The following is a 72,089-nucleotide window of genomic DNA, read 5'->3' as shown; positions in this document are numbered from 1 at the left end:
TTTAGCGAGCACTAAATATTAGCGTGCACTAAACAGGCGATAAACGTTAATGTGTGCATGCTGTCCTATGGATGCATTAGCGGTTAGCGCACACGTTGATTTAGTATGCGCTAAATCCGCGCTAAAACGCTTATTGCGCCTTTGTAAAAGAGGGCCTTAGGCTATAAGTGGTATATAAATAGTCAAATAAATAAAAATAAAATAATCATATAACTCACATTCACATTCACAATCTAATCCAATAAAAGACAGATACACATGCCAGATGGTTCTTTTGTCTGATCAAGAATCCCTTATGGATTTTCCCAACCTCTTCTTTGCCGCATAGGAGATAGGGTTATGGACTGGTGTATAGCATTCAACAAGAGGAGTTCATTGTATGCGTCTGTAACTTGGAGTTCCCTTTCCCCAGAGATGGCTCTGCTCTCCTAAGGCTTCATTCCAAATGTCGAAGAGCTCTAATCATAGAGCAGAGAAAAGGCCTAGGAGTGCCTGTTTGAATTCCTGCTGAGAGCCACAAAAATGTACCCTGAGAACACAACTTCACATGACCAGTAAGAAATTCTTGTGCTCTGTAAACAGAAAGATACAGTTATGAGAGGGTAAGTATAATAAAGGCATTATATTTTTGGGAAGTAGAACATTCCTTGCTCCAATTGTTAGGAGGAACACAGTTCAACACACCTTGGTCTCAACCACAAATACGAAACTTGGACCACACTTGAGTAACAGAGAAATGAAGGCAAACTTCTGAACTTCTGAACCGGAACCTCAAGAACTCAGACTCCATTTATAAAGCAAACCAGAGAAATTGAAACTTAGGGGTCAATTTTCAAAGCAATTTATCCAGACAGAAATGGCTCCTGGCCAGTTAAACCGATGTTTGGTGCTCTCTGGTCATATTCAACAGCAGTTAACGTTTTCGATGCACTGGAAATATCCAGTTAATGCCCATCCTGAAACCATCTGACATTTCTCCTCTTTGTCCACCATCCTTCTTCCCTCTGCACCCCTATTTGGCCTTTCCATCATCTCCCTTCTGTGTCCCTCACTGTATCGCACAATGGCATCATCTTCCGTTTTGTCCCCATTTCCTCAATGTTCCCGAATCAATGTCCCCTTCTTTCCAATACTACCTCCTGTGTCTCCATTTCTGCTCATTTCCAGCACTACCCCTCTGTGTCTGTACCTCTGCTCTTTCCTAGCAATTCCCCCTGTGTCCCTATTGTCCCCATTTTCTAGGATCTGCCCTCCAAAAGTCTCCAATTCTCACTTTTCCCAGGACTACCTCCTTGTATCCTCATTTCCTCCCTTTCCAACATTACCCCTCTTTTCACATTTTTTTCAGCACTGGCCACAGTTTCCTTATCTCCCTACATTTCCAGTTTTTGCCCTCTCTTTATCTCCATGGCCCCTATTTCCAGCATTATCCTTATGTCCCCCTCTCTCCCTTTTCCAACATTTCCTCCCCAGTGACCGCACCTCACTCCTTTTCCAGCATCTGCTCTTTCTTTGTCTCCATCTTCCGGCATTGTCTCTTTGAACTAGATTCAGTAAATGGTGTCCAGATTTGGATGCCAGAAAGAATGAGTTCCGAATGCCATTCTACTGTATAAAGAGTGCTCCAAGTTGGGCACCATTCATACACTAGCATTTAGTTGCATGATCTTTGACCAGTTCTGGGAGTGATGATTTACACCAACCGAGCTCTGGTGTAAATCCCTATGACTAACAGCCCCCCCCCCCACACACACACACACACACACACATTTTATCAAGCCACGTTAGTGTTTTTTTATTGCTAACCGCTGCGGTAGAAACTTCAATGCTCATAGGAATTCTATGAGTGTTGAAGATTTTACTGCAGCGGCCAGTGATAAAAATAATTCTAACATAGCTTTATAAAAGGGAGGAGGAGATTCAGAAGGGACATGATCGAAACATTCAAGGTACTGAAGGGAATAGACTTAATAGATAAGGACAGGTTGTTCACCCTCTCCAAGGTAGGGAGAACGAGAGGGCACTCTCTAAAGTTGAAAGGGGATAGATTCCGGACGAACGTAAGGAAGTTCTTCACCCAGAGAGTGGTTGAAAACTGGAACGCTCTTCCGGAGGCTGTTATAGGGGAAAACACCCTCCAGGGATTCAAGACAAAGTTGGACAAGTTCTTGCTGAACCGGAACGTACGCAGGTAGGGCTAATTTCAGTTAGGGCACTGGTCTTTGACCAAAAGGGCCGCTGCATGAGCGGACTGCTGGGTGCGATGGACCACCGGTCTGACCCAGCAGTGGCAACTCTTATGTTCTTATGTGTTAGATACACATCTCCAGATTCTATAATAATGCACATATTTGTAGTGAGTACCCCTTATTCACCCATGCCTTTTCACGGCCACACCTCCTTTTCATTTGCATGCATCTTTATAGAACACTGACTAGCACGATATGTGTGTCAAATAGGCTAACTGGCATCACCAATTATGGCCACAAATTGGCTTGATATTCAATTAAATGGTGCACACAATTTTGAGCACCATTGATAGAATTTGGGGGTTTGTGACCTTATCTACCCCCCTTTTTCAACATTGCCCCTGTCCATCCCCATCCCCCATTTTCCAGCCTTGGCCCAAGTGTCTGCATCTCCTTCCTTTTCCACCGTTCACCCTCTCTGGGTGACATCTCCCCCCCCCCTTCTCCAGCATTGCCCCTTTAAGTCCCTACTTCACCCCTTTTCCAGATATGTCCCAGGTTCCCATCTCATCCCTTTTCCAGCATTGAGCCCTCTTTCCTTAGCTCCCCCATTTCAAGCATTGCTTCTATGTTTTCCTCTGTCCCTTCCCTCTCCCTTTCCACCACTGACTCTCTGCATCCTTGTCCCTGCTCAGCATCTCTTTTCTATGTCCTTATCTCTCCCTGTAGGTAGTTTACCCTTTCATTTCTCTTTATCACACTCTCCTCCCCTCTCCCTTCTACACCTTTATCCCCTCCACCTCTTTCCTTCCTCCAAGCCAGTCTCTCCCTCTTTCTCCCCTTCCTGAGCTTCATTCACAAGTGAGTCCTGCATCTCTTCCTCTCCCTTCTGCATTGGGGTCTTTCCTCAGGCACAGTAAGTGGAATGCACCTAAGAAAATTTGCCAATGCTGAGAGAAGGCTGCTTATCTCAATTGTTGCAGCTGAAGGACAAGTACAGAGGACCAGGAAAATGGGGGGAGAGTGGGTGAAGGGACAGGGAGAGATGCAGGACCCTTGCAGAAGATTATGAAGAAGGAAGAAGGTTTGGATAATTTCCCAAAAGAGAAGTCCCTAGGCCCTCATTGACATGGCTTGGGGAAATCTACTGATTATTCCTAGGATAAGCAGCACAAATATCTGTTTTACTCCTTGAGATCTTGCCAGGTAGCTGTGACTACTGTTGGAAACAAAGGATACTGGGCTTAATGGACCTTCTGTGTGTCCCAGTATGTCAATTCTTATGTTCTTATTTGATAGGCAATGGGTTGACTGAGTTCCCTATATGTAGTGGTCCAGGACAGCAGCCTCCTTTGCCCACTGGTAAAAGTGGCCCTGCTTGTCATTCCCAAGGGAAAGTGTATTTAAGTTCCTACCACTATGAGCATCACAGAAGGAAAAGACACAAAAACTGACTAGAATTTTATCACACCTGATAGCATTTCCTATCTCTTTAATTGTGGTGGGGCAGTCTATTCTTTATGCTTGGATATCAGATTGAAATTATTTTCCTTTTCCAAACCTGAGTTCAAAATAAACTAGAATCAGGTACTTATTATTTCCATGTCAGCAATGACTTTTGATATAAGTTCCACTTGAGGTGATAGACAGTGAAGTGACTTGTTCCTCAGTGAGAGAAGCTGGATTTGAACCCGGAATTCCCTAGCTTTTACTGTATTATTCTTACAAGGCTACTTCTCCATTCACAATCAATAAGATATCTGAAAGACAGGAATTCCACGGTTTGACCTATCTAGAACAAAATATTTTTTCTTTTGATTCTTGGGAGACTAGTTGCTGTGTGTTTACTGTGTTCTGAGATCCCAGCAGAAACATCACAGTAGCAGGTAATGAAAACTTTTAGGGGACTGCAAAAAGAGCCTACATTTAGCTTCTGATATGGCTGCTACTTTCATGTTTTGGATAAGTGAAGATAGAAAGAATGCCTGATATTTTGGTTTTCATCATAATCTGTAGTCACACAATTTTTTTCACAAAATTTTATTTTGCATATTCAAAATATACAAAAGGAAGTTAACTAGTTTTCATGATCGAAGAGCAATGTGATAAATAAAAAAAAACTAATAAGACAATACCTAAGTTGTCTTAGATTCCACTGATTCTTCATAGTTACGTTAATTGGAAATGTTAAAAGGGAATTCCTTTGGATAAAAGGTTCCGACACACTGTTCTAAGGTTTGCAGTTGGATCACTGTTAGGAGAGGTGCAGAAATCTTGTGATTTCAAAGTTGAGGGGCAGGGAGATCTTGGAGACTTAACTTGTTTTGCCCACATGTTTGAAACAAAGAAATTGTTGTTCCAATCTGTATGAGAGGAATGTGGCTAGCAGATCCTCTGTGCTCTAGAACACTGTTCTTCAACCTTTTGACACCTATGGACCAGCGGAAATAAAATAACTATTTTGTGGACCGGCACCAGTCTGCGGACCGGCAGTTGAAGAACACTGGGCTACGTCGTGCCCATCTCCATCTAATCTCCACCCCAGACCCTGCCCCCATAATAGCACTAATTGTAACACCATTTTTTCCATTCATTTTTCATATATATACACACACACACATATAATTGCATTAACAACACATAATTGCATTAACAACACATAATGGTTAACCACAAAATTAAAATACACAAAGCACACTGTATGCTTTTCAACATCCATTCCTATCAGAAAACAGATAACCCCATTCAAATGCAGGACCAAAAACTAAAAGTACTAATATTTACAAAGAAACGCTAAGATGCAAGACTCTGCAAGCAGTACAACCCCAGAGGAAAAGAAACAAATGCATTTCTTCCTGAACAGACAAATCAATCACTAAATAAAAAAATAAAAGCATTCCCCCTACCATTGTTGTCTCTCTCCCTCCATGCCGTGCCTTGCCTTCTGGCCTGCCTACCTCACCCCCCCCACCCCCTCCCCCGGTGTTATCTTTGGGTCGGTCCACGGTGCGATCAAAGCGACGTCTTCGGGCTGGCTCCCTGAGTGCTGGATTGCACAAAGCTGTGGGTTCATGCTCATCCCACGCCTCATCTGGAAGCTTTCCCTCTGACGTTGCAACATCAGAGAGAAGGCTTCCGGTTTAGGCGCAGGACGTGCGTAGGAGCCTTTTACCATGGATTTGTGCACTACAGCACTCAAGGAGCTGGCCCGAAGATGGCGCGTTGATCACAATGTGGACCGGCGGTGGCAGAACACTGTCTTGGGCCCGATGGAGGTGCCGGCGCTGTGGACCGACAGAAAATTTCTGTGGACCTACACCGGTCCATGGACCAGCGGTTGAAGAACACTGCAATCGGATACTATGACCAAGAATCCCTCTAAGGTGTGTGGAATTCCTCAGCTAATGTTCCAAACAATGAAGCCAGATGCATCAATGTGTCAGTTTCAATTGCAAGGGGAAAGCAAGTTTTGTGGGACTTCCAGGGGTTTTGTCAAGTTTATCAAGTTTATTAACACAATTTGATAAATCGCCTATTATAATCACTAAGCGATGTACATAACAAAAAATATATCAAGTGCAAAGGGGTTGACATTTTAACATAAGAACATTTAACTTGAACAAACATACAGTGGGAAGGAAAAGATAAAAGTTACAATTTTTGTTTGGGGTAGAATAAGGAAATAACTGAAACCATGATTATTGTGGCCTCAGCTCAAACAGTAGAAGCAGGGACTGAATACTCTGGTGGGTCTTTGGAGAAACATTGACTATGAAAGAGCATAAACCTCTTTTTAAAAAATGATTTCTTGCTCAAACAAAATATGCTTTGAATTTTGACATCAAGAAAATGATTTGTAACCATTTTGCATGAATCAATTTTGCAAATAGAAACTATTGGTTCCAAACTATTATTTTTTTTTCCACAGATGAACTGTAACTACCTGCTTTTTTTTTTTTTTTTAAATTCACCAAAGATTATAATCCCAAGAGCTCGAAATAAAATATATAAGTTCATCCTTTTGCTGCATACTGGAGAAAGACTTCAACCTGTGGCTGTTGACAGGGCTAGTGAGGCAGAGACTCTTCTCCAGAATCTCTGAATTTACTATATCAGAAAGTTATACTTTGTGGTAATTTTTCCGAAATGTTTGATATTTGGAAATGAGGGACGTAAAAATTATCAATGCAGGTGATGATCTCTCATAATACTCCTATGTTGTAAGTATCCATGTCTATTTACATGTCATACATTTTTACTGTTCACTTTGCTAATTTTCAGTCTTTTATTATAAATGTTAAAATGAGGGAAAAACTAAACTAATATCTCATCATGTGCGGAATAAAAAAATATATTATGATCTGTATCTAGCAGCAGACATTTCTTCCAATTTCACTAAACATTCATTGCCTGTCTTGTTCACTTGGTTTTTATCCAATTTCATCCCATCGTCTCTTCTCAACTCTTTCCTTAATAGATCAAAAGAAAAGACTTGTTGCAAAAACAAATTTTAGGTTGACCAGCATGCTTAAATAGGAAGAGTAGGAATGATTGCGTAAATCATTAATTATTTTAGCCCCAGGCTGAGATGAAATGCATTTCATACCCTTCAGAAAAAGGAATTCTTCACTGAAAATATAATGAGATGAAAAAAAGTTTCATTGATTTCAATGTGTATATAATTACTGTAAATGACATCTTGATTGAATTATGTATGGGGGAAGGAGGCCAGTGGAAAGCATATGTTCATTAAATTTCAAGAGAAAAGTTCTGATTTGAGGTTTTCTGCTGATCTTCATACATAGAACTGGGAAGGATTTTTTTATTATTATTAATCTTTCATTTGCCTATATATGGACATTGTGGGCCATCTGTAAGAATAGGAGCAAATGGACAGCAGAATCCATTAGGGGGATATGAGTTACTTTAGGGGGGCTAATGAGTGTGCCCTGAGAATAAAAATCTCTATATAAGTATAGAAGAAAATAGAAAGTTATCTGGCAGTCTAACTCCTCACTATCAATTATGAGGGACTGCTGAAAAGTTCTCAGTCCAGCCAAGAAGAAAATAATGTGGAACCATGAAACGTATAAGTTATTCCACACTTTTCTTAACGCTTCATTTCATATCATTGGTTCCACATTATTCTCTTCTTGATTGGGCTGAGAACTTTTCAGTGGCCCCTTGTATTGTGATGTCATAATGCCTCATTCCACCAATGCCTAAGAGCCAACCTCATCAGTGATGTCACAATGGCTTGTTTTCCCTATACTTGTGCCCATTTACTAGATGTATTTGTCTCATTGAAATGAAAAGTGTCTAGAAAAGTACGGAAAAACTTGTACGTTTCATGGCTCAACACCATTTTCTTCTTGGTTGGGCTGTGAACTTTTCAGCAGCCCTTTATAATATTTCTAAAACACTACCAGGAGAATTCAACACTGTACAGATACATATAAGAGAGACAGCACCTGCTACGCAGAACTTACACTCTGTCAAGAGAAACATAAATAGCAAAGTTGAGTTCCTAGTGGGATTTCAAAGAACTAGAAATAGAGCATGACAAAGCAGCTTAAGAAGTCCTTATAATGAATATTAATGTTCTCTGAGCATCTCTTTCATTTGAAAGATTTTTTTTCTGTTGTGTTTCTCTTCCCTACAGTTGATGAAGCCAAAGGGATGGCAGTCGCCAATGAAACCAGAGTCACAGAATTCATCCTCCTAGGACTTTCGAGCAATCCAGACCTACAGATAATATTCTTTGTACTCTTTCTAGTGATGTACTTGGGAACCATAACTGGAAATCTTCTCATTATAATGACCATATATATGGACTCTCAACTGCACTCTCCCATGTACTTCTTCCTCTGCAACTTGTCTTTCATAGATTTGAGCTTTTCCACAGTCACTGTCCCCAGGGCCCTGGTTCTCTTTCTCCTGCTGAAAAACACAATCTCTTTCAGAGACTGCATGACTCAGTTGTTTTTCTTACATTTGATAGCGGGTACAGAATGCTTTCACCTGGTCCTGATGGCTTATGACCGCTATGTTGCCATCTGCCATCCTTTGCATTATACCAAAATAATGAACAGACGCGTCTGTCTCCTGCTGGCAGTTTCTACATGGGCAGGAGGTGTCATTCATGCCTTTTCACAGTCACTTCCCATCATTCAGCTTCCCTTTTGTGGTCCGAATGAGATAAACCATTTCTTTTGTGAAGGCCTTAACTTATATTTGTTGGCGTGCACTGGTACCTTTATCAGTGAAATTGTGGATATGGCCAACAGCGGATCCTTGGCGCTCAGTTGTTTCTTAGTCTTGGTCATATCTTATGGGTATATAATTTCTACTATCTTAAAAATTGACTCAGCTGCGGGAAGGTGGAAAGCTTTCTCTACCTGTGCCACCCACCTCCTGGTGGTCACTTTGTTCTTTGGACCCATTGTTTTCGTCTACATGAGACCTTCGGTGACATTTGTAATTGATAAACCACTTGCTGTTTTTTATACCGCTGTGACCCCCTGGTTAAACCCCATTATTTATACTCTCAGAAATGAAAAGGCAAGAAAAGCCATGAAGAAGCTGGGTGGAAGGAAAATGACCTTTTTAAGAAACATATAAACTTGTTTCTATCCATTTAAAGAAAGATACCTTTGTGTAAACCATCTGCCATCACTAATAGATGTACGGTTTTTAAATCTTTAATATTCTCATCATTTATATCTTGATTACATTTTTGTAATATAAAATTTCCAGATGGATTGTGAAAATTTTTGTGAAGTTTTATCTTTTGTCATATCAAAGAACCTTGAATTATGCAAATATTTGTTCATTTTACTTTTACTGATTTTGTTTTCTAAATTATTTCTTGATAGTCAGAAGCAGTTTTGTCCTAAGACACTTGATATACTGTATCTAATGATTATATAATGTTTAGTTATGACATGTTAACCTTTGTTTTCAAGAATGCTCTCTCTCTTTGATACTTTACAGCATAAACATTGTACGGTGATCCTATTTTTATAAGCAATACCCAGATGTGACTCTAATATCTTCTTTCTGGGTGTGAAAAGATTTGAAGTTCATTCTGACTCAACCATCTAATGTTTTGCCAGGTTCTTACTGGATCCCTCTCACTCCCTTTGTCTTTCGCACCATGTCTGAACAGGGTTTTTTAAAGGTTTGGATAACTTCTTAAAAGAAAAGTCCTTAAGTCATTAAGATGGACTTGTCAAAATCCAGTGCTTTTTCCTAGGATAACTAATGCAAAATATGTTTGGGATCTTGCCAGGTAGTTCTGACCTGGGTTGGCCACTGTTGGAAACAGGATACTGTGCTTGATTGACCTGTGAGAATGACACGGTGACAAAATTTATCACCGTCCCCGCGGATAACCGTGGGAAACCATCTTCATGTCATTCTTTAAAGAGAAAGGGAAGAATCAGAGTATGAATGGCCACAACAACTGACCCTCAAGCTTTGCGTTGAAGAATGCTGGTGTAGAAAGACCGAGGTTGAAATAGACACTAGAAAATGACATGGGACTATTTCCCGCGGTTATCCACGGGGACGGGAACGGTGATGAATTTTGTCACCGTGTCATTCTCTACCTGTGATCTGTCCCAGTATATTAGTTCTTACGTTCTTGCACTGTATATCATCTTCTGAATTGGCTTTGTTCTCTATCTTGCTGGAAACTTAGAATTTGCTTCTTGTCACCAAAGTAGATCAGAGGCAGATTTAAGTTTCATGTAGACTTTGTCCTACCTGTATTCTAAGAAAATAAAACAAAGTAGAAATCATGTTTAATGCATTATTTGGCGATCCTTAAACGACTGGATTATTATTTGAAATCAATTAATTGAGTAAACTATTTATTTATCAAGCTTATATCCCACACTGTCCACTAAAGAAAAACATATATCAGTCATAAAAATCACACAAAATATAAATCAAATGCCCCCCTTTTATAAAGCCATGCTAGCAGCAGTTGCTACGGTAACTGCCCCAAAGTCCATAGGGTTAAAGGGCTTCGGGACATTTGCCGCATGGCTTTGTAAAAGAAGGTGATATAAAGGACATATTTACAAAGGTGCTCTAGCGGTTTTAGCACGTGCTAGCCACTACCGCCTCCTTGTAATCTTGTGCGTGCGCTAACAACACTAGCGTACCTTTGTAAAAGGAGCCCATAAATTATTTTAAAATATCATATCCTTATTAACCCCTTTATTATAAAACCGCAAAAGTGGTTTTCAGCGCAGGCCAGTGCGCTGAATGCTCTGCGCTGTTCTCAAACTCTATGGCCCTCTTTTGCTAAGGTGCGCTAAAACAATGCATGAGCTAACCACAAATGCGTCCATAGGATAACATGCACGCGTTAGCATTTAGCTTGCACTAATATTTACTAAGCGCTAAAAAGCATAGGGGGAATGAGTATTGGGAGCAGCACAGATCATTCAGCGCACCGGCCTGTACTCAAAAACGTTTTTGCGGTTTTATGAAAGGGGGGGGGGGTTAAATGATTGTTGTTGTCATTAGGTGCCATTGACTCATGCTTGAGTCCTAGTGACTTGGTGAATTGCGGATCTAAACAGAAATCGGTTTTGTGCTAGTCCGGAAAGGTCCTCCAGCGCCATCCCCTTGTTTATTTTCAACATGTTCAACCATCTGGTTGCAAATTGCCCTCTACGCCTGGTTCCTTCGATCTTCCCCATTTTACAAATGTGTAGCACTTTTTTTTTTTTTTTTTTGCATTGGCCGCAGCACAGCTCCAACGCTCATAGAATTCCTAAGAGCGTTGGAGTTGATACCGCCATGGTCGGCTCTAAAAACTGTGCTACACTTTTGTAAAAGGGGTGATATATAAATGATTATACATTCACAAGTATACAATTTCTTTTTTTTTTCTCTACAGATCTGAGCCCTTCCTTCCTGTTTCTGCCCCTTCATCAAATATGTGTATAATAATAATATATATATATTTTAATATTAAAGGAAGGATTCAAATGATTATCTGATAGATGGTATGTTATCATCAGATGATCAGGAAAATATCCTTTTGCAGTCTATGAAGCAACGCTTTCCTCCAACTTTATTCATATGTGCCAACCTTGAAAATGAAAACAGAACAGAAAACTGATAAATATAGGAGACAACACCTATTCAGTGTCTATGCCCAGACATGGGCCACCATTGAATATCCAAGGATAATACCGGCAGTGGTTTGCAAAACGCTGATCACCACCAGGTTCCGAAATGCAGGATATCAGAGATATCCATGTCCAAAAACTGTCACATTCCATTTTATATGAAATTTAAAATAAAACATTATTTTTGTTGCTTGAAAAATTATTTTTTTCCCCATTTGCTTTGACCCTAATGTCTCTCGTCAGTTTTTTGCTGTTTCTTCTGTCTTTAAAGTGCCTCTTGTCCATCTGACATTTCTCCTCTTTGTCCACCATCTTTCTTCCCTCTCCACCCCTATTTTTCCTTTCCATCATCTCACTATCCTACACCAGCATTATCGTCCTCTGTGTCCCCATTTCTTCCATGTTCCTTCATCTGCCATCTCAATCTCCCCATTGCCCCTTCTTTTCCAACACTACCCCGTGTCCACATCTCTGCTATTTTCAAGCATTATCCCTCTGTGCCTGTACCTCTGCTCCCATTTTCTAGGATCTGCCCTCCCCGAGTCTCCAATTCCCACCTTTCCAGGACTATCTCCTTGTATCCTCATCTCCTCCCTTTCCAACATTACCCCTATTTCCCCATTTTTTCAGCACTGCCCTCAGTTTCCGCATTTACCTACTTTTTCAGCCTTTGCCCTCTCTTCGTCCTCATCGCCCCTATTTCCAGCATTATCCCTATGCCCCTATCTTTCCCTTTTTCAGCGTTTCCACCCCAATTGCTGCACCTCACTTCTTTTCCAGACTTTGCCCTTTCTATGCCTCCATCTTCTCCGTTTTCCAGCATTGTTCCTATGGACTAGATTCAGAAAATGACATCCAAATTTGGGTGTCAAAAATAAGTGCTGATGGTTATTCTACTGTATAAAGAGTGCTCCAAGTTGGGCACCATTTGCAGAATAACTCCTAATGCTATGCCAAGTTGCGGGTGTGAGGATTTACACCAACTGGACCCTGGTATAAATTTATTTGACTAAGGGCCCCTTTTACAAAGCCGCGGTAGTGATGCTACCAGTAAATGCACCAACGCCCATTCAATTCCTGTGGGCTTTGGTACATTTACTGTGGCTTTGTAATAATCTTTAATAAAGTACATATTTTTAGTGAATGTTCCTTACCCACCCATGCCTTACCATGGCCACACCCCTTTTTTACTAACATTGCCTCTTTTGTTCAAATGTCCCTACTTCCACAACTTCACCTGCTTTGCCTGATTACCCTGCCCGGCTCGGCCTCTACAGCCAGGCGAGGGATGCATAAAGCGCTAAGGCGCAGGTCCAGTCGGTACATCCCTCGGCTAGGGAGTCACCCACATGTGGCTGACTCATCCTGCTTGTCCTAGGAGAAAGTGTAGTTACTTACCTGTAACGTAGGTTCTCCATGGACAGCAGGATAGTCAGCCACACAACCCACCCGCCTTCCCATACGGCCGACCCGGCCACAGCTAGGAACATCCTGGGGATTAGGGGGAAGCAGGGGGAAAGGGGTAGGGCTCGGGCATGCCCAGTGGGGCCCGGGCACTGCACGTGCTCAGAGAAAAAAATATCTCTGAGCTATTGGAGAGCTTATCCGCAAATTGGGAGGTGTTGGGACAACACCCACATGTGGCTGACTATCCTGCTGTCCACGGAGAACCTACGTTACAGGTAAGTAACTACACTGTCTGCAATTAGACATGACACACAGGTCCCAGTGCTGTCTTTTGCTATCGGTGCCACCTCTAATGCTGCGGCTGCTGCTTTCATGATTTGGATAAATTATGGTTAGATAGAAAGTCTGCTATTTTGTTTTCATCATCATCCCAAGTCACATAAAATTTGAAATGTTAAAAAAGAAATAATTCTGGATAAAACGTTCTATGCAGTTTGAACACTTTAGGAGAGGTGCTTTCAATGTTGAGGGGCAGGGAGTTCTGGGAGACTTAAAGAACTTGTTTCACTCTCATGATTGAAATAGAAACATTGCTGTTCCACCCTGTAAGGGAGGGATGTGGATAGCAGACTCTTCTGTATCTTACTGTAGAAGGATTGTTTGCTAGGCCTCAGATGTAATGCCAGTATTTGAGAGTTGGGCTACAGAAAGGAAGAAAATAGTAGGAATGGGTGAATGCCCAAATACCCTTCTGTTGACCATTCAAATAGTCACAGTTTCTATAACAAATTATTATTATATTTTTATGAAAAAAAACACCCATATACTTTGGGTCGTAATGCTGATATATTATGATCAAGAATCCCTCCAAGGTATGTGGGATTCCTTAGCTACTGTTCCAATCATGGAGTCAGATGCACCAATATGTCAGTTTCAATTGCAAGAGGAAATCAAGTTCCAAGGCTTTATCTGCAACTCATGATGGAAGCCATGCTTTTTGTGGCATCAGTTCAAACAGTAGAAGAAGGAGCAGAATACTCTTGCCGTCATTTGCTCTGTTTTATGCTACTATGGTACTCTGTTGTGCCTTTGAGAGAACATTGACTATGAAAGAATGCACATCTATCGACAAATGATTTCTTGCTCTTGACAAAAATGCTATGAATTTTGACCTTAAAAATCATCAAGAAAATGATTGTATCCATTTTGAATTTAAACAGATGTACTGATGAATAGTGCAACTCTTTGCATCTTTTGAGAGCCTTCTAAGATTTATAATCCCAAGAGCCCCAAATACAATTTAAGTACATCGCTTTGCTGCCTACTGGAGAAAACCTTCAGCCTGTAGCTGTTGACACAGCTAGTGAGGCCGAGATGACCTATCCTACAGAATTTCTGAATTTACGGAAACAGAAAATTATAATTTGTGGTGAAGATCTTCCCTAATAATATGCTGTAAGTAAATTTCTCTATTTACATGTATCTTTACTGCTTACTTACCTTGTTAATTGTCTTTAAACATAAGTATTAAAATGTCATTTTGAAAATATATTTCATTCCTCTTTTACAAAACTGTAGTGAAGATCTTAGCACCGGCTATGGGAGTAACAGCTCCGATGCTCATCAGAGCTGTTACTGCCGCAGCTGGCGCTAAAAACCATGCAACGATTTTGAAAAAGGGAGGGTTAAAGAGTAATATATGAAACAACCAAAAGAAAATCTATTCAGGCACAGGATAAAGAATACATTATGATCCCTCACTAGCAGCAGAATTTTCTGCCAATCTGAGTATATCTTCGTCTCCTGTCTTGGTCACTGTTTCTCCTTGCCCCACCTCACTTGCTGTGTCTCATTATATGTGTTCTACTCTTTTCTTAATATATCAAAACAGTGCAGTCATTGGCAAACAAAACTGGGACAGTTGTGCACCCAATGAGGACATGTAAACATTGAAGAGCAAAGGGGATAGCGGTGATCCTTGTGGCACGCCAGATGGATTGCTCCATGTATCTGAGAGATCGTGATTAAAACAGACTTTGTATGTGCGTGATATAAGGAAACTTCGAAACCAGTTTAGTACTTTTCCTCTGATTCCGATTGCGTCTAGGCATTGTAACAGTTTTCCATGGTCCACCAAGTCAAAGGCGGAACTCATGTCAAATTGCATGATTAGTAGCGCAAATTGTCCAGAATGGCCACAATTACTGTTTCAGTGCTAAATAGAGGACTAAAACCATTATCAGAGTTAAATTATCAGAGTATTTATTTAACAATTTATATACTGCATAAAACTATGCGGTTAACACATTGGTTACATACACTTCTCCCTCCGTATTCGCTGTGATAGGGGATTAACAGAACGGCAAACACAGAAAAACCGTGAATAACTTTTTCATATGTTATTCGCTGTTTTCTATTAAAAACTATTGTGAATATGGTGAAACCGCGAATAACATGGTGGGAGACCGAGCCTGTTCCTGAAGGAGAGGCAAAACACGGTGAAGAAAGTGCCGGGAATCAGCAATTTTTTCTGTAAATGTTTGGAATCAGCGAGTTCTCTATGCAAGCTGATGTAATTTGAGGGGGAGGAGCCAACAAGCTAAAAACCATAAATAATCGGAACCACGATTACTGAAACCATGAATACAGAGGGAGAAGTGTACATATTATCCTGGTCGTCCTTTAGTCGCACACATATGGTACAAACAGTAGGCAGACGCAAATTTCCCATCACCCCAAGATAGATAATGCAATACCAATACAGACATTATCAAATCAGGAATTCAAAAATAACACTGCAGAAAAACATTGAATATTAAGTTCAAGACCAAATATTCGTTAAACTGTATCTTAAAACTGAAGCAGCTGTGGAAGTATTATCTCAGGAAAGCATTAACAAAAAGCTTTGTTTTTAACATTTTCTTGAAATTGATCTTCCCAGCACTTCATCTCTTGTCTCGTTCACCTTATTTGCTGTATCTTTTCATTACTTTCTCCAAGTGTTTCTTTAACATATCGAAAGAGAACAATCGCTGCCAAATGACCCTTGAGAAAGCCATCACATTTATTGTGAAATTTGAATTTTATTGACAATCCCATCACTTCTTGTTTATGTAAATCATTAATTCTGTTGTTTATTTGTAGATCTGGACTGAGATAGAGCACATTTCATTCTCCTCAAAAGAAAGTCATTCTTCATTGGAAGTATTGTGAGATTCTAAAATGTTATTATCATCATGTAATTAAAAAACATCTTGAGAGAACTGATAAACTGTACATGAGCTTGGAGGAAGGAGGTCAGTGGACATGACACAGTGAGGAAACTTAATTTGGGGAAATTGCTGATCTGAGGGACTATGCTCTTCTCTATACATAGGGTTGAGATGGATTTTTTTCTAAACAAGCTTTTTGTTTTGCTGCAGATCAGCAAAGCTTCATTTATAATCTTCAGAATCATCATATAGAACTTGTACTGAGGCAATGAGCTATATAATGGATTAAATAAATCTTTCTTATCAAGCTGGGAAACTGTTTTCAAGATTAATTTAAAACCACAGAAAGTAGGAGGGAGTGTCATAATGGTTCGAGCAAAAGCCTCAACACCCTGAGGTTGTGTGTTCGAATCCCCACACTGCTCCTTGTGACCCTGGGCAAGTCACTCTATCCTTCATTGCCCCAGGTACGTTAGATAGATTGTGAGCCCACCAGGAGAGAGAGGGAAATGGTTGAGTACCTGATCGTAAACCACTTCGATAGTGACATAAGGAAGTATTTCTTCACAGAAAGGGTTGTAGATCACTGGAACAAGCTTCCAGAGCAGGTGATCAAGGCCACCAGCGTTATTGACTTTAAGAATAAATGGGATGCCCTAGTAGGATCCTTACGAGGGTCGAGTTAAGGAACTAGGTCATTAGTACTCAGACTTAATGGGGTGGGTCAGTAGAGTGGGCAGACTTGATGGGCTATAGCCCTTTTCTGCCGTCATCTTTCTATGATTCTATGATTTCTATGATAGATAACTTTGATAGGCAGTATATAAATACCTAAAATAAATAAATACCTTAAGAAAGACTATAATTCAACATGAGATATAACTGTGGGATGTAAATAAGGGCAACAGAATTCATTGAAGAAGGGCGTGATTTGCTTTGGGGAAGGGGACTACTGGATGTGATCTGAGCATAGAAAACTGAATATAAGCCTAAAAAACATATCAGTACAATAAGGACCACAATTTTTTCTGTTAATGTTCCTCTTCTCTGGAACAGTATCCCCAACTACTTGCGGGAAAATACAACTCTTATCAAATTTAAGGTGTTGCTAAAGACATTCCTTTTCCGCGATGCCTTTGTAATCTAAACTGTCCTTTCAGGACAACTTAGTTTTAAGAAATATTTCTACTTTCAGTTCCCCAACCTTTTGTTCTTCCCCTTAAGTGTTTTCTTTTCTTTCTATCAATTGTAGTTCCAATCCCTTTTTCTTTTCTGTTCCCGTTCGTCTGTGTCCTTAAATTGTTTTTTTCCCTTGGTTTGTTTTAGATTAAATTATATTTTAATTGGTATATTGTTTAGGCATATTTGTGCACCGCCTAGAAGGCTCGAGTGGGTGGTATAATAAATTTTAAATAAACAGGAACTTGAAACTTGAGAAACTAAAGTTGTCTGACAATTTAAGTCCTTATTACTATTTGTCATTTCTAAAACACTACCAGATATATGTAGCCATGAACAGACAGATATATGAGATTTCTAACAAGCAAGATATTCCTGGAGAATGTATTATATCGAAATGGTTAATATAAAAAAGTATCCATGAAAAGTTGAGTTGAAAGGGCTAAAGATAGAGCATGATACAGCAGCTCAGGAAGACATTTCTAAAGAGTATGGATGTTCTCTGAGCTTGTCTCATTGTATGCATTCTTTCAATCATCTCTCGTGTTTGTTTCCATACAGTTGATGAGGTGGAAGGAATGGCGGTCAGCAATGAAACGAGAGTCACGCAATTCATCCTCCTCGGACTTTCTAGCAATCCAGGCTTACAGACAGTATTCTTTGTATTCTTTCTAGTGATGTACCTGGGCACCATAGCTGGGAATCTTCTCATTATGATAACTATATTTGTGGACTCTCAACTGCACACGCCCATGTACTTCTTCCTTTGCAACCTGTCTTTCATAGATTTGTGCTTTTCTACCGTCACCGTCCCCCGATCTCTTATTCTCTTTCTCCTGCCGAGCAAAGCCATCTCTTTCAGCGAATGCATGACTCAATTGTTTTTCTTGCACTTCATTGGGGGTGCAGAATGCTTTCACCTGGTCCTGATGGCTTATGACCGCTATGTTGCCATCTGTAATCCTTTGCGGTACGCCACAATAATGAACAAACAGGTCTGCCTCCTGCTGGTGGTTTCTACGTGGGCAGGAGGCTTCATTCATGCCTTTGCACAGTCACTTCCAATCATTGAGCTTCCCTTTTGTGGTCCAAATGAGATTGATCATTTCCTTTGTGATGGCCATACCTTATCTTTGCTGGCTTGCTCTACTACTTTCATCAGTGAAGCCTTGGATATGGCCAACAGTGGATCATTAGCCCTTAGTTGTTTCTCAGTGTTGGTCATATCCTATGGATACATTATCTCCACTGTTTTAAAAATCCCATCAGCTGAGGGAAGGCATAAAGCTTTCTCTACTTGTGCCACCCACCTCCTGGTGGTCAGTTTGTTCTTTGGACCCATTGTTTTTGTCTACATGAGACCTTCGGTGACATTTGCAGTTGACAAACCCCTTGCTGTTTTCTACAGCATTGTGACCCCCTGGTTAAACCCCATTATTTATACTTTCAGAAACGAGAAGGCAAGAAAAGCCATGAAAAAGCTGGGAAGTAGGAAAATGGTTTATTTTAGGAAACGTATCAACTGATCGATGACCATTTAAAGAAAGATACCTTTGTGTAAACATCTGCTGTCACTGATTGATGTACCGTCTTTAATCTTTATTATTCTGATTATTTGTCTCTTGATTATACTTTAATAAAAATAAAATGGCCATTGTAACAAGTGAGTAAAGCTGAATGGATTATACTGTTCTTTGTGAAAAATCGAAGTTAAATCTCTTGTCACTTCCAAGAACCCTGAGTTATGCAAATAGTTGCTTGTTTTAAGAGATTCAGTAGCAGTTTTTGTTCTAATGTGTGACTACTCTTTAGTCACTATCCCCCAATTCTATAAATGGTACTTTGAGTTGTGTATGCAAATTTGGTCATATGTCCAATTTGTGCGTGCAACTTAATTGAATAATGAGCCAATTAGCACTTATTTAATTTCTTAACATTCAAGTATTAGTGTCAATGGGTTTTTATTTACATGTATGTCTGTAAATTTATGCCGTTCTCCGTCTCTGTAAATAATACTGTCATTGTTCCAGGCTCCTCTGCTCGCAACCTTGGAGTCGTCTTCGATTCAACCTTTCACTTTCTACACACATCCAACAAACTGCTAAGGTCTGTCGCTTCTATCTCTACAACATCACCAAAATTTGCTCCTCCCTCTCTGAGCGCACTACTCAGACCCTTGTCCACAATCTCGTAACCTCACACTTAGATTACTGCCATCTACTTCTAACTGGTCTCCCCCTACAATCTGTGCATGACTCATCTTCTACCAACCTCACTACACTCATGTTACTCATTTCCTTAAATCACTTCACTGGTTCCCTAGCTGCCTTCACATACAGTTCAAACTCCTATTACTAACCTACAAGTGTGTTCTTGCCGTAGCCCTTCAGTATCTCTCCTCTCTTATCTCTCCTTATACGCCTTCCTGCTCCTCAGATCAGATCCTTTTAGTTGTATCCTTCTCCTCCACTGCCAAGTCCAGACTTTGTTCCTTTAATTTAGCTGCCCTGTATGCCTGGAATAAGCTACCTGAGTATGTCCGCCGCCCATCTTCCTTTACCTTGTTTAAAAGCAGACTGAAAACCCACCTTTTTGACAGAGCCTTCAGTCTATAACCCCGTTCCCCGCTCACCACCCTAGCCAGCAGATTAACCATCACACTTGACTATACCCCCCACCCTGGCATCCTGTTTGTCTGTCTTGTCTGTTTAGATCATAAACTCTTTCGAGCAGAGACTATCTCCTTTGTGACTCCGTACAGCATTGCATATATCTGATAGCCCTATGGAAATAATTAATAGTAGCAGTAGTAGTAAATTAAGGCATGGGATCTGTCCCTAAAATTTATGTATGGCACCTAAAAGGGGATGCGGAAACAGGAGAGTCATGGGCGGATTGGAGGCGTTCCTTAAGTTATACACATAATTATAGAGTAAGGGTCATCCATGCATTTTCAAAAAGCCAGCCATGGCAGAATTGAGATGTCCTGCTCATAACATTAAAAAAAGAAAAGAAAAAAAGAAGTCCATTTCATAACCATAAAATTTTTAGAGGCACCTTGTTGCAGAATCGCTCTTTCTTGATAGGCGCCTAAGTTTCAATTATTGTTGATTAAAAAGCTTAATTGTGCTTGTTACTCGATTTAGAAAGGTGCCTATCTAGATGGGCGCCTCCGAAATAGGTGCCGGCTACAGAATTTGGGCCTTAATCCTCCACTGCCCTCCAGGTATGTTAGATAAATTGTGAGCCCACCAGGACAGATAAGGAAAATGCTTGAAGTACCTGTATATATCACAAAGTACTTTTGTAGACACGATTCACATGAAAGGTAGGCGGTGGAAATGTAGGCCTTGAAAACCCTGGCTTACATTTCCAGCGCCTCCCTTTCACTAAGCCACTAAGTCACAATTCTATAATTGATGCCGTTGTATAATCGGCGGCCATTTTTTCAGGCAGCCGATGATGATGGCATCATTTATAGACTCCGGCCCATAATGCCTAATGTTGTCATGAAGCCTAGTATCCCCTTCTAGTTTCATTTTCAGGGGGGGGGGGGGCAGTGATCTCTGGTCATGCCAAGGTATTTTTACTTTCTGGCTTCAGCCTTGAAGCAATGATACCTACTGGCCTGTGTAAACTAAGACATCAACTAAATTGCTTCTTCCTACTTACTGCTGCCATAGGAGTCGTACTTATGAAATGGAGCTCTTTTAATTGCCTCCATCTAATTTCCTTATCTCTAAAGAGCTGCTCACATACAATTTTTAAAAAAACTAATACTCAGCTTAATCACCAGTTCTAGAAGTCTTCCTTTAAACAATCACTTTCAAATCCACAGTGGAGGGCTTAATTGAATATTAGTCTCTTAATGAGTCATTTACATCAGAGACCTAGCAATTTTCCTTCAGATATTAATTTGTGTCTGCTTGACAGAGGTCTGGTAGCCACAAAATATTCTCAAAGCTTTGGCTGCTCACAGACAGCTTGGAATGTCAACACTGCTACAAGGCTTTACGTCCAGCACAAAAGGGCCCGTTTCTGTAAATGATGCCTAAATCATAGGCCCCCACTAGGAATGCGATGCCTAGCGCATGTCAATCGTAAGTTAGGCGTCATTTAGAGAATCACGCCTAGCAGCGCCTAAATGGGATTCAGGCACCAGTTGACATCTGAACTTTAGGCGTGCCCTATTTATGCCAGGGTTTTCTTTGCCTAGCCCCCCCTCCCCCTTTTTACAAAAGCATAGTGTGGATTTTTAGTGCCGGCTGTGGTAGCAACAGCTCTGACATTCATATAATTCCTATGCGCATAGGAGCTGTTACCGCTAAGGCCAGTGCTATAAACTGCACTATACTTTTGTAAAAGGGGGGAGGGGTAAGTACTGGTGCCTAAATTAGGCGCCTACCAGCGCCTAGGTCCACTTCAGGGATCTAAACACAAATCACGCCCACAATCTGCTCACAGCCTGCCCCTAACCATGCCTGCTTTCTGGTAGGCGTCTTCTGCTAGGTACTTACTGAGTTTGGCATCTACCACCAAATTAATATTAATTGATTTAGTCTTTTAAATAATTAAGTTAGATGCCTAGATCAGCTAGGCTTGCCGATGTACGTGCTTAACTTTAAGCATCTTTTACAGAATCAGTGCTAAAATGTCTCAGTCACTGGACAGTCTTTCTTGATTTCTGCACTGACCACTAGGCTGTCCATGCAGTGGCATAGTAAGGGGGGCAGGTATAGACCACCTATGGCACCATTTTGGTGGGGGCGCCAGCATCTCTCCATGCCCCTCCTCCCATGCCTTGCTCGCTCACGGGGCCAGGAAGTGACATCAAAGGGAAGCCAATGCTGGCACGAGCAGCAGGCCGGAGAAGCTGCTCACGCTGGTTAAGATTTAAAGAGGTGGTGGGGAAGGGAAGACATAAGTGTGGCCTGAGTGGTGGAGAACAGGGCATGGGGATGCAGGGGCACTACCGCCCCAGGTGCCTCCTACCCTCGTTATGCCACTGTGTCCATGTGCTCTTCAGGGATGTCTGTGTGACCATTTTTATGAAATGATTTCAGCCAAACACTATCGTCCTTGTTGTTTTTGTCATGTACAATTCAGACATTTCTCTTTGGAAAATGACATTTCATTTTGTCCTAACATATTTTTGAACAGAAAACCTGGACATGTTTTCTTTTTGATTATGGCTATGAAATTGACTATTTTTTTGAACATTATGATCAGGATATCTCAATTCTGACATGGATGGTTTTTTTTTTTATTTTTAAATGCCCTTTCATGTCTTGTGGATACAGGAAAGGCTGAAGAAAATGGAGAGTGCAGGGAGCTGCTAGTCTCAAGTAGGGGAAACCAAAGTGTGCATCTGCTCCAGTGTTTTTGGTCTTCCAAATGAAATACAGGATTCTGATACTTTTAAATTACAGTGCAAACAGCAGGAGTGTGGAATATCTTGTAAGTTTTAAGGCTCCACATCATTCACTTCTTGGTTGGGCTGAGATCTTTTCAGCAGCTCCTCATACTTTTCAGTTTTCATGCCAGACTTATCCACATGGACTCCAGAGGTTCTTATTGGCTTCTTTTTTTTCCACCGATATATTGGTGACTAGTGTAAGTTGCAAAGTTGTTTAAGCACCTTCTTCTTTTAGGATCCTCCAGAGATCATAATAATAAGAGCTTCAAATACTATTTAAGTTCATCACTTTGTTGCCTACTGGAAAAATGCTTTAACACTTGATTGTTGGTAGAGCTAGTAAGGCAAGAGGCAACCTATTCTTCAGCATTTCCGAATTAAACTTTGTGGTAATTTTCAGGAATTTTTTTGTGCTTGGGACTATGGAAAGCAAAAATCCTCCATTCAGCTGATGGTCTCTTTAATTCATATATGGTGTAAGTATCTATCTTGCTTTACATTTATCCTTAATGCTTGCCAAACCTGTAGTCGTCGGTCTCTTAACATATGCTAAAATGCAATTTTGTAAGTGCATGTCCCTTACAGAATAAAGGTAGATAAAATGAAAAGACTATCAATTCAGGTGAAGGATAGGAATGGGAGGAGGTAGAGATGAAGATGGCAATGACATTCAAAAATGTGCTGGGAAAGCATGGAAACAGACTTAGCGGTGATGAGATGCCAATCCCTGGAATTGAGAAGCAATGTCAGTTCTGGGCAGACTTCTGCGGTCTGTGCCCTGATAAGAGCAAGGACAATTCAAGTATGTAGTTTCACGTCAAACCTTATGAGTTTAATTTGTTGGGAAGACTGGATGGGCAGTGCAAGGCTTTATCTGTCGTCATGTACTGTTTCTCTGTTGTGTTATGATTCCTGACTAATAGTATTGTCAGCGTACACTCATTTCTTGTCTTGTTCACCTTGTTTCTCCTTATCTCGTCTCATTTGACGCATCTGTTCATCTCTTTCTCCAAGTGCTTCCTTAATATAACAAAAGAGTACAATGATTTCCCCAAAAAATCCTTGGGAAAACTCTCAAATTTAAAATAGGAAGGGTTGGTAAACAATTGTCAGATTGGATTTTTATCGCCATCCCCTTCACTTTTTTTCCACATAAATCATTAATGCTGTCATTTATTTTTTTAGAAGTCCATAAATATCAAAAAGCCCAAAGAAAATAAATAAAGAAGGGTCAGTCTCATATACCGATCAATCCTAAATAATAATAATTTTATTCCTATATACCGTCAAAGCTGTAGTAGTTCGAGGCGGTTTACAACAAAGAAGAGCTGGACAATCAGCGAATATAGGTACAATGTAAAGTCATACAAAAACAGGTGAGCAGGATACAGAGGTAAGGCATAAGAGATCTTGGGAAACAAGAGATAAGGCATAAGAGGTCTTAGGTTACAAATCGGTTAAACAGGTTTGGTTTTACTAATTTTTTTGAAACTTAGGTAGAATGAGGAGTGCGTGATAATATTACCCAGCCAATCATTCAGTTGACCTGCTCCTGGTTCTTTATATTCTTTTTTTTGCACATGAAAGCCTACTCTTAAAATGGAGTGTAATTAAATTTAAGCTTAAATATACACTTCCCCTTCCATATTCGCAGGGGGTAGGGGCACAGCCGGCCCGCGAATATGGAAAAATTGTGAATAATATTTGGGCCGGTTCTGCCCTTATCCTCCGCTTCCCCCGGCTATTTTTAGCCCTGTAAGCCCCCCCTTAAGCCTTACCTGGTGGTCTAGCGGGTTTTCAGACAAGAGCGATCTTCCCACACTCCTGCCCCATGCAGATCGCTCACAGAAAATGGCTGCCTTGAGCTCCCCTAGTCACTCGAGCCATTTCCTGTGAGCGATCTGCTCGGGGCAAGAGCGTGGGAAGATCGCTCCTGCCTGAAAACCTGCTAGACCACCAGGTAAGGCTTAGGGGGGGGGGGCTTAAGTACCTTAAGATAGACACTTGTATAGAGCTCTCTGAAGGGTTATAATTAAGTGATATCTATAAGAATAAGAGCAAACGGGCAAAAGAGGGGCATAATTTACTTTAGTGGAGGGAGGCTACTGAATGGGATCTGAGTATAGAAATCTGTATATAAGCCTAAAATAGAATAGATGACAATTTAAGTCCTTACTGCTATTTGTCATTTCTAAAACACTCCCAGATATATGCAGCTATGAACATACAAATATAGGGGTTACTGTGAAGTTTCCGTACAAACGTAAGGAAGTTCTTTTTCACCCAGAGAGTGGTGGAAAACTGGGACGCTCTTCCGGAGGCTGTTGTGGGGGAAAACATCCTCCAGGGATTCAAGACAAAGTTAGACAAGTTCCTGCTAGACCAGAACATACGCAGGTAAGGCTAGACTCAGTTAGGGCGCTTGTCTTGGACCAGAGGGCCGCTACGTGAGTGGACTGCTGGGCACGATGGACCACTGGTCTGACCCAGCAGCGGCAATTCTTATGTTCTTATGTAAAATGATTTCTAACAAGCAGATAGTCCTGGAGAATGTATTAGAAAGAAGTGGTTAATATATATAAAAAAATGTTTTCCTGAAAACCTGAGTTCTTAAACAGGATTTGAAAGGGCTAAAGATAGCGCATGATACAGCAGCTCAGGAAGACTTTGCTAAAGAGTGTAGGATGTTCTCATTGCATGCATTCTTTCAATCCTCTCTCGTGTTTGTTTCCCTACAGTTGACGAGGCGGAAGGAATGGCGGTCAGCAATGAAACGAGAGTCACGCAATTCATCCTCCTCGGACTTTCTAGCAATCCAGATGTACAGCTAGCCTTCTTTCTGCTCTTTCTAGTGATGTATCTGCTCACTATAACTGGGAATCTTCTTATTATGATAACTGTATACGTTGACTCTCAACTGCACACGCCCATGTACTTCTTCCTTTGTAACCTGTCTTTCATAGATTTGTGTTGTTCCACAGTCATTGTCCCTAGATCCCTAATTCTCTTTCTCCTGCCCAGCAAACCCATCTCGTTCAGCGACTGCATGTCTCAGTTGTTCTTTCTGCATTTTATTGGCGGGGTGGAATGCTTTCACCTGGTCCTGATGGCTTATGACCGCTACGTTGCCATCTGCAATCCTTTGCGTTATAACACCATAATGAATAGACAAGTCTGTCTCCTGCTGGTGGTTTCTACGTGGGCAGGCGGCTTCATTCATGCCTTTGCGCAGTCAATTCCGATCATTGGGCTTCCCTTTTGTGGTCCTAATAAGATAGATCATTTCCTTTGCGATGGGCCTACTTTAACTTTGTTGGCTTGCTCTAGTACTTTTATCAGCGAAACTTTGGATATGGTCAACAGTGGATCGTTAGGTCTTAGTTGTTTCTTAGTGCTGGTCATATCCTATGGATACATTATTTCTACCATCTTAAAAATTGACTCATCTGAGGGAAGGCAGAAAGCTTTCTCCACCTGTGCCACCCACCTCATGGTAGTCAGTTTGTTCTTTGGCCCCATTGTTTTCATCTACATGAGACCTCCGGTCACATATGCAATTGATAAACCACTCGCTCTTTTTTACAGCATTGTGACTCCCTGGTTAAATCCTGTTATTTATACTCTCAGAAATGAGAAGGCAAGGAAAGCCATGAAGAAGCTGGGAAGTAGGAAATGTCTTTGTTGAGGAGACACATAAGCTGATCTCTTCCCATTTAAAGAAAGTCAACTACTACTACTATTAATGATTTCTACAGCCCTACCAGACGCACTCAGCGCTTCACAAAGTCACAGAAAAGAATAAAACAGTCCTTGCTCGAGAGTGCAAACATCTCCTGTCACTGATTGATGTATGGTCTTTAATCTTTATTATTTTGATTATTTGCCCTTTGATTAAATTTTTTTTAATAAAATGTCCATTGTACGGTTTAGCAGAGCTGAATGAATCATTCTGTTCTTAATGAAAAGTATGAGTTTTATCTCGTTAAATCCAAGAACCCTGAGCTATGTAAATATTTGCTGACTAAACTTGTATTGATTTTATTTTATAAAACTTATTTTTGGAGATTCAGTAGCAGTTGTTTTTCTAAGATGTGATTACACTTTAGTCATTATTCCACAAATTTTATAAATTAAACTTTGAGTTACGTGTGCAAATTTGGTCAGTCACTCAATTTGGTCATGTAACTTAATTCAATTAGCACTGATATTTGGTTTATTAACAAGCAAGTATTACTGTTAATGGATTTTAATTTATATTAATGCTTGTAAATTTAGGTGCGTAATCCGTGCCTATAATTTACGCATAGAACCAATAAAGGGTACAGAAATATTAGGGTCATGGACGGTTCAGGGGAGTTCATCAAAGTTACACACATAATTATAGAATACCGATCATCCATGTTCTTTGGTGCAACATTTTCTTTGATGCAAATGGTCGCACCTAAAGGTAGGCACAGCTCCTGGGCATAAGCATTATTCTATAAACTGCATAATATATAGAATTCAATACTATCCCCCTCTTTTACTAAGGTGCGCTAACCGATAAGTGCACTAATCGAATTAGTGCATGCTAATTGCAAACGCATCCCTAGACTAACATGCATGCATTAGCGTTTAGCATGCGCTAAATTGGTTAGCACACCTTAGTGAAAGAGGGCCTATGTATTAAATCTTATTTTCAAGAATGCTCATAATCAAAGCTCATAATCAAAAAACAAAGACATCAAAAAAGCATCTTAAATCGGCAATTGGACGTTCAAAGCTGTCTTTCTGTACATCTAGTGAGGTGTTCCATCCTCTGTATTCAGAGCATGAGATGGGCAAACTTTGGGTGGTCTCAAAGGTGGGTTAGACATGGACGCCTTGCAGTGATGATCAAACATTTTGTAAGACATCCTGGATGGAGCTTATACGTTTGGAACTAGACCTGTTTTAGAAAGGTCTAAGTGCCACAAAGGTGCTCAAACTGACCAGATCAAGGTAAAACACCACCACACTCCCCCGGTGCTCACTGACCCCCTTCCACCACACAAAAATGAGAACAAAAAGGTACATAGCTGTCTAAAACATAAGCATCTAATATGGAGAAACCTAGTAGAGCTGCACAAGGTGTTTTAAGTAGCCTGGTGAGTGGGCTAATGAACCATAGAGGATGACCACGGCCTATAAGCCACTCTAACCACTACATTTATGGTAGAATGTGTGAGCCCACCCAAAACCTACCATACTGCCATATAAGTGCCACCTATAGCCATAAGTGCTATTGGGATGGTACACAGGAGGGTAAATGAGGTTTTATAGGGGTTTGGGGAGACTCACCCTAAATTCCAAGGGGGTTATGTTGAGATATACAGCTGGCACTCTTTATGAGAAGTTCACAGCAGTGCCCTCTAAGGTGTCCCGTTGCTCTGTTGGGATGTATATGTGGCCAGTCCATTACTGAACTGGCCCCGACCATGTCCAAATGGTCAGGATTAGGATGTTTTCAACCTGGATGTTTTTCTGCTCGAAAATGGAGTATAAACCTAGATGTTCTGGCGGCCTAGATATCCCAATGGCCAAGATGTATAAGTAGACAGTTTTCAAAAAATATATATATTTGGACATCCAGCAGTTTGCCATTCAAAGATGGCCATTTTTGTACTTCCAACTTTAGAGGTTGAGCTGGAAACTCCAAGTCGGACTTAGATTTTTTTTTTTTAGTTAGGCGCCAACTAAAATTGAAAATGAGGCCAATTAAGATATTTAATCACCAATATTTAATACTTAGGCGCTAATCACTATCAATGCGTGCCTATCAATGTGCTCAAGCGGCGGCCCTCTGGTCAAAATCCAGCACCCTAACCGAGACTAGCCCTATCAGTGTACATTCTTGTTCAGCAGGAATTTGTCTAACTTTGTCTTGGATCCCTGGAGGGTGTTTTCCCCTATGACAGACTCTGGAAGAGCGTTCCAGTTTTCTACCATTCTCTGGGTGAAGAAGAACTTCCTTACGTTCGTACGGAATCTATCCCCATTCAAACATGTTGCAACTGTTAGATACCTGTTCACCAAAAAGTGGAATTGAACTCACCACCTGTGGAACATATAAACCAGTTAAGAGCTACTTGTGTATCCACATCAGAATTTGAGCTCTGGGTTGTTTCTTTTTCAGGAGTGTGTGGCGCAGTGGTTGGATCTACAGCCTCAACACCCTGGCGTTGTGGGTTCAAACCCTGCGCTGTTCCTTGTGACCCTGGGCAAGTCACTTAATTCTCCATAGCCCCAGGTACATTAGATAGATTGTGAGCCCACCGGGACAGAGAGGGAAAATACTTGAGCACCTGATTGTAAAAACCGCTTAGATAGGCGGTATATAAAATCCTAATAAACTTTTTTGAATATCTAATGCTTCATGAAGGCTCACTACCAGTTCCTTACCATATATCATTAAGCGGTATCCAGCAACAAATTTGTGTGGCTCAACAGCTTAAGGCGACATTGTTGTCAGCTAATGCCTTGTGGCTAACAGGTAGGGTGTTCAAAACCACATCGAATCATTTTTGCGGTATCTGTCCCACCTGGGTGCATATTGATGATGTTGTGATGATGTCACAGTTGTGTGACCCAAAATGGCCATTTTCTTTGCTGAACCAACAGCAAACGTGAGCATTCTCTTTGTTTGTTTGTTTTTCCTGAGAGCTGGAAATGGGGTGTATCAAAGAATTCAATAGAAAACAGTTGTGAAAAACAACTATATCTAGAAATGCTGAATTAATTGAGAGTCATACAATTTATGACCTTAAACAAGATATTTTGAGGGGGGAAGGGAAATAGAATAGAGCATTCTAGTGAATATGTATTCTGCTTGAGCTGGTATGAGACATGGCTGGTCAATACATTTTAGAAGTGTCCTCAAACGTTGACTACCAGGCTTTACCATGACTCTGGCCAGAACTGAAATAGTTAATAGTGCAAGATGGAACCCCTAACACTATGTCCTCTCTTGATTTTGCACAGTGGAGGAAGAAAAGTGCCTCTCTTTCCACATATATAGTGTTGTACTACAACCAATGATTGCCTTTTGGGGGGTTTCCATTACATATGGCTATGGTTTGTAGGTAGCAATGTTCTTCTGAGTGTCACAGAGGTATTGTAAAATATTTCTCCTCTTTCTGGTCGGGTGTCTGGTCTACAGTTCTCCACATCTTTCATATCAATGACCCATTCTCCTTAGATATACTACTCACTGGTACATTACCATTAACCTCCTCTCTACCTACACACCATGAATGCTTGCTGATAATATTATTGTTTATTGGTCTCTCCCTTATCCTCCAACATTGGAAGGATACGTCGAAATTACATATTGCTCAATGGTGGAATTCAGTCTGCTTACATGTAAAATATGAACACTACATTGCTGAACGCCACAACTCCCTTTCCTTCTATACCAAAACCTGGTCGATATTACTTGATTATTGCAAATCTAACCTTTGATAACTCCCTTTTGTTTTATTATTTTCACATGTTATTTCTTGTTCTATTTTATTTACTGACTTATCTATACTGGCTACTGCTTTATATATATATATATATATATATATATATATATATATATATATTTTCTTGATTTGTATATTATGACAAATATTCTAATTATTGCCCTCTTCTCTTACCACTATCCACCCTTTTTTACCGCATATATGGGTATACTGTTATCTTATAGATTGCTACACTTCACATGTGTTAATGCTTGTTACTATTGTGTGTTCCCCTTTTGGGAACACTCATATTGTTGGCTTTATATTGTATTGTATTATTTTACAAAATCAATCAATTCTTTGAGCTAAAAAAAAAAAAAATTTCTGGGTAATAATCTGTTGTCAGACAATGGGGCTTTTTAAAAAATCTCTATGAGCTACAGAGCTAACTGAAGGCTGTGTTTTGGAAATGTGTGCCAACACTGTGGATTAGCAAAGGTTTAGACAGTCTTTATATGTGTGTGGCTGAATATCCACTGAGTTTGGGGAATACCCTGCACAGGGTCTAACTAGCCCAAATACTTCATTGAGAGGTGCAGTGCAAGCTGCACTGTGTAACAAGGGCGGGGTGACAGCAAAAGCTAGAAGGATGCTAAGGTGTATGTATCTCACTATATGTATACTTTGAAGAAAAGGTGGGAGAGGGGAGATGCGATACCTACATGGCATAAATGTGCATGAGGTGAGTCTTTCATTTGAAAGTAACCTCTGAAATGAGAACATAAGAATTGCCTTACTGGGTCAAGGCCAGTAGCCTGTTCTCACAGTGGCCAATGCAGGTAACTAGTACTTGGTCAAAACCCAAAGAGTAGCAACATTCCATGCTACCCATCCAGTAGAGGCTTCCCTATCCATAATAATAAAATGCTAGAGCGCGCATGCGCTCTTGAAAATTCGTGCGGTATGGCGCCGTAAGGTGTGCTTCTGTGGCAACATTCTAACCTCACGGCGCATGCAGGGGCTGAAGGCGTGCGACTGTGCTCTCTCCCTGCCTCGGCACGTCACCGCCCGCCCTCACTCACCGCTGCCTCTCACTCGCTGTCTGCCCGCATCCTCGCCGTGTCACCTCACTCGCCGCCGCCGCCGATCCTCTTCAGAGCAGCCTGTAATCGTGGCCGGCTTTAAAGAACCTCGCAGGCCGCTCTCCAACCTCAGTAGCACGCTCCCTCTGACGCACAGGATCGCGTCAGAGGGAACATGCTACCGAGTTGGAGAGCAGCCTGCGAGGTTCGCTTAAGCCGGCCATCACGATCGCAGGCTGCTTTGAAGAGAAGCAGGCCAGAAGATGCCGGGATGGAGGGGAGAGTAAGAAGGGGATCAATACTGGGAGCCAGGGGGAGAGGGAAAGGGAAAGGGGGCTGCTTTGGGGGGAGGGGTGTGCTGGGGGGAGACAGAAGGGGCCATGGATAGGGAGAGGGAAAGGGGACTGCTTTGGGGGGGGAGGTGTGATGGGGACAGCTTTGCTCTGGGAGGAGACAGAAGGGGCCATGGAGAGATAGGGAGAGGGAAAGGGGGCTACTTTGGGGGTGGAGGTGTGCTGGGGACAGACAGCTTTGCTCGGGGGGGGGGGGGGAAGACAGAAGAGGGCTATGGAGAGACAGTTAGGGAGAGGGATTCTAGCACCCGTTAATGTAACGGGCTTAAAGGCTAGTGTCTTAATAACGGACTATGGACTTTTCCTCCAGGAATTTGTCCAAACCGTTCTTAAAACCAGCTCAGGAGTTATCTAAGTAAATACTTTTTTTAATAGAAGGAGTGGTAGATGCATGGAACACTCTCCCAGAAGAGGTAGTGGAGAAAGAGTCAGTCTGAAGTCAAGAAAAACTGGGATCTCTTAGGGAGACGAAAAGATAATGGTTACTGCAGATGGGCAGACTGGATGGGCCATTTGGCCTTTATCTGTCATCATATTTCTATGTTTCTAGGGGGTAGACAGCTGGCTCACTACATCCAGAAACAACCTACTCTGCTGTTTTCCAAAACCAGCAGCAGTAAACTATCCATTCAGCCATCCATCATGGACCCTCCTGCATGTCTCTATGTCTGCTGATTCCCCCCCCCCTCCCCCCGGGCATCATTTTCTTGTTCCACCACAGCAGAGCCGGTAATGGTAGGGAAGTGCAGAAAGATTCCACAATGGCTACATTTAAGTTTACAGATGCTGCTACTTGAGAAGTATACAGCAGTGGTGGGGAGGCGAGTAGACAGGGTAATGGGGAGAAGGAAGAAAGATGGGGACAGATGTTGGATGGACAGAGGAGAAGATTACATTACATTACATTACATTACATTACGGACTTCTGTTCCACCTGTACCTTGCAGTTCAAGGCAGATTACAAAAGAGCTAACTGGACATTTCCAGGAAGGTTACAATTTTGGGTTACAAATGAGCTGAGATAGCTGGTTATTCCAGGAGATATTGTAAATTAGATAACAAGTATAACAACTGGACATTTCTAGGCAATATTACAAATAAGATAACAGATAAGATAACAGAAAAATAGCGGGATATTTCCAGAAGCATTACATTTTAGGGTACTGTATTCTTGGTTAATATTTTGGAGTAGAAAAGAATACCAGAAGAGCGGTGGAATTGAGAGGGGTTATATCAGGGAGGGGAGGGGAGATGGGTGGGGTTAAGGTGACCGGATACATTTTTTGAATAGCAGGGTTTTGATTTCTTTTCGAAATGTTTTGAGGTTATTTAAGTTACCGTTGCCTCTACCTTGACTCCTGATGCAGGATTTCTTTTGTGATGATCTAATTAAAGGTACAGGAGAGAAGGGTCGGAGGCAAGAGGGGAGTTGTGATGCAGAGGGAGAGAATAGTCATCTCTCCCGCTGCTGGGGGGGGTGTTCATAAGAACATAAGAATTGCTGCTGCTGGATCAGACCAGTAGTCCATCGTGCCCAGCAGTCCGCTCACGCGGCAGCCCTTTGGTCAAAGACCAGCGCCCTAACTGAGACTAGTCCTACCTGCATACGTTCTGGTTCAGCAGGAACTTGTCTAACTTTGTCTTGAATTCCTGGAGGGTGTTTTCCCCTATAACATCTTCTGGAAGAGCGTTCTAGTTTTCTACCACTCTCTGGGTGAAGAAGAACTCCCTTACGTTTGTAGGGAATCTATCCCCATTTAACTTTAGAGAGTACCCTCTCATTCACTCTACCTTGGAGAGGGTGAACAACCTGTCTTTATCTACTAAGTCTATTCCCTTCATTATTTTGAACGTTTCGATCATGTCCCCTCTCAGTCTCCTCTTTGTTAGTGGGAGAGAGTGGGCATCTTTCTCACTGCAGAGGGGGGTGCTCCTCAAAACAGCTTTTGTAGCAGTCTCCCACACTGCTATGCCGGGGTTTTAAACATTGCTGTCACTGTTCCGGCACCCCTGGACCAGTCGCTGATTATTGTTGCCAAATGCCAACGCTGCTCTTGGAGAATGGCTCGGCGATTTTAAAGAATCCACCAGGGTGCTCATTTTAACGTTGAAAAGCCCATTTGCGTGTCAGTGTGGGAGACTGCTAGAAACCTCGCTAAAAACAGAGATAAACTGTTTTGATAACCCGCTGCTAAAATGCGTGCAGGCCAAACTGTCGGAAAACTTTTGAGAGTCTAGGCCTCATATTCTGTAACATGTGTATGCAATGGGGGTGTGGACTGGGGAGGAGCATGGGTAGACCGGTGGGTGGGGGGGGGGGGGGTTTGCCCAGGTCCAGTGCACATGTTATATAACATAAGCCTTTCAATTTGCCTAAGCGCTCACACCTAAATTTAAACACGCCAATATGGACTTAATGCTAGTATGCATCTCACATAAGATAAGTGAGGTTTCTTCTCATACTTCAGTGACAACTGTATGCAACTATATAAGACAATTGGAAAAATATATAAAAATATAAGTGAACTTTTATTATATTTAAGAAGACATAGTGAAGATCTTAGAAACATTTATTTCACCTCAGAGTATGACCTATTTTGTACCAAATACGCTATGAATGGATGGTGAACTCTTGCCCCAAGAGGGGGATACCTCCCCCTCTTCAGAGTTTCATTTTTCTGAGCGCATTTCAAGGTTGGTTCACTCTCTGGGCCTTTATCTAACACAATCACTTTCCTCCCTCCATACAACTTGACTGACTACTGGTATCAGATATTTTCCCTGGCACGATAGAAACAAAGTATGCTATAATGGCAGTTCCACACAGAACTTCTGTTATAGAACCGAAGCATAATGCCCAATTACACTTCTGTTGAAGTTTCAGAGTCAGAACTAGTATAATAAATTATTATGATCTGTCAATGATAAGGAAAAGACTTTGGTTTGTAGCTGACATGCAATGAACAGCAATCCCTTAAAGGTGCGTGTGAATCCTCAGCTAGAGTTCCTAGCTTGGAGTCTGGTGCATGAGTGGGTCAGTTTCAATTGTAAGGGGCAAGCGAGTTTGGTGGGACTTTGAGGGGCTCTGCTTGCTCCGTACAATTGAAACCATCATCTTGCTGCATCAGCCGGAATAGTAGAAGCACAGACAGAGTACTGCAGTGTGCCGTTGAGGGAGCATCGAGCATGGCTCTCTCTTTTCTACAAATGACTTAAAACATTTTTGCTCTCAAAAGAAAAATAGATATGCTTTAAATTTAGACAACTAGAGAAAAATTGGTGACAGAATGACTTGCGTCCGTTTGCCGAGCGTGATCCATAAGGTCCAAACTCTTGTTTTCTCATAGAAGTAATGGTGAAGAATGGTAATTTCAAAGTTGCTTAAGCACCTGCTTCTTTTGAGATCCTCCAAAGATTATAATCCCAAGAGCCCCGAGCACAGTTTAAGTTCATCACGTTCCTGCCTCCCGGAGAAAGCCTTCAGCCTGTAGCTGCTGGCAGAGCTGGTGAGGCAGAGAGGACCTAGTCTCTAGAATTCCTGAATTCGCGCTCTCTCAAAATTATACTTTGCGGTGACTTCCAGGGAACCAGCAAAAGCGAAAATCATGTAATGATCTCTCCAAATGATATTCTGTAAGTATCTAACTCTTTTTATATGATTGTTTGAACAACTTCTAATTTCCAAACTTTTACTAAAAGTTTGAACATGTCATTTGGTACATAAAATTCTCTGACTGAATAAAGCAGGGAAACACAAAAATCTAGCCCCCTCTTTTACAAAGGTGCGCTAAGCTAAACACGCATGCATGTTATCCTAGTGGTTAGCACGTGTGTTGATTTAGTGCACACTAAATCCATGCTAACATGCTTAGCACACCTTTGTAAAAGAGGGCCTATATAGAGATCATATAGGAAGTATCTATGTGTGTGTGTGTGTGTATGTTCCAGCATAACTCTGAAACGCATGGAGAGATTTCAACCAAACTTGATATAAATATCACTTACTATCTGGGGGAAAATACTGGGGGGGGTGGGAAGGGGATGGTATGTAGAAATATTTGAAAACGACAGATATTAGTGCCTAAGCCATAGTTTTCGGACACGCTGAGATGAATGCTGACACTCATGATGCCGTTTAAGTACAAGTTCAGCCCCATACACAGGGCCATTGGGATAAATAAATATCCGGACAACGCCAGGTGATCTGCAAGTAATATCTGTACTAATGCCGAATAAAGAATATGTTAAGATTTCTAACTAGTTGTAAGCTTTTCATCCATTTCTCTTTTCATTTGTTGCATCTTTTTATGAGGTCATTATTTCCCCTCTCCCAAACTCCTCTTGTATCTTGTTATATCAATGTCCTCGTACCAATTTGCTCTTTCCCCCCTCCCCAAATTATTAATAAACTTGGAAACTTGGATCTTATTGTCTCTTTCCAACTCTTTCCTTCATATGTCTGCGATGAGAGGGGAACTGAAACGCTTCTTTTGAAGCGACCCCCTACCCCTAGTGTGCTAAAGCCCCTCCGTTTCTTCCCTCCCTTTTAAGATTTTATTTTTTTCATTGTATTTAAGCTCTTACCTTTTCCCATTTTTCTTTTTTGTTCCAGTCAGTCTACTTGTTCTGTCGTCCCCCTCCACTTTTTACTTTTAAGTTTTTGTTCTGTCTTAATAATATTTTGATAATGGTAAACCGTTTAGGTATGTTTTTGATAAACGGTATATCAAAGACGAAATAAACTTGGATTAATCTGCCCCCTCTCCTCACACATCAAAAGAAAGAATCCATTGCCAAGCAAACCTTGACTAGACCATTGTGTTGAAATAGGAAGAGTTAGAAGGCAATTGTCAGACTGGAATTGTATAACCGCTTCCACTGCTTCTTGATTACAAAAAACATTCATTCGAATATTTATTTTTAGACCCAGAGTGAGGAGAAACGCCTTTCATTCCCTTCAGAAGAAATAAATTGCTCACTAGAAGCATTGTGAGACTATAAAAACTTCCATTGATGATTATGGCCATATATTTAAAGTATATCTTGAGCTGTTGTTGAGCTTGGGAGAAGGATGGCAGTCAGTATCACCTGGTGAGCAGATTTCACGAGGGAAAAGCGCTTATGACTTACCGATTTTGAATTTTGAATTTTTTTTTTTTTTTTTATGTTCAATATTTTTATTGAATTTATATAATAAAAGTACAATAAAATCAAGTACATAAATGATTCATAGATCACAAGAATACAAACAACAACAATCTGCATAAGTCCTAAACAGATTTATGAATGCTGCAATACTATGACACCTGAAATGTGTAAACCACAGGAACGATATGACTGCAAGATAAAACATACATAAGAATATACTGTAAGATATATAGTGGAACTCAATAATAAGGTAATTAGTACTTTGTGCAATATGATGTTACAGGAGCCAATCTCTTTTCATGAAGATGTAGATGACCACGTTTTTCTGCAAAACACCTTTCATATTTCATGATTAGGCATACATTGTGCCACCACAAGTTATAGGTAAGATTGTCAGCATTTTTCCAATTTGCTAGAATGAGTTTAAGAGCAATAAGCAAGAAACATTTTAATAATCTAGCATGTGGGACATCAAGAGGTGATATCAAACCATAATTTCCATATATGACAATGGCAAGTGATAGATTTTCAGTAATATCAAATACTTCCATAATAGTCTTCCATAACTGGTCCCAAAAGGAGCGAATGGGAGCACAATGAAAGATCATGTGGTCTAGAGTACCAACAGTGGATGTGCAGGACCAACAACGATTACTGTTATTGTTGGGGAATTTTGACAGCTTATAAGGGGTCCAGAATGCACGATGAAGTAGGAAGAACATGGACTGCGTGATGGAAGAGGAATGTAGTGTGTTCAGTGAGTCAATCCAGATCTTCTGCCATATGTCAGTGTCTAGTGGAATTTTGAATTTTTTGACTCAATATTTTAAATTTTACCCTTCCTCGTGTTAATTTCCCCTCTATGTTTTTCATACTCTGAAAAGAAATTGTAACTTTTTCCTCCTACCCCTCACGACTCATGTGTGTCTTACTTTGTAAGTTTTAATTTATGTTATTGTATTCACTGTCCACTTTTTAATTTGAATTGTACATCGCTTAGGAAATTAAATAAGCGATTTATCAAGCATTAATAAAAACTTGAAACGTGAAACTTATCTTTTTAAAATGACCTATATAATGGACTAAACAAACTAGCTTTAGCTTTTGACATTATCAGTCTTTTTACTAAGCTGCCGTAGCGTTTTTAGCATGCGCTGCAGATTAGTGCGGAAAATCTAATGCCAGCTCAATGGAGGCGTTAGCGTCTAGGGCACGGGGCATTTCAGCGCATGCTTAAAACGCTAGCGCAGCTTAGTAAAAGGAGCCCTGTTGTTTTTGAGGGCTATAAAAAAAACCAAAAGAAAGTTACTCAGGTATAATTATGGGATATCTGTGAGAATAAGAGCATATCACAGCAAAATCCATTTGGAGGGAAGGGTTACTTTGGAGAGAGGGAAATGATTATGTTTTCAGACAAAGTTAGACAAGTTCCTGCTGAACAAGGACATACGCTGATAGGGCTAGTCTCGGTCAGGGCGCTGGTCTTAGACCAGAGGGCCGCCGCGTGAGCGGACTGCTGGGCATGAGGAACAACTGGTTTGACCCAGCAGCGGCAATTCTTATGTTTTTAATACAAAGCTATGTATAAACCTTGCATAGAAAGCACAGAAGATAAGAAACCAAAGTTGTCTGACTGCTTAAGTCCTTCCTATCATTTATCATTTCTATAGCGTATGCAGTACTGTACAGACCTATGAGTGACCCATCCCTGCTCCAAACAGCTTACCATCGAGGCAAGAGAAACATATAAAATAAACAAGAGATTCTAGGAGAATGTATTATCGAGATATGGTCAGGATTGGCCAATAACCTCCATAAGGTGAGTTTTAAAAGTAGAATTGGGAAGGTTTGAGGAGTAACACAGGAAGACATTTAGGAATATTAATATTCTTTGAATATCTGAGAAATAAGTGCTTATTTGTGTGTTCCAACCACAGTCAATCAATGTCAGAGGAAAAAGGCCTCAGAAGCCGTCGGAAGCAAATGCTGTCCTTTGGCTATGTGTAAGCTCCTCTATTCTCTTCTATCATTGGCCAAACAACCTTCAGTGTTATATATCACTATTTTTGTATTTATATAGATTTTAGTATGTGTAACACATTGGCACCAATGAAATAGTGCTTATCTGAAAAGCACCCCCGCTGTTCAATTCAGAGTCAGCATTCTTTGGTCCACGCGACTCATACAGAACTGTGCTCTTCGCAGCCGAGGGTGGCCATCGTTTCACAGTCAAACGACTGTTTCATCAGGGCACTTTTGCGATACCGACAAAAAATTTGTCTATGGGAAAACAAAAAATAATGATTTATAAAACTGGAGGTTGTTTGGCCAATGATAGAAGCGAATAGAGGAGCTTACACATAGCCAAAGGACAGCATTTGCTTCCGATGGCTTCTGAGGCCTTTTTCCTCCAAGATTGATTGCCTGTGGTTGGAACGCACAAATAAGCACTTATTTCTTACTGGAGTTTTTTTTTTTTTAATTTATATTTTGGTACTCCAGTCTCTCTAATTCATAGGGTTGTTATAACTCTGAATATCTGACTCATTTTAATTATTTCCTTTATTGTTCTCTTATGTTTCTGCTTCGTTACAGTTGATAAAGTGGAAGAATGTCAGTCAGCAATGACACCAGAGTCACACAGTTCATCCTACTAGGACTCACTAGCGATCCAGACTTACAGAGGATGTTTTTTGGACTCTGCTTAATGATGTACCTGCTCAATGTAGCCGGGAACCTTCTCATTGTGGTGACCATATGTGTAGACTCTCAGCTTCACACTCCCATGTACTTCTTCCTCAGCAACTTGTCTTTATTAGATTTGGGCGTTGCAACGCTCGCTGTCCCCAAATCCCTTTTTAACTTCGTCTCGCAGAGCAAAACCATCTCATTCAATGACTGCATTGCTCAAGTGTTTTTCTTTCACTTCATTGAGGGGGCCGAATGCTTTCACCTGGTCCTGATGGCTTATGACCGCTATGTTGCCATCTACAATCCGTTGCGTTATGTCAGAATAATGAACACACGAGCTTGTCTTCTGCTTGTGGTTTCTACATGGGCAGGTGGTTTCATTCATGGCCTAGCACAGTCATTTCCTGTAGTATATTTGCCTTATTGTGGTCCTAATGAGATAAACAACTTCTTCTGCGATGCCCATCCCTTATCTTTGCTGGCTTGCTCTAGTACATATTTGACGGAGATTGCAGATATGATCAACAGTGGAATCTTAACCCTCGGTTGCTTCTTGGTGGTGTTTATATCTTACGTGTACATCATCGCCACAGTCTTAAAAATTCGCTCAGCTGAGGGAAGGCAGAAAGCCTTCTCTACCTGCGCCTCTCATCTCCTGGTTGTCATTTTGTTTTTTGGCCCTCTTATTTTCATGTACATGAGACCCTCAGTGACATTTGTAGGTGACAAAATGGTCGCCTGTTTTTACACCGTTGTAACCCCTGTGTTAAACCCCTTCATTTATACTCTCAGAAATGAGAAGATGAAAAAAGCCATGAAGCGGCTGATAGATAGGAAAATGTCTCTTCTGTGACATACTGTATGTAAACTGATTTACTATCCATTTAAAGAATGGCAACATCATATAAACCATCTCCACTCACCGATTGATGTCTATTGTTTAATTTAGTCTATATAATTATGACTATTTTCTCTTGGTTAATTTTTGTATATAGAATTTCCATTGAAAGGTGTAGAAAAGCTGAATGAATTTTGCTGTTTCTAGTAAGAGGTTGGAGCTATGGATACAATTCTATCACTGGTGCAGGATGAGCATATATTCTACCCTATTGCAGATTTTGGTATCATTCACAAAAGAGCACACCAGAGGCTTGCAGTCATGGTCTTCAGGGGATTCGCCCCACCTCCTAAAGGCCCTGAAGGCACTGCTCTGAATTTGATTGATTGAGCAGGCAACAGGCAGATGTTGCTCAGCCAATCAAATTCAGATCAGCACTCACAGGGCCTTCAAGGGATTTGGAGAATCCCCAGCCCAAGAGCCCTGCTTTTGCTGGGTTAGGCATTACTTTTTGTTTGATGCAGTTTGACTGGTTGAGCAGGTTGCCTACTCAACAAATCAAACTGCATCAAACATAAAGTAAACAAAGAAACAAAAAAGCAGGGCTGTACGTATAGCTGGGGGTTCACTGAATCCGCTGGAAGCCCTCACCATATGCCACTATAGCAAACCTAACCTTACCAGAAAGCTCTTCTGTAATATCACTCATAAAAATGTTAAAAACAGCTAGACCATTGATCAATTACTCCATTTACCACTATCCTTAATTACCTTAATTCAACCACTTCCTAATCCCAATCAGTCATTTTTATTCCCATCCCAAGAACACCCAATTTATAGGTCACCTACATAGATCCATGTCAAAAACATTGCTAAAATTTAAGCACATCACATCTAACACTCAAACCAATAGTCTGGTCGCCCGTTCAAAGAAAATAAGCAAGTTTGTCTGACAAGACCAACCTCTAGCAAAGCCATGCCGTCTCAGTTCAAAAAAGTCTCACTGCCCTTTGTTTTTGAAATGTTTCCATCAATTTGCTCATTACAGAGATCAGACTGATGAGCCTATAGATTCCAATGTACTTCTGCGTTTGTGGAGAGGGACCACATCTGCTTTTCTCCAGTCCTCCGGGACCACTCAAAACTCCCCCCCAAATTGAAAAGTTCAGTCATTGGAGCTGCCAGAAATTCCTCAGACGTATCTCATCCTGCCCCACTAACTCCTCATGAGCACAGTCATTTGAAAATCCTTCAAGGTCTACCATACTTTCATTCTTATTTGCGATTGTCATCTCCAGTTTTGTTTTCAGCCCTTCATCTGTTTTATGAAGGATACGTTCTTTCTCTTTCTCTTTCGTTCCATTACTTCTGAAAAGGAAAAAGTGATGCTCTGTTCCTCATACTTTTATTTATTTTGCTAACAAAATTTTTTGTTGCCCTTAAAAATAGATCATTTCAGTTTTGCTCAATGCTTTTCTACTTCCTCAGATGTTTCCATCCCTCCTTTAGGTTTTCCCCCATATTGACATAACATAACATCACATCGTGCTTCTTAACCGCGTAACCGTAAATTCCTCTCCGTTTTTATTTAACTGCTGTAAACCGGGTTGAGCTTTCTTAGAATGATGACTCGATATATAAAGTTAAGCTTTAGTTTAGTTTACAAAAGATTATAAACAATATCATGAAGTACAAGAAGAATTATTTGACCAAGTATTTTGTGAAAAGATAGGTTTTCAACTGAGTTTTAAAATGTTTATAAGAACAAGATGTAAGTAATAACGATCGAAATTCTTTATCGTGGGAAGCTGCTTGAAATGCTAAAGTATGATCAAGAAATTTCTTGCTTTTACAACCCTGTACGGATGGAAAAGTGACCAGGGCGTGAGATCTTCTACTATGTTTATGCGATGCTATAGAAAATCTATTGGCCATATAGAATGGAGCAGTGCCATACATAACCTTATAACAGAGACAGCCCAACGTAAACAAAACACAAGTCTCCATCGGGAGCCAATGCAACTCACAATAGAACGGCGTCACATGGTCGTACTTCTTCAGACCATATATCAATCTGACCGCCGTGTTCTGGATCAATATGAGTCTGGCCATGTTTTTCTTAGTACTTGTCAGGTAGACAATGTTACAATAATCAAGTTTTTTTGATGTTTATAACTTTACTTTTGAAAAAATCCTCTCCAAGAGTGTCTTAGTATTGAACCACACCAAAAGGCATCCTTCAGTCTTTAGTTCTGCGTTAAGAAAATATTACACATGTTTTCTTTGTATGTTGAGAATGCTGAAAACTGAAACAATCCATAAAAAGGAAAATAAATTACATTATGAGTCAGTGAAAATAATGAATCTGCTGTTGACAAAACCGCAGCAATTTATATGTTCCAAAATAGTTTCTCTAATGTTTTGTAACTCTGAGACCCCCCGTTTACCCCCTGTTGCACTAAGGGGTCCTTTTATCAAGGCGCGGTAGGGGTTTAACGCCTGCCGAGCTAGTGGCTAACGCTTCCATTGACGAGGCGTTAGTTTTTTTGCTTGCCGCAGGGGTTAGCGCGGGATTAAATGTCCGACGCACTAACCCCGCTAGCGTGGCTTGATAAAAGGACCCCTAAGCATTTTAGCACATGTTCAGCACGAGCTAAATCTACACACATGCTAAATGCTAACGCATCCATAGACTAACACGCATGCGCGCGCTAAAAAGCATAACGCACCTTAGTAAAAGAAGCTTTTAGTTCCATTTAACATTATCTTTAGTTGGAAAATGTTACAGCCGTCTGAATATGGAATTCTTTACCGTAGGGCAGTGTTTCTCAACTCGGTCCTGGACTACCCCCTTGCCAGTCAGGTTTTCAAGATATCCACAATGAATATGCATGAAATAAATTTTCATTCCAACTCAAAGAAACACAGGAGAACCCACACAATATTCACACTCCCGCCAACCAAAAATGTCAAACGAAGAAAAATGTATGACAACCTACTGGCCACCAGAGCAGCGAAACTGGACCACAAGGTAAAGGCGGAATAGAAATCACTAATGCAATGTAATATAATGGAAGCAGTGTATGCAAATCAAGTTTATGCATATTTATTGTGGCTATCTTGACAACCTGACTGGCAAAGGAGTACTCCAGGACTGAGTTGAGAAACATTGCTGTAGGGGGCATGGCCCAACATGAAACTGGAAAAGTCTTTTAAAGGAACATGAGATAGGCAGATATTCCACTTTGAAACTCTTTGATTCTAGCAAAGACATTGATTTTTATGCATTAGGTAGGGAAATACAGAAACGGAGAGGATTCCTAAAATGGCTATGAGGGGGGGCTGAAAAGCTCTCAGCTCAACCAAGAAGAGAATGACGTGGGAATGGTTCAATCAATGATCTGAAACAATGCAAAACTTAGAATTTTGTTCCTGCAAATTGGTACTTAATGAAATAAGATAACACTCTTTTCACACAGTGGCAAAATAACACTCAGAACTTAGGAAGTTGGTTGGTTGGGCTGAAAACTTTCGTACAGATATGCCTGATCTTTGTTCACTTTCCTTGATACGACTACCGGGAGATTGACCTAAAGCAATTCCAAACATACAGGAGTGAATATACCTTGTCATTCAAGAGTGACTTAATAAATCAGGGCAGATGGAGCACACTATTGGCATTTAATCATTATGATACTTGCTCATGATAAAAACATAAGTATTGGCTCCACATCTCAAACAACTTATCCATCCTGGCTGTCCAGTGATTCCTACTTTCCTGTCCATTTGTGACTGTCTTTCTTAGTCTTTATATCTGAAGATGTCTGTTATTTGTTTCAGATCCAATTTTGTTTTTTGCAATTCTTGGACTCTACCATGATGCCTGTCAAATGGTGGTATTCCAAATGTTCAAATAAATCGAATAGATAAATAAATAAACAAATCAAATTATAGATATCCGAGCATGCCTGATTCCCTTTCTAGATCACACCGAACATCCCTCTCTTCCTACCACAGGGTCTCATAAGAATCCAAGAGGTCCTATTACCAAACCACAATAAACACTAAGGGTGGCCCAGTGAGATAATCAGGGGGTTGATAACACCGGCCAAACCTATTATGACTGCAGAGTTATAGTCGTGGTGGTGGTAGGGGCGGTTTGAGTTAGGTGAGGAAAGAGAGAGTGTGGGTGAGTGTTAGGAGTACAGGACTGGTGGAGATAGGGCAAGGTCAGGTTGGATATGAAGGGAATTGGGTGGTACAGGGAGTGTTGCTGATTGGTTGTTTTATGTGGGAGACTGTGTGCAAGAGTGAGGCGTTGAATTGTTCTGGGTTATTGATGAGGGTAGGAGCTAAGGGAGAATCGGGGAATATTTTGGTGTTGGATGGAGTGGTTGTTTGTGTTGTTTCTAATTTGCCCTCCCTTCCCACCCCTTGTTTGAGTTTTTGTGTGTGAGTGGATCTGGAGTCTGGGCATTCTGTATATGCCGTTGTTTGGGTTCTGGGAAAGGGACTTGTTGTTCAGTATTGGGATTATATGTGGTGTACCGGGTTTTTAGAGGGTTAGAGGGCATGGTCGGAGCTGGGAGGAAATAGAGGGGGGGTCTTTCCAGGCAGACACTAGTTTTGAGATGGGTGTAAGAAGGTATTCTGATATTGTCCACTGTGAATTCAACAAAGCATGGGACAGGCATGTAGGATCTCTTAAGGAGAGGAGGAGATAGTGGATGCTGTGAATGGGCAGATTGGTGGGACATTTTGCCTTTATCTGCTGTCGTGTTTCTACCATGGGGGCTGGGGCATCAACATTTCAGTTTTAATTGTAAGGGGTGGACAAATTCTGTGGGACTTCCAGGGTGGAGCACATACAGGAAGAACGATGGCTAAGAAAGAATACACATCTCTTTTCTTCATGCGACTTAAACAGATATGCTTAGAACTTTGAGAAGAAAAAAAAAAAAAAAATCAATGAGAAAATTCACTTCCATTCATTTTTCATGCAGGTTTTATCTACATGGACTCCATAAATTCCAAACTATTGTTTTTTTCAGAGCTGTACTTATGAATAGTGGAAATTGCAAACTTGTTTAATCACCTGCTTCTTTGAGGTACTCCAAAGATTATAATCCCAAGAGCCCCAAATACAGTTTAAATTCAGGACTTTGCTGTTTACTGGAGACTGTCTTCAACCTGCAACTGTCGGCAGAGCTACTGAGGCAGAGACTACGTATTCTCCAAAATTTCTGAACTTACTGTATCTGAAATTTATTATATGTGCTAATTTTCACGACTATATTTGGTATTTGGAAATGAGCAAGGCAAAAATCATTCATTCCGTTGATGATCTCTTCAAATAACATCCTGTAAGTATCTATCTCTATTTACATCTGTCTTTATTTTTCATATTAGATTTTCTATTCCACTGTTCATAAAAAATAACAAAATGCTTTACATTATATTTAATCAGAGAGATAAAAGGAAGATTATAGAGAGAGGACAAGACAGTCATCATATCTTACTTCTGAACCACAAACTAGCACCCAACAAGTGTTTTAAAAATGTTTACAGAGCAACTTTGAAGAAAGGTAATATTGATTCCGGTCTAATATGTTTGGGTGAAGAGTTCCCTAGTAAAGGATTTGAAAAGTGGGATAAGAATAGCCTTACTGGGTCACACCAAAGGTCTATCAAGCCCAGTGGCCCGTTTTCACGGTGACCAATCCAGGTCACTAGTACCTGGCCAAAACCCAAAGAGGAGCAACATTCATTGTCACCGATCCCTAGTAGGGTTGGAGAATTATCAACAACTTGTCAGCAGAGAAATGCAGAGGAAGAGAAAGAGTAGATATGAGTATATGAAACATAGGTGCATGCAAACTAGTCTTATTAATAATAATAACTTTATTTTTTATATACCGTAATACCACAAACAGTTCAGAGCAGTTTACAGAGGAAGAGACTGTACTGTATACAGACAACAATATTACAGAAAACGTTTGAAATTACATTAGCATGTTAAGGTTAATCAAATTTGTCTGGAAGTGTTTTAGAAATACATCAAGGCAGAAGTGGGGTGGATTTGGAATGCCATGACTCAGATCTTAAATTTGGTTCTAAAGCTCACTATGATATCGCTGCGACAATCATAGTATCTGGCATCATGGACAAGATGGATGGCCATAGTCTAATAAGCTGCAAAGTACCTTGACAGACTGAACCCCCTCTTTTACTAAGGTGCGCTATGCTCTTTAGCGCTCAATAAATATTAGCGTGCGCTAATCACGTGCTAAAATGCTTAGTGCACCTTAGTAAAAGAGGGCCTTTGTTTAATGAGTTGCCATAATAAAATAAACTATTAATAAGTGCTCGAAGTAACGTGTTTAGTGTATATTCTGCCTAGTAATTTTCAGTCTTTGATACATAAATATTAAAATATCTTTTTGTCATTTTATAACACTTAACCCCCCCCCCTTTTTATAAAACCTCACTAGCAGCTGCCACCATGGTAGTAGCCCCCCCCCCCCCCCCCCCCCCCCGCTTTGGAACACTCTCCCTTCCCCTATTAGAGAAGAAAGTAACTTAGATTGTTTCAAAGGTCTTCTTAAAACTTCTCTATTTAAAGATGCCTTTAACATTTAAATGGTCCTTTCAGACACTCCTGCTCGTTTTCTACAAGAATCAGATCATTGTATCCCCCCCCCATACTGGTTTTTTTCCTTACTGGTTTCTGTCCTATTCTGATTGAATTTCTACCCCAAATTCCTATTGTATCATGTAAGCTTTTAGGTCCAGTTGTTTTTTTCGTGTTACGCCATTTGCTTACACTGTTTTAATCTCTTTAATTGTATTGTTATCGGCGGCTTTTATTTTAGTTTGTTTCCCCATTTTTATTCTGTAAATCGCTTAGAAGGTGTATAAGCGATAGCATCAAATTTTAATAAAATCTTGAAACTTGGTAACTGCCCCTTTTGGGGCTTTTGCTGCGCGGCTTTGTAAAAGGGTGGTAGGAGCAAGGAAACAGAAAAGAAATCTGTTCAAGTGCAGTAAAACCTTGGATTGTAAGTAACTTGCAACCTCTTTTACAAAGCTGTGCTAGCGGCTGCCCTGTGTTAATGGCCCCGAAGCCCATCGAGATTTAGAGGGCATCGGGGCTGTTGCCGCGTGGCTTTGTAAAAGAAGCAGTAGGTTTGCAAGACAAGCAAAACATTTGATTACATTTTAACTTGATTTACAAGCAGTGTCTTGCAATACAAATACATACAGTATACACACATCACAACTGAGCCGATGATTCTTCTCTCTCTGACGCTGCAAGAGTGTAGTGGCTGTTCTAAACAAGCAAAGTTTCAAGTTTATTTATAGCTTGATATATCGGTTTACAATACTTGAAATTAAAAATATATTTAAAATATTTAAAATTGCTTAAAGAAAATAAATATTTAAAATTGCTTAAAGAAAATAATAAACTGAAATTTAAAAAAAAAAAAAAAATGGGGGGATTGAGGCCAAATAAGGACATAATTGAGACGGTTAGGTGACGAGAGGGAAAAGGGGGAGTGAAAGATTTTTAATTACATTATGTAAATAAAAAAATAAAAGGAAGGAAAAAGGAGAGGGATATAACAAGAGAGGAAAAAATTCAATAAATATTAAATTCAAAAAAAAAACAAGAGAGGAAGGGGAATGTCGCTTCTTGAAAGCATTTCTCTATTATTTTTTATTGCAATATGGTACATACAGTATACATGCATCACATCATCACAACTGAGCCGATAGTGGTTCTCTCTCTGACACTGCGGGAGTGTAGTGACTGTTCTAAACAAATGAGGTCTTGCAATAAGAGTACATATAGTATTTTGTATTCAAGTTTAAAACAAGCTCCGATCCACACAGGGGGGAGCGAAGACAAATCGACCGAAGCCTTGGGGCCAATCGGCAAGGAGTAGGGGGAAGGGGGGCAGGATAGATTAGGGGTGAGCGGAGAGGAGGTCGCCCCTCTCGATCCGGCTTCATACGAGGCGGACGCGGGTTGTGGAACGAATCGTCTTGAGTATCCATTATTTCTTTTGGGGAAATTTGCTTTGATATACGAGTGTTTTGGATTAGAAACATGTTTTCGGAACAAATTATGCTCGTAAACCAAGGTTTTACTGTACATTGTTCTCCATGTTTTGTCTACCATGTTTCTTCTTGCCTTTGTCATCTCATAGGCTTTCTACAATTCGTTCCCTGATATATCAAGAAAGAACAATCATTGAAAAAAAACCAACCCTTAAGTAGACCATCAATTTTACACCCTCCCCCCTTTTACTAAACAGCAATAGCAGTTATTAGCTCAGGGAGCCGCGCCGAATGTTCCACGCTGCTCCCGATGCTCATAGAGTCCCTATGAGCATTGGCAGAAGCGCGGCTCCCTGTGCTTAAAACCACTATCACGTTTTAGTAAAAGCGGGGGTTAAATAGGAAGAGTGGGAAGGCAGCTGTCAGATTGAAATGATATTGCCAGCGCTATCTTTGCTTGATTAAATAAATTGTTTTCCTTTTACACCCACACCCATTCCCATCAGAAGAAAGGAATTCTTCACTGGAAGTATTGTGACATTACATAAGGGTTCAGTGATGGTTATGTGCATGTGAGAGAACTGAGTATGGAAGAAGGAAGCCGACGGGTAACACACGGTAAGTTAACTTCATGTGGGAAAAGCGCTGGTCTGAGGATTTGGGCTGCTCTTCACACATCAGCTTGGGACAGAGTTTTTAAAATGAGCCCCTGATTTGGCTGCGGAGGGGCAAATATTTATTCTCAATCCTCAGGATCACCATGCAGAACTTGATCTAAGGCAATGAGCTATGCAATCAGTCTTTGAAACTATGTTTTCAAGGGCATTTTAAAATCAAAGAAAATATACTGGGCCATAATTCAACACCTGGATGCTGCTGTCTGAAGACTTACTGAGGTAGAACTGTGGAACGTCTACTGTTTAAGAATAGGGCAGTAGAATTCACTCATGGGGGAGCTAATGAGTGTGTCTTGAGCTTACAAAATGGCTCATATATGTCTAAAATAAAATAGAATAGAAGACAGAAGACGAGAAACCAAAGTAGTCTGGCTGTTTAAGTCTTTTTAGCAAGCCCAAAGGATGACATAACTAGAACATCACTCCATCTAAATCAGTGGTCTCAAACTCAAATCCTTTGCAGGGCCGCATTTTGGATTTGTAGGTACTTGGAGGGCCTCAGAAAAAAATAGTTCATGTCTTATTAAAGAAATGACAATTTTGCATGAGGTAAAACTCTTTCTAGTTTATAAATCTTTCCTTTTGGCTAAGTCTTAATAATAATATTGTCATTTATAGCTAAGGAGACATATGATCAAGAAACTGTTTTATTTGACTTTTGTGATTATGATAAATATACCGAGGGCCTCAAAATAGTACCTGGCGGGCCGCATGTGGCCCCCGGGCCGTGAGTTTGAGACCACTGATCTAAATGGTCACGATTACCCAATTTCTAAATCTATAAAAATATTGGGAGTTACTTTAGACACACATCTATCCATGGTGGACCATACAAATTTAGTGGTGAAGAAGTGTTTCTTTACACTATGGAAATTAAAAACTATCAAAAAATATTTTGATCCTCTGTCCTTTAGACTAATGGTGCAGGCATTGGTACTATCCATATTGGATTATTGTAACATCGTATATTTAGGTATACCTAAAAAAAACAATGAGAAAATTGAGAATAGTACAGAACACGGCTATTCGTTTAATATTTGGACTGAAGAAAAGAGATCATATTAGCATCTATTACAGATCATCACACTGGTTACCGATAGAGGCACGAGAAATATTCAAATTCTCTTGTATTTGTTTCAAGCTGATATGGGGACTGGCCCCCATCTATCTTTTGCCTCACTTCGTATTATACTATCCCACGAGGAATACCAGAAACCGTAATGTATTTGCATATTGAAACATCACCTGTTGTAGATATAAGTCATTTTGGACAGGACTTTTATGTTTCATGCAAGTAAACGGTAGGCCTGGTTTGATAATTACATTAATGGAGCCAGGTTGACTTATGGTTGACTTTTCGGAGAGAAATTAAAACTGTACTATTCGACAGATTTATTTCCTAAATAGAAATTGTATTAATCTTTTAATACTGTAATAACTCTGTTCTGATAATTTTCAAGAAAAACCTTGTACTTCTGCCATCTGTATTTTGCATTTCGCTGACTGTCCAGCTCTCTTTCATGTAAACCGCTGAGAAGTCGTCAGATTGTGGCGGTATAGAAAAATAAAGTTGTTATTATTATTGCTAGTTATCATTTCTAAAAGACTACCAGGTATATGCAGCACTGTTCAGACACATAGAAGAGTGATGGTCCCTGCTCCATAGAGTTTACAGTCTAGTCAGAATAAAAGTTTATGACAAAGAAAAGATTCAAGAAGAACCTATTATAGAGAAGTGGTCAAGATGTAAAAGCAATCTCAAAAGGATGAGATTTTAACCTGAATTTTAAAAGTATTAGCGATAGAAGGAGACAGAGCAACTCAGGAAGTTCTTATAAAGAATAGCAATGTACTCTGAGCCAGTGACATAGTGAGGGTGAGCGACACCCGGGGTGCTGGCAACCCTCTCCCACCCCCTGCCCTGCCCCCTGCACCTTCCCCATACCTTTTTAAGTTTGGCACAAGCAGCCATAAACTTGCTGCCCGCATAAGCTTTGGCGCTCTGTCTGATGTCACCTCCTAGGCGTGGCCCCAGAAGTGATGTCAGAGAGAGCGCCAAAGTCAACGCAGGCAGCAAGCTCATGCCTGGTCGGGCCAAAGTTTAAAAGATGCGGGGGAAGGGGCACGCGGGAGGCAGGGGGAGGAGTAGGAAGGGGATCAGAGAGGATGAGGGGTGCCAGCGCCCCGAGAAAGACCACCCCCTGCCCCCCCTTACTACTCTGAGCATATATTTTGTTTTATGCACTCTTTTGATTCTCTCTTGTGTTTCTGTTTCCTTACAGTGGCTAAAGTGGAGCAAACAACACCTAGGAATGAAACCACAATCACACAATTCATCCTCGTAGGACTTTCCAGGGATCCGAACACACAAATAATATTCTTTGTGCTGTTTCTAATGATTTACTTGCTCACTATAGCTGGAAATCTTCTCATCATATTAACAATTTATGTGGACTCTCAGTTGCATTCCCCCATGTATTTCTTCCTCAGCAACCTGTCTTTCTTAGATCTGTCCTTTTCCACTGTCACGGTCCCCAAATCCCTTGTTACTTTTGCTTCGCAGAACCGAACCATCTCACTCAATGACTGCATTGCTCAGCTGTTCTTCTTCCATTTCTTTGGGGGCACAGAATGCTTTCACCTGACCCTGATGGCTTACGACCGCTATGTCGCCATTTGCAACCCTTTGCGTTACACCACAATAATGAACAGGCGTGTCTGCGTCTTATTGGTGGTTTGCATATGGGTAGGCGGTTTCCTTCATGGCTTTGCGCAGGCTTTTCCAATAATACAGCTGCCCTTCTGTGGTCCGAACGAGATAAATCATTTCTTTTGTGAAACCCACGCCTTATATTTGTTGGCTTGCTCTAGCACCTTTATCAGCGTAACTGCCGATATGGTCAATAGTGGAATCATAGCCCTTGGCTCTTCCTTGGTGTTGTTCATTTCTTACGGATATATCATCTCCACTATTTTAAAAATCCGCTCGGCTGAGGGACGGCGGAAAGCCTTCTCTACCTGTGCCTCCCACCTCCTGGTGGTCACTTTGTTTTTTGGCCCCTCTGTCTTCATCTACATGAGACCCTCAGTGACTTTTGCTGCTGATAAACTGGTCTCTGTTTTTTACACCATCGTGACCCCTTTGTTGAATCCCTTCATTTATACTCTGAGAAACCAGGAAGTGAAAAAAGCCATGAAGAGGCTGGGAGGTAGGAAGGTGTCTCTTTAGGGGACGTATACAAACTGATTTCCTTTCCACGACAAGAAAGACACAATTGTGTAACTGATTGCTCTCTCTGATTAATGTATGTTCTATAATCTACTCTGAAAAAACCTGATTAGTTTTCTATCAATTAATTTTTAAATATAATTTCTGTTGAAAGGGTTCATAAAACAGAACATATTATTCTGTTTTTCTTTTAATGAAAAGCAGAAGCTATGATGCTCATCTTCGAAAAAGAAAAACATCTAAAAAGTGTCATAAAATAGCTGATAGACAATTTTTCCTCATGTCCTTCCCGCTCATTATTTTCAAAACCTATTTTCTAGAGGATTTCTATTCTGTCATCTGCAGTTCATCTAAATCTCAAGAGCAGTGGCATAATGGAGGTGGCGCCCCTCTCCCACCCTCTTCCCTGCGCCCCTTCCCTGTATGAAGTGGCTGCTTGTGTCACTTTCTAGACGTGTGTCCTGGAAGTGTCATCAGAGAGTGTTGAAGCTGACAGCAGGGGGACGGAGAGCAGGGCCCCGAGGAAGACCGCACCCGGGGCAGACCACACCCCCTTTACTATGCCACTGATCAAGAGGGCTTGTTAGAACTGTGGTTTGGGTGAGACTAAGGTCGGCTTATGACTTTGGACATTTTTCTGCCATAATCGAACATTTAAGAATACGTCCATGGCGCAATTTGGCCATCCGGGGCTATTTCTGTTTTAACAATCGATAAATGTCAAAAAGGTGAGCAAAATGACCAGATGGTCACTGGAGGAATGTAATCATGAACCTTCCTATTTCTCCAGTAGTCACTGACCCTCCCACCCACCCTCCAAGGATGGGATTGAAACAGTACAAACCTGCCTGTATGACAGCTTCAGGTGTTATGGGCAGATCTAGTAGCAGCAACTTTTTCCGTGAAGTGCCCCCAACTCTGGAATGGTAACAATTAGACTGTTAGGAAATTTAGATAAATTTAAAACAGATCTAAGAACATTTCTTTTTTTCCAACATGAGAATGGTAAATGGGGGTTTGGTATGGAGAGAACCTTGGAGACATCAGATATTAGAAATTAGATATCAGAATTATTTTTTTATTATTATTTGTTGTATTGGCTTTTGATTTGTAACTTTAATTTAATTTCAGATTGTTTATTTATATAGATCTGTGTAATTATTTGGCTCTTTAGACTGCAAGCTGCCCAGAAGGCTATGACCCTTAATAAACTTGGAGTAGCACAGTGGTCAATGCAGTGGACTATAGAGAAGGGGTCCTAGACCCATCCTCCACTCTAGCCACTACTACTTGTGTGCCTTCCAAAACCTTATTCCAATCCCACTGTACCCATACCTAGGTGTCATCTGCAGGCATAAGGGATATTGGTGTGCTATACAGTTGGATGCAGTGGGTTATGGGTGTACTTTGGAGGGCTCGCCATATAATGTAAGGGGGCTATGGGATGTTTTATGTGAGTTTCACTGCATTGTCTCCTAGTGTGCCCCACTGCTGTGCCGAGATGTCTGTGTGGCCAGTCTAGTAAAACTGTTGTTCCCTAGACATGCCAATGGTTTGTTTGGATGCATTTTTCCCTTGGACCTAAAAGAAAGATGCACGGAGTATAAAAACTTCTAAAACAGGGCGATTTTCAAGCCAAAATGGTAGACATTCTTCAGGTTCGAAAATGGCCATGTTTGAGACTGAATTGTTGGATATTTTTTTGCAAAACATCCAAGATCGGATTTGGACATCATATTGAAAATGCCCCAACACACATATATACATATATCAACCAAATAAATGCTTCCTATTTTATGTTACCTTTTGTCTTCCAGAACACTCTTATTATGTGATGGTTCACAGTATAATCATTGTATGGTCATCCGTAATGCAGATTTTTTTTTTTAAATAACTGGATGTGAGTAGATGTGATGCTCATTCTATTGGACCATCAGACATTTATCCTCACCCTTATCGGATCCTTGTCACTTGCTTTGTCTCCTGAACTGCATCTCATCTTGCTTATCACCTTCTGAAGTTGTTGTTTTGTGTATCTTGCTTATCAACAAATTATGTTTTATGTGTACTTTGTCCTACCTGTACGATGAAAAAAAAATATCCTGTTTAGTTTAATTAGATTTTTCTCAGTGATCTTTAACTGGACAGTTATTTGAGATGAATTAATAGAGGAATATTTGCTTGATAAATGATTACTGAAAACTATTTAACTCAACAAATAAACAATTTGGGTGTTTTTTCCCCCTGCAGATCTGAATCCTTTCTACCTATTTCAGGGCTTCTATCCACAATGTGACTAAGGGGGGAATTCATCAAGAGCTGCAACCAATCTACTGTGTAGTCCAAGGGTGGGCAACTCCGGTCAGGCTTACAGATTGTATTCTTTGTGCTATTTCTGGTGATGTACTTGCTCACCATAGCTGGGAATCTTCTCATCCTGGTAACCGTATATGTGGACTCTCAACTGCACCCACCCATGCACTTCTTCCTCAGCCACTTGTCTTTCTTAGATTTCTCCTTTTCCACAGTCACTGTCCCCAAATTCCTTGTTAATTTTCTTTTGCGAAGTAAAACCATCTCATTCAGTGGCTGCATTGTCAATTGTTTTTCTTGCATTTAATCGGGGGCACAGAATGCTTTCACCTGACCCTGATGGCTTATGATCGCTATGTTGCCATTTGCCATCCTTTGCATTATACCACGATAATGAAGAGAGAAACCTGTTTCCTTCTGGTGGTCTCTACGTGGGTAGGTGGTTTAATTCATTCCATTGCACAGACATTTCCAACAATTCAGCTGCCCTTCTGTGGTCCTAATGAGATAAATTAAAGTAAAAAAGTAAAAGGGCTGGATTCTGTAAGTGGTGCCTGACGTGGCAGGGACCTGTAAAAAGGGTGACTGCCACATGTCAATCACAGACAGGTGCTTCCTATAGATTGGTGGCTAGCAAGGACCCTAGGCACCAGATATGTAGGCTGAGGCTATATAGGGCTATATTTCTGACAGCTAGGGTCTTTGTAGAGTTGCAGCCAGTGGTAACTAGTGATGCTGAAGTCTGTCACCGCACGTAAATGCACCCACTTCTAGGCTGGAGCCTGGTGCTGATCCTGAATTGCAACTAGTGGTACCTAATTTTTTAAAATATGTTTTTAATTGGTTTTTAATGGTGTGACCAATTATCGTAAACTATCCAACACCCTTATATCAAATAACATACTCCTCAGATGATGAATTAAAACAGAGTCTGGTATATCGATCTCTGACGGTGCAATGCTCAAAGACATATCAAACACCCCAGGACGAAGGAAAAAGCCTCAGAACTCCTCCCACACCAACCTTAATAGGACAATGTGTGAGAAATCAACCGGGGTGAGTTACCTCATCAGCATAAAAAAACTTCTCAACTGGGTGACGTCAAATAGCCTTGTGCAACGCTGAGAGCAATGTTCAAGAACTAAATAATTAAATTGTTTCTGAATTTAATTGACTAAAAGGAGTACTTATCCCAATGTGGAGTTCATCTCACATTGATGATGGCCTTTGATTGGGGGAGGGGGGATGGGTTAATGGAGTCTGCGTTCTCCTTGGCCTGTAATATTGCCTCAGATTGGGGAGTACTACCTCTTTCAACTGTGTAGATTGTTTGGGATAGTATAGAACACTTACTTTTGTTTTTTTCTTTTGTCACAAGAATGAGTCAACATACGATTCCAATATTTAAAGATGCCTCTAGTGTCTACAACAGGCAGTTGTATGAATACAAACAAAAATTTCAGAAAGATCATTATTTTGATCATAGCAATTCTCCCCCACTATAGCAAAGTTAATTTGCTCCAACCCTCCAAGTCTTTCCAAATGTTCTCCAACAGGGGCAAGTAACTGAGCTTATAAAGCTCTTCCAGCTTCACTGTAATTTAATGCCTAAATATCAGAATCCTTGAGGGACCGCCTGAAAGCGAAAAACCCTCTACATTTCCCCTACCAGGCTATCGAACAATAGGGTCTCCACCTGGAATACTGTATCCAGCACTGGTCGCCGTACTTGAAGAAGGACACATTACTACTCAAAAGGGTCCAGAGAAGAGCGACTAAAATGGTTAATGGGCTGAAGGAGTTGCCATACAGTGAGAGATTGGAAAAACTGGGCCTCTTCTCCCTTGAAAAGAAGAGACTGAGAGGTGACATGATCGAAACATTCAAAATACTGAAGGGAATAGACTTAGTAGATAAAGACAGGTTGTTCACCCTCTCCAAGGTAGGGAGAGCGAGAGGGCACTCTCTAAAGTTGAAAGGGAATAGATTCCGTACAAACGTAAGGAAGTTCTTCTTCACCCAGAGAATGGTAGAAAACTGGAACGCTCTTCTGGAGGCTGTTATAGGGGAAAACACCCTCCACGGATTCAAGACGAAGTTAGACAAGTTCCTGCTGAACCAGAACATATGCAGTTAAGGCTAGACTCAGTTAAAGCACTGGTCTTTGACCTAAGGGCCGCTGCAGGAGTGGACCGCTGGGCACGATGGACCACTGGTCTGACCCAGCAGTGGAAATTCTTATGTTGTTATGTTTATATGTTCTCAAGCTTAATTTTACAAATCCAGCGATGAACAAAAAATCAACACAGATCCAGAGCCTCTTTTAAAGGATCCAGGGATTCATTTCTCAAAAATGAATGCAACATCGACATATAACAAAATCTGAGGTTCTCATTCCCTGTTGCTACTGGCTGAATTCACTCATCACTTCGAACTGCTATGGCTAGGGGTTTCAGCTGCCAAGGTGAAGAGTTGGAATGACATGGACAATACTGTCTAACCCCTTCTTGTAAGGAAAAGGCTGCCAACTTAATCCCATTCCCCCTAATGCTACTACAAGGTTGTATTTCTCCCCTTTTATCCTGATGTATCTAATTGACTGATTTTATATGTGTATTTGTAAGTTACCTTTTTTTTCCCCTGTTTGCTATTACTGTAAACCGCTTTGATATTCGATAAGGGGTATCTAAAGATTTGAATAAACTTGAAACTTGATTCTATAAACAGAGCCTGAAGTTATGCACCTAGATTGAGGAACCTAGCTAATCTAAGTACTTAACTTACCCCCCCTTTTACAAAAGCGTAGCGCAGTTTTTAGTGCCGGCCATGCGTGGTAACAGGTCCGATGCTCATAGGAATTCTATGAGCGTTGAAGCTGTTACCACCGCGGCCAGTGCTAAAAAACATTCTACGCTTTTGGAAACCTCTACCGTAACTTAGTAAAAGGGGGGGTGGTTTGGGGGGGGTTAAGTTAGGTAAAGGTTTCTCGAGACAAGCAGCCAAAACCTTCACTATTTTCATATCTGCATTACCTATAACTTGAACATAGGTCAGGGTTTTTCCCTGGCTTTTGGTAAAACTACAACTTGCACTTTAAACACAGACACTTTGGTAAGCAAGGAGGCTACCTGATCTTTCATGCATTTATAAAATTCCACAAGAGAAACATCCTCCTCTGCTGCTGATGCCATATCCCATATTGTGGCCATTATCTCACTTTCGTGTATCTCCCTAGGCATTCAGATCTGATCCAGCATTGCCAGCTGTAGGAGTTGTACCTTCCCCAAATAACTATTTATACTTCTGATGATTTGTCGTCTGTAGCATCCAATTTCTCATAAAAAGCCTATTCTATTCCCCTTGGCCCCTTCTAATTGTTTCACCCATCAATCACTTCTTTTAACCTCTCCTAATAAGAGAGTTTTACAGCGTTGTCGTTATTTGAATCCTGGACATTACTGCTCTTTATTGTGATCGATTTTCTGTATAGGTTTGGCAGGATTTGGCTACTGAAGTTTTAAAGAGATTTCCAACCTCTACCCTAGGTCTTTGCTATTTTGGGAGAGAGGTTGTTACAGGGATCCATCTTGGCCCCATTTTAACAAGCTGTGTTATGGGGGGGGGGTTTTAATCACTGGCGACTGCTTAAAAAAAACCCTAATGTGGATTGATAAAAGGGGACCTTTTTTCACCCAGCTCCATTCATTTCTAACTATGACCATTATAGAGGCTGAGCTCTCTCAGATCATTTTTTAAAATACATATTTTTTATACATACATCCAAAGAGCTTCTTCAGAGCTGCAGATAAAGACTCTAAGGATCAATTAAAGAGCAATGCTTGTGCTTTTCATAATTATGGAATTGTTTAGCCATGTGTAATACAACTGGCTAAGTTAGCTAAAGTTAAACTGACTAACGTTAGGACACACAAAAAAGGCTGTCATTATTGTAACCACTGAGCTAACCGGGCACAGAGCTTACAGATCGCTAGGGTTTCTAGTGTCCCTGCTTGGTATTGATCCCTCTTGCTTCCTAGAAGGCAATGAAAGTTCTGAATTAAGCACCTTCCCTTTTCCTTCACCCCCAAAGACAAAGAAATCATTGGCCTGGGTCCTTCTCCCTTCCCCCCAAACCATAGTTCCCCTCCATGGCCCTAGCTCTGTCATCCCTGGGGCTCTATGGAGTCCTACAGGCAGAAGGATTCTCAAAATGGCTGCCACAACTTCAAGTGTGATGGTTATCTTTAATTGGTGCTCACTTTGTGGTTAACTGGCTGTTTTGTGCCTGTATTTTGTGTATGAAAGTACATAGACTCTGAAAAGTATGTTCCTCCTTTATAGAATGTAAGTCTTCCATCCCTTCTCGATTCTTCGTTCTCCTTTAAGGATCAGATTAGCTCTGTGATCAATAAATATTTTTTCAATCTGCGTATGCTGAGGAAAGTCAGACATCTTTTCCATCAACAACATTTTATCTCATCTCGACCACTGTAATGCCCTCTATCTCGGTATTACAAAAAATTGCCTCTTTAAACTACAATTGATCCAGAACACTGCTGCCAGATTGATTTTCAGGAAATGTAAGTTTGATCATGTGACACCATTACTTTATATTCTGCATTGGCTTCCTGTGTATTTTAGAGTCCAGTTTAAATATGCCTGTGTTATTTTCAAAATTCTCTTTGGCATCTTCTCTCCGTTAGTCCCTCTATCTTGGAATCTTTATAGATTCTCTTTCGCAAGGGGCGATCAACAATTTAAGTTATTTTATCCATCTAGTAAATGTATCAAAAGAACCAAAGCTTTTGGTCAATCTCTGTCCTTCAAGTTTACCCAACTTTGGAATGATCTTCCGCTTTTTTTTGCAAAGTTTTAGTTCTCTTTCATCCTTTCGCAAGTCTCTGAAAACCATCCTGTTTACCAAACACTTTGGTAATTAATTCCTCTTCCACTTCTGCTATGTTACTATGTGTTTAATTTAATTACTGTTTTATATTTTCATTATCTTATTTAACTACTGTAAACCGAGTTGAGCTTTCTTGGATTGAAGACTCGATATACAAAACTAAGCATTAGATTAGATTAGATCCCTGGTGTCCATATTAGTATGAGTGGTGCAAGAATATTACAAATTCAGTTGTGAAAGGTTGGCAGTCCTACTGAGACTCCACAGAAGTTGCCTGCCCCTTGTAATTGAAACTGTGATATTTTGCACACCACCTTCTGTGGTAGGAACGTGTCCAGTAGATATCTACATGGTTTAGAGAAATTGTTGATGACCAATGTTGCATTTAACTTACCAAAGTGTCCATTACATTTTCTGTCAAAATTCATGTGAAACCAGCAAAGCTGCATGACTGAAGAAAAGCGAGTGGATGGGTAAGATGGCAGGAAAATGAGAGAGCTATGGTGGAAAACCAAGCATTGTGTCTTCTAAAGCAATGGTTCCCAAAAATTGTAGAAAAGGATAACAAATGAATTCCCCTATTTACAAGTGACAGCAGGAAAATGGAGGTCAGCTATTCTGTTTGCATCATCTTCTAGGGTCACGTACATTTTTTAATTGTTAAACTACAATCATATTGGAAAGAGGTTGGGATGCTATTCTAAGTGTGCAGTAATTTATCAACTGCTGTTGGATCTGGTGAACTAATATTGTGGTTTCAATGGTAGACAACTATTATCAAATTTTAATAAACTTTGAAACTTGAAACTCTTTGTGCCTCAAGATCAAAACTGTGATATTCAAATGGTTAAAAGAAAACCCTGGATGGCTGTCTCCTGGGTACCTTAGAATAGGAAAACCCAGACATGTCTTCTTTTTAGAGGACTTTCCAAAACCTAGCAGTTTGTCAGGGTTATGGAAAGCACCGATGAGCTCCGGCCTTATATGGAGGGCCTGGAGCATGCAGGGATTATGTTACACACATCCACGCATGCTCCAGGCCCTCCAGCCATGGCTGAAGCTTGTCAGGGAAGGAGTGGAGGTTTGTGGGAGCGGGGCTGAAGACTGAACTGGGAGAGGCTGGGTAGAACGGTGTGGAGCTGAAGGTGTAAGAGGGTGGGGCCTGGGAGGAACAGGGCAGGGCTATGTGTCCTGTTTCTGCGGTCTGAAAAATGGTAACCCTACCTTAGGGCAGGGATACAGTGCCAATACTTGGAAGTTGTACTACAAAGAGGAAGAAAAAGGGTAGGGATGGTTTGGTGCCCAGATACCCATCTCTTTAATGTCCAAAGACATTAATGATAAATGATAAAGAATAAATGATAAAGAATGATAAATGATAAAGAATGATTAATGATAAAGAACAGACTTTGATTTGTAATGATAATATGCAATAAATATCAGTCCTCGAAAATATGTGGGAATTCTCAACTAGTATTCCCACAATGGAGGCTGATGCAACAGTATGAAAATGAAAGTATTAAAATGTTATAATGCCCTTGTATCGCTCTCTGGTATGGCCGCATCTTGAATACTGTGTGCAATTCTGGTCGCCTTATCTCAAAAAAGATATTGCGGAATTAGAAAAGGCACATTAGTTAGCTTAGCGGGGTTTATAAAAGGGTTGGATAATTTCCTAAAAGAGAAGTCCCTATGCTGTTATTGAGATGGCCTGGGGAAACCCAAGGATAAGCAGAATAAAATTTGTTTTGCTACTTGGGATCTAGCTAGGTACTTGGGACCTGGGTTGGTCACTGTTGGAAACAGGATACTGGACTTGATGGACCTTTGATCTGAACCAGTATGGCAACTCTTATGTTCTTAATATGCTCATCTAGACTGAAACCATGATATTGCTACAGAAGCTCTAATGGTAGAAGCACAGGTGTGCCTTTGAGAAAAAGTGGATTCTTTACTTCATATGACAATTCTTGCTCTTGCATTTGACACAGGGTTAATCCACATGGACTCCTTAAGTCCTTTACAGATGAACTAGCTAATAGTGCAAATGGCAAAGTTGTTTAACCACCTGCCTCTGTCGAGATCCTCCAAAGAGTTTTAATCCCAAGAGCCCCAAACACAGTATAAGTGCATCACTTTGCTGCCTACTGAAGAAAGCCTTCATCTATGAAATGTACCGTGTGATTGTTTGATATGTGGAAATGAACAACAGAAAAATCATCCTTCCAGGTAATGATCACCTCTTCAAATAAAATGATGTAAGTACTGTATCTACCGCTATTTACATTTATCATTATTGTTTATCCATTTTGTAATTTTCAGTCTTTTACCATAAGTGTTAAAATATCACTTCATAAATATATTTAACTTATACGGTAAAGCTAGGAAACATGAAAAGAATATCTACTCCGCTGCAGGATAAAGAATATGTTGGAAGCTCTAACTATGGTAATACCAGTCTATTTTGCGAGTTATAGGGTAGATTCTCTTCTGCCTTTTTCATCTTGTGCCTTCTTGTCGTTTTCTCTTTCCTTAATATATTGAGATGAATCATTGGCAAGAAAATACCTCGTGTAGACCAACCAGTTTAGGCCCTCCTTTACAAAGCATTTTTAGTGCCGGCCGCAGCGGTAAGAACTCCGACGCTCATAGGAATTCTGTGAGCGTCGGAGTTCTTACCACCGTGGACAGCGTTAAAAATGCTAGCATGGCTGTGTGAAAGAGCGGGTTCAACAGGAAGCATAGGAAGGGAATTTTTTTTTTCAGCTGGAATTATATCGCTAGTGTCATCACTTACCCCTCCTGTTACGAAACCACAAAAGCCTTTTTTTTTTTTTTTAGCACTAGCCAGTGTGCTGAATGCTGTGTGCTGCTCCGATGGGAACTCTAGGAACGACGGAGCAGCACTTTTGTGGCTTTGTATAAAGGGGGAGGGGTTATTAATTACAGAGATCATTAATTATATTATTTATTTTAAGAGCCAGAATATTATGAAAACACATTTCATTCCCTTCAGAAGAAAGGAATTCTAGAAACAATTGAGAGATTTTACAATCGGTTATGACGGCTATATTCCTGTAATCAAATATCATCTTGAGAGACCGGCTAAACTCTACTGGAGTTTGGGAGAAGGAGGCCAGTGGTTATCACATGGTGAGTAGACTTCATGAGGCAAATATTCTGATGTGAGGGTTTGTGATGGGTTTGTGTTCATCTCCATATATATATGATTCGGACTGATTTTTTTGTTTGTTTTGTTTAAAACTCCTGCATTTATTTTCAAATTATTAATTCCTTACTCCTCGAATAGAATATTATGGTCAAACGAACAACATCTATTGACAATTCCTTCTCTCAAGATCATCAATACTAGGCGACAATATATTTTTTCCGTTACGGCCCCTCAAGTCTGGAACTCTCTTCCTATTTATCTGAGAGAAGAACAAAACCTCGATAAATTCAAGACTAATTTAAAAACATTTCTTTTTAAAGATGCTTTTGATTGATAGTTTTCCATCTTGGATTTAGTTATTGAGTTGATTTTGATTATGGAATTTTACATCCCCTACCTTGTGTTTGTTCCCTGACTATTCTATTTTTAATATTTTGTAGTTCTATTCCCTTTTTCCCCTGATTCTTGTCTGTAAAGTTTGTTAATAGTCCTGTTTGATTTTAAATTTATGTTAAGTATTGTATTACTCCTTAATCCTGTAATTTTAATGTTTATTATTTATGTTCATCGCTTTGAAGTGTGATTAAGCGATTAATCAAAAACACTAATAAACTTGATAAACTTGAAATGAGGTTTTCATTTGGCTACAGATGGGAAAATCTTAACCCCCCCTCCCCCCTTTTTACAAAGTCGGGCTAGTGGCTGCTGCGTGGCAAAGACTCTGACGTCCATTAATTCCCTATAGATGTCAAAGCAATGACCACAATAGCATCTGCTAGGCCGGCTTTGTAACGAGGGGGTTAATTCATAATCCTGATGATTACTATCTACCTTATGAAGCTATAGGCTCCTTTTACTAAGCTGCGATAGCGTATTTAGCGGGCGCAAACCTCTGCACTATACGGAAAAACTAACGCCAGCTCAGTGTTAGCGTCTAGCACGCGGGGCATTTCTGCTATCACAGCTTAGTAAAAGGAGCCCTATGTTAAGGGCAAACTGAAATCAAAGAATTTGCTTTAATAAGAGACAACACAGTCTAATGGATGCAGTTGGACATTGTTCTCTGCAGAATTACCGAGGTAGAACTGTGGGGTATCTGTATGGAATAAGATCATATGGGGCAGGTGAATCCATTCATTGAAGGGGCTAATGAATGTGTCAAGAGTATGAACCTAAAATAGAATTAAATAAAAGACAGAATATCACAGACCAACATTGTCTGGCAAGTTAAGTCCTTACTAATATTATTTAACATTTGTAAAATGCTACCAGGTACATATACAGTACTGCATAAAAGAAATAGTCGCTATTCCACAAAGCTTAAAATCAAGTGAAGAGAAAACTAGAGATTCTAGAAGAAAGTATTAGAGAGAAGTGGTCAAGATGAAAAGTGACTTCTAAAAGACGAGTTTTTAAACTGGATTTGAAAAGGACTGGAGACCGAATGTCTCTTTCATGCTCTGTGTTCTTTCTATTGTCTCTCCTGTTTCTGTTTCACTGCAGTTGATAAAATGGAAGGACTAGCAGTCAGGAATGAAACAAGAGTCACGCAATTCATCCTCCTCGGACTTTCCAGCGATCCAGACTTTGAGATAGTATTCTTTGTCATGTTTCTAGTGATGTACCTGCTAACTCTAGCTGGGAATATTCTCATCCTGCTAACCATATATTCGAACTCTCAACTGCACTCCCCCATGTATTTTTTTCTCAGCAACCTGTCGGTATTAGATTTGTGCCATTCCTCGGTCACTGTCCCCAAATCCCTTGCTAACTTTATCTTGAAAAAGAAAACCATTTCTTTCAGCGATTGCATCACTCAGTTATTCTTTTTGCATTTCATCGGGGGTGGAGAATGCTTTCATTTGACATTGATGGCATACGACCGCTACGTCGCCATCTGCAATCCTTTGCGTTATACCACGATAATGAGCAGACGAGTCTGTCTCCTGCTGGTGGTTTCTACATGGGTACTTGGTTTCATTCATTCCTGTGGTCAGACGTTTCCAATACTTCAGATGTCCTTCTGTGGTCCAAACGAGATAAATCATTTCTTTTGTGAAACCCATGCCTTATATTTGTTGATTTGTTCTAGTCCTATCATCACTGAAATTGTAGACATGGCCAACAGTGGATCCTTAACTCTTAGTTGTTTCTTGATTGTGTTTATATCTTATGCATACATCGTCTCCACTGTTTTAAAAATTCGATCAGCTGAGGGAAGGTGGAAAGTCTTCTCTACCTGCGCCTCCCACCTCATGGTGGTCACTTTTTTATTTGGCCCTGGTGTCTTCATCTACATGAGACCCTCGGGGACATTTGCAGCTGACAAGCCACTCTCCGTTTTTTATACCGTTGTGACCCCTTTTCTAAACCCCTGTATTTATACTTTTAGGAACGAGAAGGTAAAAAAAGCCATGAAGAAGCTGGTAGGTAGAAACGTGTCTTTTCAGTGAACGCATATCAAGTGATTTCTGTCCATTTAAAGAAAGATGTTATCATATAAACCATTTCCATTCATTTGTTATTTTAGGCTATTTAGTCTACTCTGATTATTTGTGGTTCGATAAAGTTTTTTAAAAAATAAAATTTAATCGGAAAAGGATGGTACAGCTGAATGAATTATGCTCTTATTTGTGAAAAGGGGAAGGTATATCTTGATTAGGTCCACCAAAAAATCAAAGAACCCTAATGTATGCAAATATATGCTCATTTAGATTCCCCTTTTACAAAGCTGTCGTAGAAATTCCCGATGCAGCAAATGCAACAAAGCCCATTCGGTTTCTATGGGCTTTGGCACTTTTGTCACGCTGGGAATCACTACCATGGCTTTGCAAAAGGGGTCCTCAATATGTATTGATTGCACTTCTTTTCAGTGTTTAGTCTTTTTTTCAAGTTCAGTAGCAGTTTTGGGGCATGGAGGAGAGGCCTAGCAGTTAGGGCTGCAACCTCAGCACCCCAAGGTTGCAAGCTCAAGCCCAATGCTGCTCTTTGTGACCCTGAGCAAGTCATTCAATCCCTCCATTGCTCCAGGTACTTTAGTCACATTGTAAGCCCATTAGGACAGGGAGAAATACTTGAGTACCTGAATATAAACCACTTAGGCTATAACTTATCTATAAATAATAAAAATAAATGAAATAGATCTAGACAATGCTGCTGCAACTATATTGATCACCCTAACTGAACCTTCAGCCTTACACCCTTCTCAATTCAATTTTAGTTCTTTCCCCTAAAAATCCTGCTTTTAAATCTGAAACTTTTTCTCGGTGCGGAAGGCAAGATGTTCTCCATCTTTGCCCTTTGTCACTCTGCAAGTGCAAAACTTTATCAGCCTACGGGGTCCTTTCACTAAACTGTGATAAGGACCAACCCATGCACGCTATTCTATAAGGCAACACGCCTAACTCCCATATCTTGCAAGGGACATATCTGGGTGCTCTGAACATTCATGCACATAGTCAGGGTGTCTAATTTGGGTTAGTTTGGCATTTATTTATTTATTTTTTACTTTTCATCATTTTTTGATTTTTTGAGTTTTTCACATTATTTTTCACATCTAAAGTCTGTCTCCCTTATTATGGACCATACATGATGTATGAGGCAGTAACTCCAATCCAGACTAAAGTTTGGATGATGCAAGTCATCGCGGGTTACTACCTGAGCCTTTGAGACATATCGAGCGCCTTTCTTATGGCTCATACTGAAGGTCCATGGGAGTAATGACGTTTGAGGTTAAGGGATTTATGACCACTTAACCAAATTGACAACATTATTATTATTTTCTTCAAACTTTTCCTTCAACTACATATTCACATTTAACATTATATTCGATTTCGAATATAGACTGTGGGCCAATTTTGGTTGTTTCATATATTTTGGACTATATTGGCCACAAAGTCCTCTAGGGTTTTGAGTGGTTTGCGATTTTTTGTAATTTGGTTACCAGCATTTGCACCAGATTTCAGGAGGCATTGGTTTGGTGTGAAGATCTGTGTTTAAGATCTTTTTTTGTCTTGTTATGTTTTACCATCTTTGTCCTGACATACCGTGTTTGTAATTAATTTGTATAAATGCACTTTATTATGTATGTAACCTTGTAACCTATTCTGAGGATGGGATATAAAACCAAATAAATAAATATAAAATGATACACACTCTTTACAGGTAATTAAACATTTAGGGCTCCTTTATGCTGCGGTAGCGTTTTTAGCGCACGCTGAAGATTAGTCGCGGGCTAACCCCTATGCTACATGGAAAATACTAACGCCAGCTCTATGGAGGCATTAGCGTCTAGCGCAGGGATCTCAAAGTCCCTCCTAGAGGGCCGCAATCCAGTCGGGTTTTCTTGATTTCCCCAATGAATATGCATGAGATCTATGTGCATGCAATGCTTTCAATGCATATTCATTGGGGAAATCCTGAAAACCCGACTAGATTCCAGCCCTCGAGGACTGGAGTTGCCCACCCCTGTTCTAGATCCAACCAATATGAAGAACCTAGATCAGAGGTCCCAAAAGTCCCTCAATGAGGGCCTCAATCCAGTCGGGTTTTCTTGATTTCCCTAATGAATATGCATGAGATCTAGGTTCATGCACTGCTTTCAATGCATATTCATTGGGGAATCCTGAAAACCCAACTGGATTGCGGCCCTCGAGGAGGGACTTTGAGATCCCTGGTCTAGCGCGTGCGGTAATGTAGCGCGCGCTTAGCTCACGCTAAAGCCGCTAGCGCACTTTTGTAAAAGGAGCCCTAAGTTGCTGAAGCCTTACAGTCAGTCTAGATTACTGCGTTCGAGTCATGAACATCTGTTGGACATTCCAAAATTACATGAGGCAAAATTAAATTGCACAGAAAAGCAGATTCTTTGTGTGTGCGTGTGGGCCCAGCATTAAGGAATTCACTTCAGTAGTCATTGAAACTGGAAACTTCCTTGTCTAGGCTTAAGAAGTCCTTGAAATGTGATTTATTTCAGCAGGTTTTTGGTGTACAGTTCTAGGTTTTTAGTAAGAATGTGGTATGATGGTGGGTTTTTTTGAGGATTGACTACGGAGAAGCTTTAGGGATGGGCTTTCCTTTTTATGATGGAGTTCTTTTCAATTTTTTTAATGTATTGTAATTTTTTAAATTGTAAATCACTTTTATTTGCTTTTAGTGAGTTAGTGATATATCAAATAAACAAAACCTGTAACCTGTAAAAATTTTTATTAGCATCTAAGTTTGCCTGCCATTTATAGAATCATGCCCTATATGTGCTTATAAGTGCCCATTCCACCGTAATTTCTCCAACTGCTTCCTAATTGTTCCACTGTACCCCGTTGTGCTTGTATTTCTGGTGCCCAATATTGTCTAGTAATAAACATATAGGGCCATATTCAGTAAATGGCGCTCAAAAATCAGTGGAAAAAAAAATTGGTGATCAATTCAATTCTATAAGGAGATGAAACCAAGTGGAATTTCTGGCGCCCGATTTGGGCACACATCCTCAGTATTCTTTAACACTGTGCATGATTTTGAACAGTGATCCACCCACTGATCCACCCATGTACCTTCCATGACTTCGCCCATTTTTAGGTTGTGTCTATGAAATTTGGTGCACATTATTATAGAATAGCATCTAGCAAGATGTGCACACAATCCAAATTGGTGGCAATTAGCATTCAATAATTGATACTAATTAACTCATTAGCCAACTTAGTTCAGTGTACATTTTAGATCAGTGACCAAATATTGGCGCCCAGCGTTGGACTCCGTACATAGAGTTTGGGAGTTAATGCACCTGTTTATAGGCTGAAGCTGATGAGCACTTATGTGGAGACATATGGGCTTTCTCCAAAATGTTTCCTCTTGCTCATTCCTGATCCATTATTCCCAAGTAAGAATATGCTCTCTATATCAGTGGTCCCCAACCCTGTCCTGGAGGACCACCAGGCCAATCGGGTTCTCAGGCTAGCCCTAATGAATATGCATGAGAGAGATTTGCATATAATGGAAGTGACAGGCATGCAAATCTGCTTCATGCATATTCATTAGAGCTAACCTTAAAACCCAATTGGCCTGGTGGTCCTCCAGGACAGGGTTGGGGACCACTGCTCTATATAATGTTGGATTAGCTCCCCTCTACATTAAATACAGCCAAGCGAGAATTTTTGCTTTCAAGCCACCTTCACACAGAGCAAATTCCACCGTGTTAAAGTTTCCTAAGCAAGCTGCGCTTGGCATTTGAATCGCTAAGCCTGTCCTGCAGCTGGAAGCACTGATAGGATGGCATTCAGGGCTGATATCAGCAATTGTGGAGCCCTGCGCAGACCAGTTTGATGGGCCCCCTGTATAGCATGTCCCCTGTTGACAATATGTTTACAGTATACCTCTGCGAATTCGCGGTTCATGAATCGCGGACTCAGTCTTTCGCGGCATTTTCTCACCGCCTCTTCCGGGAACTAAAGTCAGGTTACATCATTCAGGAGCTGCTTTGATCTGCCAGATAGCGTGTCAAAGCAGCTCCTGATTGGTGTAGCCTGACTTTAGTTCCCGGAAGAGGCGGTCACAAAATACTAAGAACGATACAGCAGGACATCAGCCTTTTTTTTCAGCACCCGCTACCGCCCCTGCAGCTCTCTCCCGCTTCCGATCCGCTCCTAAACCGCATTTGCGGTTTTTCAAAATTTGTGGGTGCTCCTGGAATGGAACCCCCATGAATTTTGGGAGAGTACTGTATTTATTTATTTGAAATTTTAAATAAAGACAAACAAGAAAAACTTCTACAGAAAATCTGATTCAAATAAACACTATGTTATCATAGGAAACCCATTATTAAACAAAGATTATTCAGTTCAAGTCCACTACAATTAGGAGTTCCAATTCTCATAACACAGAGGAGAATAAAGGACAAATATTAAATAATTAACCAATTACAATGAGAGCTCACTCCCTCTCTCCCTGCAAACTCAAGACGACTATCTGTTAATGCTGCTCATTTTGCGGTCAACAAAGGGCTCCTTTTACGAAGCTGCGTTAGCGGCTTTATCGCACGCGACTTTTTATCACACGCTAGCTGAAAAACTACCGCCTGCTCAAGAGGAGGCGGTAGCGGCTTCATAAAAGGAGCCCAAAGTCTTATGCCAGTATTTTCTGTATGGAAGTGTATAGGTCTTGACAAGCAATGTTCCCCATTATGGTATGCAAGTCTCTCCTCTCTGATGTTCTTATAATTTTTTGCACTTTGTATTAGCCTTGAAAATTGAATAAAGATTTTTTTAAAAGATATGGGAATTCTCAGCTTGCATTCTTTCCATGAGATTGCTGCACAAGTTACAGTGGTAGATTATCGTGGTGTGCTTGTGAGGGAAAAATGACTAATTTCTTCATATGATTTAATTCTTGCTCTTGAATTTTGACACAAGGTTAATCCACATGGACTCCTTAAGTCCTTTGCAGATGAACTAGCTAATAGGGCAAATGGCAAAGTTGTTTAACCACCTGCCTCTGTCGAGATCCTCCAAAGAGTTTTAATCCCAAGAGCCCCAAACACAGTATAAGTGTATCACTTTGCTGCCTACTGAAGAAAACCTTCATCTATGAAATGTACCGTGTGATCGTTTGATATGTGGAAATGAACAACAGAAAAATCATCCATCCAGGTGATGATCTCTTCAGATAAAATGATGTATCTATTCCTATTTCTATTTACGTTTATCATTACTGTGTATCCACTTTGTAATTTTCAGTCTTTTACCATAAGTGTTAAAATATCACTTTATAAATACAGTATATTTACCTTACCCAGTAAAGCTGGGAAAAGCCAAATTGACATCTATTCTATTGCAAGAAAACAAATATGTTATCTAATCAAGTCTTCGATTTATATACTGGGTCATCTCCCATCGGAGCTCGACTCGGTTTCCAAGTAATTAAAGACCAGCAAAAAACGAACAAGGGCATAAGAGAAAATAAGGGTTGTAGAGCGATAAGTTCGTTGAATCTTTAGGTAAACTGTTCAAGTATTGTGCAAATAATAAAATTTTTAGGACTTTACAAAATTGTTATAACTGACCTAATTACAAGAATACCAGTCTTTTTTTGGCAGTTTCAGTGTAGATTCTCACCTGTCTTGTTCATCTTTTGACTTTTCTCTTTTCTTAATGCATTAATGGCCTCTTTTACAAAGCCCCGAAGCCCTTTAAATCTCTACGGGCTTCGGGGCCATTAGCGCAGCGCAGCCGCTAGCGTGCCTTTGTAAAAGAGGCAGTAAGTGAGATAAATCATTGCCAAAAAATGCCTTGTGTAGACCATCAAGTTTAAATAGGAAGGTAATTTTTCCGTCTGGAATTATGTTGCTAGTGTCATCACTTATTAATTACAGATATCAATAATTATATTATTTGTTTTTAGTCAGAATAAGATGAAACATAGTTCATTCCCTTCAGAAGAAAGGAATTCTAGAAACGCATTGAGCTATTGAGAGATTGTAAAAAGTTTCACTGATGGTTGTGTCCATGTAATCAAATATCATCTTGAGAGACCGGATAAACTCTACTTGACTTTGGTAGAAGGAGGCCAATGGGTATCAGATGGTGAGTAGACGTCATGTGGGAAAAGTGTTGATCCGAGGATGTGCGTTGATCTCGATACCTAGGATTTGAATGGATTTGTTGTTTAAATAAGCTCTTCATGAAACTACAGATGGAAAGTTTGCCAGATATTTTATGATTCAACTCGCAAGACAATTTTTCAGTTATAGCTGTGGAACTCTCTTTCGTTGAACATGAGACAAGAACCAAATGCCCTCAAATTTAAATCTGGCTTAAAAACCTTTCTCTTTAGATATCAGCTTACGTGAAGCCTATCAGCTTTTTTCTTCCCAAACCCATTTTTTTTAATGATGTAACCCTAGCTGTTTCCCTTCTGTCTCCTGTGAAATCCCCCTTTCCATTTTAAAGAGTTTGTGTTAACTTCCCCTGTAAGTACATATTTTTTTAAACCATATTTTTATTTAAATTATTTTGCCCTTTTCGCCGCCACCACACATTGCACGGATGGCTTCATTGACTTGTCGACCTGTACTCCCGAGTCTCATTCCTGGGGGGGTCTCTCCATGTACTGTACTGGACATCCTGTATGCGTGTATAAGATTTTTGTTACCAACATGCATCACCTTACACTTATCCACATTAAACCTCATTTGCCATGTCGCAGCCCATTTCTCAAGGGTGTTTATGTCCCGTCGCAGGTCTTCACAATCCTTCTGCGTCTTTATTACTCTGGAATGAGAGGGCATAGGATAAAGTTAAGAGGTGACAGGTTCAGGAGTAATGTAAGAAAATACTTCTTTACAGAAAGGGTGGTAGATGCATGGAATAGTTTCCCAGTAGAGTTGGTGGAGATGAAGACTGGGTCTAAATTCAAGAAAGCGTGGTTCAGGCATGTGGGATTTCTTAGGGAGAGGAGGAGCTGGTGGATGCTGTGGAGGGGCAGACTGGATGTGCTATTTTTCCTTTATCTGCTGACATATTTCTATGCTATTAATATTATTTAACATTTGTAAAACACCAACAGGTATATGTAGTAGCGTATAAAAGAGAGCTTACAATCTAGTGAAGAGAAAACA

The 72,089-nt window shown here is 40.4% G+C and overlaps 6 protein-coding genes across 6 annotated transcripts; all 6 read left to right on the top strand.

The window, feature by feature from the left end:
• Positions 1-7,868: 7,868 nt before the first annotated feature.
• On the top strand, positions 7,869-8,810 carry LOC117350457 (olfactory receptor 1509-like). Its single transcript, XM_033924750.1, has one exon. It carries the CDS (start codon positions 7,869-7,871, stop codon positions 8,808-8,810), a length of 942 nt encoding a protein of 313 aa, XP_033780641.1.
• Positions 8,811-17,714: 8,904 nt separating this feature from the next.
• LOC117350456 (olfactory receptor 4E2-like) lies at positions 17,715-18,662 on the top strand. The gene has a single exon (XM_033924749.1). It carries the CDS (start codon positions 17,715-17,717, stop codon positions 18,660-18,662), a length of 948 nt encoding a protein of 315 aa, XP_033780640.1.
• A 6,645-nt stretch (positions 18,663-25,307) lies between these two features.
• On the top strand, positions 25,308-26,237 carry LOC117350455 (olfactory receptor 4Q3-like). The gene has a single exon (XM_033924748.1). The coding sequence runs from the start codon at positions 25,308-25,310 to the stop codon at positions 26,235-26,237; it is 930 nt and encodes a 309-aa protein (XP_033780639.1).
• Positions 26,238-38,335: 12,098 nt separating this feature from the next.
• LOC117350454 (olfactory receptor 4E2-like) lies at positions 38,336-40,142 on the top strand. The gene is made up of 2 exons (XM_033924747.1): positions 38,336-38,417; positions 39,194-40,142. The coding sequence occupies exon 2, from the start codon at positions 39,210-39,212 to the stop codon at positions 40,140-40,142; it is 933 nt and encodes a 310-aa protein (XP_033780638.1). The 5' UTR covers positions 38,336-38,417; positions 39,194-39,209.
• Positions 40,143-51,173: 11,031 nt separating this feature from the next.
• Positions 51,174-52,094, top strand: LOC117350250 (olfactory receptor 4S2-like). The gene has a single exon (XM_033924418.1). It carries the CDS (start codon positions 51,261-51,263, stop codon positions 52,092-52,094), a length of 834 nt encoding a protein of 277 aa, XP_033780309.1. The 5' UTR covers positions 51,174-51,260.
• Positions 52,095-63,996: 11,902 nt separating this feature from the next.
• On the top strand, positions 63,997-64,938 carry LOC117349996 (olfactory receptor 4E2-like). Its single transcript, XM_033923843.1, has one exon. The coding sequence runs from the start codon at positions 63,997-63,999 to the stop codon at positions 64,936-64,938; it is 942 nt and encodes a 313-aa protein (XP_033779734.1).
• The last annotated feature ends 7,151 nt before the right edge of the window (positions 64,939-72,089 follow it).

The sequence above is a fragment of the Geotrypetes seraphini genome, chromosome 16 (genome assembly GCF_902459505.1).
Source record: "Geotrypetes seraphini chromosome 16, aGeoSer1.1, whole genome shotgun sequence".
Taxonomy (NCBI): domain Eukaryota; kingdom Metazoa; phylum Chordata; class Amphibia; order Gymnophiona; family Dermophiidae; genus Geotrypetes; species Geotrypetes seraphini.
Note: the sequence above shows the minus strand (reverse complement) of the source record. Positions and strands in the feature narration are given on the sequence as shown.

Bases quoted from the DNA above. Each gene is read 5' to 3' on its own strand.
- LOC117350457 (XM_033924750.1), top strand. From the start codon at position 7,869: ATGGCAGTCGCCAATGAAACCAGAGTCACAGAATTCATCCTCCTAGGA.
- LOC117350456 (XM_033924749.1), top strand. From the start codon at position 17,715: ATGGCGGTCAGCAATGAAACGAGAGTCACGCAATTCATCCTCCTCGGA.
- LOC117350455 (XM_033924748.1), top strand. From the start codon at position 25,308: ATGGCGGTCAGCAATGAAACGAGAGTCACGCAATTCATCCTCCTCGGA.
- LOC117350454 (XM_033924747.1), top strand. From the start codon at position 39,210: ATGTCAGTCAGCAATGACACCAGAGTCACACAGTTCATCCTACTAGGA.
- LOC117350250 (XM_033924418.1), top strand. From the start codon at position 51,261: ATGATTTACTTGCTCACTATAGCTGGAAATCTTCTCATCATATTAACA.
- LOC117349996 (XM_033923843.1), top strand. From the start codon at position 63,997: ATGGAAGGACTAGCAGTCAGGAATGAAACAAGAGTCACGCAATTCATC.